The sequence below is a fragment of the Amphiura filiformis genome, chromosome 2, assembly GCF_039555335.1.
Source record: "Amphiura filiformis chromosome 2, Afil_fr2py, whole genome shotgun sequence".
Lineage (NCBI taxonomy): Eukaryota > Metazoa > Echinodermata > Ophiuroidea > Amphilepidida > Amphiuridae > Amphiura > Amphiura filiformis.
The window spans coordinates 91,314,605-91,386,693 of record NC_092629.1 but is presented as its reverse complement, the minus strand read 5'-3'; positions in this window follow the sequence as shown (position 1 = coordinate 91,386,693).

Here is a 72,089-nt window from a genome sequence, read left to right as displayed (position 1 = left end):
TTTCAATTATAATAATACATCTTCAGAGTCCAAGGGCCAAATTGCGCATTATTTTAAAAAGTAAAACCATTGTAAAGTGTGTGAATAGATCGACAGCCTCATCCATCAAATTTCCTCATAAAAACTGAAATTTTAGTATCCAACAGAAACCTCATAGTCGTTATAATGTTTTCATAATCCCAGTAAAATTTACAAGGTGAGATATGTTTCCTTTAGAAGGTGTAAACAAAATGCAGTAAAAAGTGGTCACCACCTTTGTATGTATGTAGTATCCTACGGGGCATTGTTACTTAATGTTAGCAACACTTTAAACTGTTGCGATTTGGTAGTTCACAGGTAGGTGAGCTTTGGCAAACATTGCTTTGGTCATAAGCGAGTGCGTAGAATAATGCAAATATCATAGATATAATTTTGTAGGTCCTGTAGTTCTTAAGTTATGTTGTAAAGAGGGCTGAAACAACAACACTTTTGTAAAACGTACATAACTCATTAACAACAATAAATCAAGCAAGTTTTCAAAGTATATGATTTGTAGAATGAACTTTTGCAAAACAGCAAAGTGTTATTTATCAACTGATCACTGATATTTAAATGAATGTAATAAAGCACATTCTTAAACACTTGAGAACGTTCCTGCAATCTTATTGGTGCTTACCCATCTTTACCCGTGTGATATGACAAGATATCACACGGGTCAGCGCGAGATGCACTCCAGGGCTAAAAACAATACCTTTATTCTCTAAATATAATACCATTTACCTTTTGTAGCAAATTGACATTTATTTCTGGCATTTATGTCATTATTTCAGTTGTTCAGTCTTTAAAACTTGGTACTTACTCAATTATATTGCATTTGTCGGTCTTGTTCTCCAATGCTTCATGCATTTCCATGTTTAAGGTCTTTTATTAGAATCAATTGTGTATCTTTTTTTTTTTTTTTTTATTTTTATATACTTGCCATATAAAATTTAGTTTTTATGTCTTTTAATCCTAAAAATCGTGTACATTTATATCTTTGTTTCATTGATGTACCATTGCTGTGATCGCTTTATGTATCGCGCTATATATAAAAATAAATTATTATTATTATTACTATTCCTTAACAGAAATGACTAAATAATATGTACTTTCAATAAATGGATGTATGGGAATAGGCTTTATTGTGGTTATCAATCTTCTTATATCCGTTTAATAACAAGAATTATAAACTTTTAACTATAATTAATACGATGCCGAAAACAACCTTCAAATGTTGTTCCCTAAATATATGCAGTTTGCCAAACCACGTACACTGATTGCACCATGGTTTGTCATTTCTTTGAACATGGTCAATTATACTAGAGAAAATGCGTGACATCAGTTATTTACGCAATATTTTGACCAAATCTCTCCTAAAAGTAAAAGCAGGTATAGCCACATTCAAAGAATTTTTTCCGGAAAATAAATATAAATATAAAGAAAATTCACAGTGCCTCTTAAAGGTAAAGGTCTAATTTATGTTGCTAGTGTTTGAATATTTTACTACATTCGAGCACCATGACCTTTTTTTAATTCACTTCATTTCGAAAACTTAGTATCAACATATGAATTTAGATACTCGTTGTTAACTCATTGTTGATAATGTAACATGGGAATGATTTGTTGTATGACCTCATGAATTTGGAGATGGTCAGTGCTTCACAACTATCAAAAAACAAATTGGTTAACATGCTTCTAATGTTGAACTTTATTTTCGAAAAAATATCCTTTCTCGTCACCAATACCACCAGATTAGATTAGGTATTTTTCCACAAGCATCACTTTTGTGATTTTGGTACCTATTTTACCTTTGTTTGCCAAATCCAATTCAACTAGGCAATGTAAATTGTACTCACCATTTACATCCCAAGGTATGATATTATATCCATCATATGTCATTTGAATATATATCCAATAAAGGTGACCTATAACCCAAAGCGTCATCATCCCTATATCTTCGTGTCAAAAATGGCCGTGATAGTACGGCGAATCCTCTCGTTTTTCAAAAGATACGCATGGCGATTTTGTTCGAGATAGGCCGAGCGACTCAGGCTAAGCATAGTACGACTATTATATGAGATTCCACCAAGATCTATTCTACACATTATTACGATTTGCGCATGCTCTAGCATCCTATATGGTGTTGCTATTACAAGGAAATTCGATTTGTTTTCAGGTAAAATCCAGGTTTTGTTTTTAATACACTAACTTGAAATTAAATACACTAATTAGCGACCATTGCTGTTGGCTCTGGATACATTTTTACTGCATTTTTGGCGTAACGATTTTTAAATCGTAAGTTAAAATTGTGATATATTTAATTTTGAGAATTACAATTATATAAAGGAACACATTTAACCCATTCACCTAAGATCCAGGTGTTTGTATAGAATATTCGATCACACGTGTATATCACAATGCATATGTAAACTTTCTTTATCTATGTCAATAATAGAATATTGATTTCACCAACGGAGTATGGAGCTGTATGAAACAAATATTTATAATATAGGGTGTTGATACTGTGTAACCTGTCCTATAGTCCGTAGAGGTCTCTTTCCCAAGAAAGAAATAACATGCATAATAGAAACTACAGAGTATTAAATTTGACGTGGAAGATATTGTTTTAGCTTGCATTAATACTCACAGTTTGTAAAGCTGGTATAACAAAAGATAATTTATCAAACTCTATAGAAATGCGTAGAAAAGTTGCTTTTTGCCTGGTAAAAGTACGTAATTTTTCGCCATTCTCTGCTATCAGCAATTTATATTAGAATTGCGACTAGATTCTGCGCACGCGCACGGCTATGCTCCCGATACTTGTATTCAAATAGACAGTCTATAGTACATCAGCTGTGGTCCGTTTCGTTGCTGCAAATAATATTGATATCGATATTGATATTTTTACAGATCATGTGATCTTTCGATATGATTCGAATTGTCACGTGATCGTCAAACCTGTATTAGAAGGTGTCAGTTCTCAGGAACTGACACAAAAATATAGGCCAAAAACGATGTATTAAATTTGTTTAAAAGCACTTTGTAGGTAGATATATTTTATAATATGAGTCCATGAGGTGATGAACATATTTATGTACATGTACTGCATAATTCAAGAAAGGCAAATTCACAAGCACGAATTGAAACTCACAGCTATAGCCGTTGTAAGATAACATTTTCACGCTATTGTGCGTTTAAAGTTCATTTCATTATTCCATAACAGTAATAAACTAGACCTAGTTATAGGTCTGAACCTAGCCGTAGCCGTTAAGCTGATATGACCCGAATTATTACTCGAGTTCATTTTTTACAACCCGTGATAAAAATAATACCACAAATATTTTCGCTAACTCGACTGATTGTCCATACATAGCTTACCTCGACCTTTTAACACGACCTGCTGACGTGAATTTACCACAACCATTTTGTACCCAGGGATAATTTCCGGAAGTAGCGCGCAGGTTCTAAAAGTAAATATGCAGTCCGATTGTAAACCAATTTCATTCGAGTAAAATTCGCAACAGAAAATGGAAAACGTGATGCAAAACATTCTAAAAGAATTTGATTTAACTGTTGACAAAATATTTTACCAAAATGTTTGCCAAAAACGTATTCATGATCTTTATATAACCCGACATTTAAATGCTATTAAAAGTTTTGTATAACATGTATTTGCAGGGTCATTAGGCCTACACTCTTCAGCGAAGAAAAAACGCACGCCTTGATTCATGTAAAGTAGTTTAGAGCAAGAACTGACTGAACGCCGATGGTTAATTTGTAGTGAGGTCAAATCTGCAGATGTTTACCTCGACTGTTACCTCTAGTGCGATCCACACAGGCATCAACCTCGACTGCTCCGGTCGGGTTAAGGATTTACCTCTGACTTGTTTCAGAGGTAAATCAGTCGGGTTAAGGTCGGGATAAGCTGCCCCGACTACTGTCCAGACGGGCACAAACTCGACATTTATCACGAGCTTACCCCGACTGGGCACTTTACTCGAGGTAAATACCCCTTTACTCGAGTTAAATACCCTACGTCTGAACACGGCTATTTTAACAAGTTTAGAATGTCATATTTATAAAGGATTATCCCTCTCCAATTTGAGCTCGATTGCACCAATTTAAAAATGTGACCTTTAACCTCTAAACTTTGACCTTTGGGGTCATAAATATTTTTAACATGTTTAGAATGTGGTAAGAATCGTTCCTGTTGAATTTGAGCTCGATTGGGCCAATTTAAAACATTTTTTAGCAAATTTGACGTTTTGACCTCCTTAATGACCTTTGACCCCAATATAAAAAAATCCTCATATACACCGAGAAAATGCATTGTTACAGTTTAAATAAAAAAAATCTACTATGCTTAGTTATGGAGATAAAAATTCTTAAAGTTATTTAGCTTAAAACCGGAAATGACGTCTAAATGACCTTTGACCCAAAAAATAAAAATACCGTACATACCTCGAGTAACACTAATGCATATATGAAGTTTATGTCACTCTGGTCTGGTTACGTTTTGAGATATAAAAAATGAACATATTTGATGATTTTTGGTTTTGACCGGAAGCGACCCCTTAATGACCTTTGACCCCGAAACAGTAGATACCCCAAACACCCCGGTTAATAGCATTGCATGTGTGCTAATGACAAAACTCTGCTATGTAATTTGTAAAAACAGTGATTTTTGAATATTTTAGCATTCTGACCGGAAATGACCCTTAATGACCTTTTGACCCAAAAATCGGAGAATAACTTTTGTGTACCTGTAATAGCCGATGCATATGTGTAAGTGACATCATCGTACTATATAATTTGTGGCAGAAGAAGCATTTTGAAGATATTTGGTTTTATACCGGAAATGACCCCTTAATGACCTTTGACCCCAAATTTGTGAACATCCTATAGACACTGGATATAGCCGATGCACATGTGCAAGTGACGTCATTGTAGGATGTAACATGTAGGAGAAGAAGCATTTTGAAATGTGTTGCCAGAAGAAGAAAGAAGAACTAGACTTAGCTGTGGTCTAACCCACGAACACAGCCGTGTTGTGACCCCTAATGACCTTTGACCCCAAAATATATAAAAACGCCCATAGACATTGGCTAATGTCAATGAATGGGTGCACGTGGCACCACTTTGCTATGTTACTTGTGACAGAAGGGGCATTTTGAAGGTTTTTCGTCTCAGACCGGAAGTGACCCCTTAATGACATTTGACCCCAAATAAAAAAATACCACATATGAATTGAGTAACCACAATTCATGTGTGAACATACCGTTACTATCCTATGTTTTTCTTAGCAAATAAAATTTTTTGAAGGTTTTTCGTTTTATACCGGAAGTGACCCCTTAATGACCTTTGCCCCCAAATCTGTGAGGACCCCATAGACACTGGGTAATAACAATGCATGTGTGCAAGTGGTGTCACTGTCCTACGTAATTTGTGGGAGAAGAAGCATTTTAAAGGTATTTCGTTTTATACCGGAAGTGGCCCCTCAATGACCTTTGACCCTAAATAAAAAAATACCACATATACACAGGGTAACTACAGTTTATGTGTGAACATACCGTTACTGTCCTATGTTTTTCTTAGCAAATAAAAAAATTTGAAGGTTTTTCGTTTTATACCGGAAGTGATCCCTTAATGACCTTTGACCCCAAATCTGTGAGGACCCCATAGACACTGGATAATAACAATGCCTGTGTGCAAGTGGTGTCACTGTCCTACGTAATCTGTGAGAGAAGAAGCATTTTGAGTTGAAATCACGTTTTGACCTCTATGACCCCTGCGTGACCTTTGACCCCACGAGTTTCATATGACATGTAGGAGCATGGTCAATGATGGTTGTGACCAAGTTAGGTCAAAATCGGTGTAAGCATGTAAGTGCTAGAGCAAATGTAGTGGTCGGCAGAAAGAAGAAGAAGAAGAAGAAGAAGAAAGAACTAGACTTAGCTGTGGTCTAAGACCACGAACACAGCCGTGTTGTAACCCCCAATGACCTTTGACCCCAAAATATATGAAAACCCCATAGACATTGGCTAATGTCAATGCATGGGTGCATGTGGCATCACTTTGCTATGTTATTTGTGGCAGAAGGGGCATTTTGAAGGTTTTTCGTCTCAGGACCCCTTAATGACCTTTGACCCGAAATAAAAAAAAACACATATGAATTGGGTAACCACAATTCATGTGTGAACATACCGTTACTGTCCTGTTTTTCTTAGCAAATAAGAAATTTTGAAGGTTTTTCGTTTTATACCGGAAGTGACCCCTTAATGACCTTTGACCCCAAATCTGTGAGGATCCCATCGACACTGGGTAATAACAATGCATGTGTGCAAGTGGTGTCACTGTCCTACGTAATTTGTGGGAGAAGAAGCATTTTAAAGGTATTTCGTTTTATACCGGAAGTGGCCCCTTAATGACCTTTGACCCTAAATAAAAAATACCACATATACACAGGGTAACTACAATTTATGTGTGAACATACCGTTACTGTCCTATGTTTTTCTTAGCAAATAAAAAATTTTGATGGTTTTTCGTTTTATACCGGAAGTGACCCCTTAATGACCTTTGACCCCAAATCTGTGAGGACCCCATAGACACTGGATAATAACAATGCATGTGTGCTAGTGGTGTCACTGTCCTACGTAATCTGTGAGAGAAGAAGCATTTTGAGTTGAAATCACGTTTTTGACCCCTATGACCCCTGCGTGACCTTTGACCCCACGAGTTTCATATGACATATAGGGGCATGGTCAATGATGGTTGTGACCAAGTTAGGTCAAAATCGGTGTAAGCATGTAAGTGCTAGAGCAAATGTAGTGGTCGGCAGAAGAAAGAAGAAATAAGAAAGAAAGAACTAGACTTAGCTGTGGTCTAAGACCACGAACACAGCCGTGTTTGACGCCTTAATGACCTTTGACCTCAAAATATATAAAACGCCCATAGACATTAGCTAATGTCAATGTATGGGTGCAAGTGGCACCACTTTGCTATGTTATTTGTGGCAGAAAGGGGACATTTTGAAGGTTTTTCGTCTCAGACCGGAAGTGACCCCTTAATGACCTTTGACCCCAAATGAAAAAATACCACATGTACAATAGGTAAACACAATTCACGTGTGAATATACCATCACCCTCCAATGTTTTTCTTAGCAAATACAAAATTTTGAAGGTTTTTCGTTTTATACCGGAAGTGACCCCTTAATGATCTTTGATTCCAAATTTGTGAGGACCCCATAGACACTGGGTAATAACAATGCATGTGTGCAAGTGGCGTCACTGTCATACGTAATTTGTGGGAGAAGAAGCATTTTCGTTTTATACCGGAAGTGACCCTTTAATGACCTTTGACCCCAAATCTGTGAGGACCCCATAGACACTGGATAATAACAATGCATGTGTGCAAGTGGTGTCACTCTCCTACGTAATCTGTGAGAGAAGAAGCATTTTGAGTTGAAATCACGTTTTTGACCCCTATGACCCCTGCGTGACCTTTGACCCCACGAGTTTCATATGACATGTAGGGGCATGGTCAATGATTGTTGTGACCAAGTTAGGTCAAAATCGGTGTAAGCATGTAAGTGCTAGAGCAAATGTAGTGGTCGGCAGAAAGAAAGAAAGAAGAAAGAACCTGTAAGAAAAAAGACACAGCCGTGACTAACGTCACGGCTGTGTAACTAGACTAAGCTGTGGTCTAAGACCACAAACACAGCCGTGTTGTACCCCTTAATGACCTTTGACCCTAAAATATATGAAAACCCCATAGACATTGGGTAATGTCAATGCATGTGTGGACGTGGCTTCACTTTACAATGTTAGTTGTGGCAGAAGGGGCGTTTTGAAGGTTTTTCGTCTCAGACCGGAAGTGACCCCTTAATGACATTTGACCCCAAATAAAAAAATACCACATATGAATTGGGTAACCACAATTCATGTGTGAACTATGTTTATCTTAGCAAATAAATTTTTTTGAAGGTTTTTCGTTTGATACCGGAAGTGACCCCTTAATGATCTTTGACCCCAAATCTGTGAGGACCCCATAGACACTGCGTAATAACAATGCATGTGTGCAAGTGGTGTTACTATCCTACGTAATTTGTGGGAGAAGAAGCATTTTAAAGGTATTTTGTATTATACCGGAAGTGGGCCCTTAATGACCTTTAAAAAATACCACATATACACAGGGTAACTACAATTTATGTGTGAACATACCGTTACTGTCCTATGTTTTTCTTAGCAAATAAAAAAAAATTGAAGGTTTTTCGTTTTATACCGGAAGTGACCCCTTAATGACCTTTGACCCCAAATCTGTGAGGACCCCATAGACACTGGATAATGGCAATGCATGTGTGCAAGTGGTGTCACTGTCCTTCGTAATTTGTGAGAGAAGAAGCATTTTGAGTTGAAATCACGTTTTTGACCCCTATGACCCCTGCGTGACCTTTGACCCCATGAGTTTCATGTGACATGTAGGGGCATGGTCAATGATGGTTGTGACTAAGTTAGGTCAAAATAGGTGTAAGTATGTAAGTGCTAGAGCAAATGTAGTGGTCGGCAGAAAGAAGAAGAACTAGACTTAGCTGTGGTCTAAGACCACGAACACAGCCGTGTTTTGACGCCTTAATGACCTTTGACCTCAAAATATATAAAACGCCCATAGACATTGGCTAATGTCAATGTATGGGTGCAAGTAGCACCACTTTGCTATGTTATTTGTGGCAGAAAGGGGCATTTTGAAGGTTTTTCGTCTCAGACCGGAAATGACCCCTTAATGACCTTTGACCCCAAATGAAAAAATACCACATGTACAATAGGTAAACACAATTCACGTGTGAATATACCATCACCCTCCAATGTTTTTCTTAGCAAATACAAAATTTTGAAGGTTTTTCGTTTTATACCGGAAGTGACCCCTTAATGACCTTTGATTCCAAATTTGTGAGGACCCCATAGACACTGGGTAATTACAATGCATGTGTGCAAGTGGCGTCACTGTCATACGTAATTTGTGGAAGAAGAAGCATTTTAAAGGAATTTCGTTTTATACCGGAAGTAGCCCTTAATGACCTTTGACCCTAAATGAAAAAAATACCACAAATGCACAGAGTAACTACAATTTATTTGTGAACATACCGTTACTGTCCTATGTTTTTCTTAGCAAATAAAATTTTTTTGAAGGTTTTTCGTTTTATACCGGAAGTGACCCCTTAATGACCTTTGACCCCAAATCTGTGAGGACCCCATAGACACTGGCTAATAACAATGCATGTGTGCAAGTGGTGTCACTCTCCTACGTAATCTGTGAGAGAAGAAGCATTTTGAGTTGAAATCACGTTTTTGACCCCTATGACCCCTGTTTGACCTTTGACCCCACGAGTTTCATGTGACATGTAGGGGCATGGTCAATGATGGTTGTGACCAAGTTAGGTCAAAATCGGTGCAAGCATGTAAGTGCTAGAGCAAATGTAGTGGTCGGCAGAAAGAAGAAGAAAGAAAGAAGAAAGAACCTGTAAGAAAAAAGACACAGCCGTGACTAACGTCACGGCTGTGTAAGAAGAAAGAAGAAGAAGAAAGAACCTGTAAGAAAAAAGACACAGCCGTGACTAACGTCACGGCTGTGTAAGAAGAAAGAACCTGTAAGAAAAAAGACACAGCCGTGACTAACGTCACGGCTGTGTAAAGAAAAAGAACCTGTAAGAAAAAGACACAGCCGTGACTAACGTCACGGCTGGGTAAAGAAAGAAGAAAGAACCTGTAAGAAAAAAGACACAGCCGTGACTAACGTCACGGCTGTGTAAAGAACCTGTAAGAAAAAAGACACAGCCGTGACTAACGTCACGGCTGTGTAAGAACGAGATCTGATTGCGTTCGCCTGCGACCGCGAGGATGCACAGCCAGCAGTGACAAATGAGTTATGACCCCGAGTCTGTGAGAACCGGAAGTGATCCCTTAATTACCTTTGACCCCGCAAAAATATTACATAGTGCTTAGGATGTCATAAGGAATATTCCTGGTGAATTTCAGCTTAATCGGAACTTATACATGGATTTTGATTTTTTTTAAATTTATGATTGACCTTTTGACCCCTTAATGACCTTTGACCTCAATGAAAAAAAACCACATGTACACCGACAAAATGCATTGTTCTAAATTTAATTAAAAAATTCTACTTTGTTTAGTTGTTGAGATAAAAATTCTTAAAGTTATTTAGCTAAAAACAGGAAGTGACCCGTTTATGACCTTTGACCCCAAAATAAAAATACCATGCATACATCAGGTAACACTGATTAATGTATGATGATTATGTTACTCTGGTCTGTTTACATTTTGAGATAAAAATTTTTTAAACTTTTTTGATAATTTTGGTTTTTGACCGGAAGTAACCCTTTAATGACCTTTGACCCCAAAACTATAGCCATCCTAAAGATCATGGCTAGTAGCGATAAATGTGTGCTAATGGCGACTCTCTGCTATATAATTTGTAAAGACAGTGATTTTTTGAATATTTTTTACAAATTTTTCATACTTTTACCGGAAGTGACCCCTTAATGACCTTTGATCCCAATTCTGTGAAGGACTTTTAGACACTGGTGATAGGCGATGCATGTGTGCAAGTGACGTTATGGTGCTATGTAAAATGTGGAAGAAGAAGCATTTTTAGTGAAAATCACGTTTTTGGCCACTGACCGGAAGTGGATGACATTTGACCGAAAGTTAATCATGTGACATCTGTGGCACCACCAAACGGTTCTACTGACCAAGTATGGTCAACATGCCTGAAAGCATGTGGCTACGATGGCTGATTTAATGATGTTGACAGAAAGAAGAAGAAAGAACTAGACTTAGCTGTGGTCTAACCCACGAACACAGCCGTGTTGCGACCCCTAATGACCTTTGACCCCAAAATATATGAAAACGCCCATAGACATTGGCTAATGTCAATGCATGGGTGCACGTGGCACCACTTTGCTATGTTACTTGTGACAGAAGGGGCATTTTGAAGGTTTTCGTCTCAGACCGGAAGCGACCCCTTAATGACCTTTGACCCTAAATTAAAAAACACCACATATGAATTGGGTAACCACAATTCATGTGTGATCATTCCGTTACTGTGTCCTATGTTTTTCTTAGCAAATAAAAAAAAATTGAAGGTTTTTCGTTTTATACCGGAAGTGACCCCTTAATGACCTTTGACCCCAAATCTATGAGGACCCCATAGACACTGGGTAATAACAATTTATGTGTGCAAGTGGTGTCACTGTCATACGTAATTTGTGGGAGAAGAAGCATTTTAAAGGTATTTCGTTTTATACCGGAAGTGGCCCCTTAATGACCTTTGACCCTAAATTAAAAAAATACCACATATACACATGGTAACTACAATAATATGTGTGAACATACCGTTACTCTCCTATGTTTTTCTTAGCAAATAAAAAATTTTGAGGGTTTTTCGTTTTATACCGGAAGTGACCCCTTAATGACCTTTGACCCCAAATCTGTGAAGACCCCATAGACACTGGGTAATAGCAATGCATGTGTGCAAGTGGGGTCACCGTCATACGTAATCTGTAGGAGAAGAAGCATTTTGAGTTGAAATCACGTTTTGACCCCTTATGACCCCAGCGTGACCTTTGACCCCACGAGTTTCATGTGACATGTAGGGGCATGGTCAATGATGGTTGTGACCAAGTTAGGTCCAAATCGGTGTAAGCATGTGAGTACTAGAGCAAATGTAATGGTCGGCAGAAAGAAAGAAAGAACCTGTAAGAAAAAAGACACAGCCGTGACTAACGTCACGGCTGTGTAAAGAAAGAACGCGGAAAAAAGAATGCACAGCGCCGATAGCGGCTGTGCAAAGATCCGATAGCATCACAAGACCTAGCCGTGACGAAAGTCACGGCTAGGTAAAAATGTATTTTAATGTATCTATCCTCAAATATTGCCACGCTGTATGATTCATTTCATTCCATTTCAAGTTTATTATTAATAAAGCTTTATGACCGAATTGCTTCACCCCATTAAAGCTTGTACCACGTGTGTTATATTTCGTTTAAATACAAATGCAACTTTTTATTTTTAAGCAAGCGATCGCTCTGATTTAAGACCGTTCGCCTCTACTCGATTTTAAATCAGATATTTGTCGGATTTCATCAGTTTTCAATATCGGATTTATATTGTATAATATTACTATTTATCCCTGAGAATTAAATAAAGGGTATCTGCAGTACGTGGAGAGGACACTTAGGGCAAATGACCATACGGGTATGCACCACCTGTAAGATCCCTGAATTTTACCAAAACAGAGCTTGAAAGATCCATGACTTTGATGGCTTAAGCTTAAAAGTGCCAGTTTGCTAATTCCTCCTTTGACTTCAGCTCCCAAAGACCCACTATATCATGTTCCATATGGAGCATACCCACCAACAATAAATGATTATGTGCCCCTCCCTATCAATAGCTGCCGTAGAAGAAAACAAACTGACAATATTGTTCATATGCACACCTATTACAGAGTTCCCAAAAATCAAACAAGCAACTATTTCTCTTGTGTAATTGAACAGCGCCGTGCATATAGACATGGGCATAACCGAAGAACGTTATCCTTTATTATTTTTTTCAGACGAATACAGTAAAGAAACAGAAACATTTTGAAACCATCAGAGAGTCATCATGTTTTACCACACTGTCTTACAGATCTAGTTTAGGACGGTTCAGGGAAAAGCAAATACTGCAAAAGGTAAGGAACAACAAGGTAAGGACCTGAGAGCACATCAGACACATCAAATTGCATTCTGAATACGACTATTTTAGCCCAAACAATGTTTCCTTGGTTTTTTGATGGACGAGAAAGAAGCGCGCAAAATTGTGCATTTTACGGTAATTTTGGCTCAAATCACTATAACGTTGTTTTGTTTTCGGGCTAACAGTATTATATATGGGGGATTATCGATTTATTCCTGCGCCGGGAGGCGCGAGTATTAGTGTTTGCTTCGGAGCAGAACGTGAAGAATTGAAGAAAAGCCTGTTTTACTTAAATTATATTTACCCTTATTTGAATATTTATGACACTTTCATCAAAACAAATATTCAAACGATGATAATGTGTAATATAATAAACGTGACATTTTAGTATTTTAAGAGATTTTGTATATTTTAGACGTTCTATGACTTTTGTTTGCTGTAGAGGCTGAATTGCACATGCGTACTCTGACCATTGAGGCCAGTGACCCGTCAGTGATAGTCATGGGCAAATTGATATCGACATTTTTCTTACTGTTGATTGGTTATACTCATTTTGGACTCTTCGATTAATTTAGGTATGGGGTGTGTTTGAGGTTAATACGGTGTACCATTAGGGACATGCATACTTAAACATTAACCAATGATCCTAGAGAGCCGTGTGTAGTCGTGCGATATGTCAAACTTTTCCTCTGATCATCAGGAACAAACGGACAGTTGTCGCATTTCTGTAGGATCATTGGTTAAAGAGATATAGACACTTTTTGTACTTTTGTGAACTTTGCTCTCTTTTTAACCAATCATCATAGTGAGTCGTGTGATATGTCAAACGTTTCCTCTGGTTTTAAGGAACAAAAAAAGTCAGCGGGCGCATATCTGTAGGATCATTGGTTAATGAGATGTAGTCACTTTTTTTGTACTTTTTTGCACTTTACAACCTCTATCTTACCCTAGAGAATCGTGCAATACGAGGGTTGGTCAATAATATCCCGCAACCATTATTTATCTCCGCTCATGCATGACTTAGATGACTGTTACTTACGATCAATAAAGTGTGTACCTTTGTCTTTCAAAACGCACAACAATTAGTATCAGAGTACCTTTAATTACGTAATCTCATTTGCATAAAGTCATTGCTATATGTACACTGACAATTGTCAACATTGGCGAGAAATTTGAATTGGCTTTGAGGAACGTGTAATAAAAAGAAGCAGAAGTAAGGACCAAAGCAGTTTACAAGCCTTATTTTTGGTATGAGGTAATCTGAGTATATTCAATTGATAATTGTGAAAGAAGAAATGTATCCGTCAACAGTTGAGGAAAGGGACCGTCTTTGAACTTCACCAAAAATAGGCCTATAACAGCAAGCAAAAATGGTGTGAAAATCGCGAAAAAGAGCCCACACGGCAGAAGAAAGAATCCAAATTATCTCCAAAATAAAACAAAACCAAATATGGTTATTGGTATGGTATTAGGGATAATAGTCAGGACAATAGAATTTGTTGCAACAAAAAATAGAAATATGCGCATGCGTTGATGGTATGCATGATTTAAAGTACCAAAATGTATGAAAAAGTAAAATTCATCAAAAACGCGCTAAAAATATGACTAATACAAGGTTTGCGGAACAGTAGCTGTGTGAGTGAATTGCTATACCAAGTCTTATGCTAAAATTAGACACACCTTTCGAAATTCAAATTTCTTATTCAATCCAGAGCCTCTCTATGGTGTGCTACTTTAATTACAAAAACAAGACCTTTTGAAATTAAGGGTTCATTAAGAAAGAAATGTTTATGGTTTCACCACTGGGACCTCCCTTTTTTATAATCAGTAGATACCCAATCAAACCAGGTACCATTGGTTAAATTTTGTCATCGATTAATCTTTCTATCTCTCATTATGTAAAGAACAATGGGTGATAAAGCCTACTCAAAATTGGAGATATTCAACACGATTTCTTTTCTTTAATAAAAATGGTATATGTCTAAAAAGAGTCCAGCATCATGCCTATGTTATCGGTCTATAAAGCAGCAAAAACCGTGTCAGATTCTATACTTTTATTCTCGAGATATTTGAAATTATGTAACAATACCTCAATTTGGCTCGAGATTTTCTTGACTACTTTTCACCATAAATCAGGCAGTGCCCATACGCTATTGTGTTTATGCTAATGTCATTACGTAATTAAGCATTCAGCATCGCTAATACATATTCGTTTTGAAAGACAAAAGTACAAACTTGAATTTAGCGTAAGTAACAGCCATCCAAGTCATGCATGAGCGGAGATACACCATAGTTGCGGGAACTTATTGACCAGCCCTCGTATGTCGAACTTTTCCTCTGGTCATAAAGAACAAAAAAGTCAGCGGCCGCGTATTTGTACGATCATTGGTTAATGAGATATAGTCACTTATTGTACTTTGTGCACTTAACCCTCAATCTTTTTAGCCAAATATACCACAGAGTCGTGCGATATGTCAAACTTTTCCTCTGGTCATAAGGAACAAAAAAGTCAGTGGTCGCATATCTGTAGGATCATTGGTTAATGAGATATAGTCACTTTTTTCTACTTTGTGCATTTAACCCTCTATCTTTTTAACCAAATATACCACAGAGTCGTGCGATATGTCAAACTTTTCCTCTGGTCATAAGGAACAAAAAAGTCAGTGGTCGCATATCTGTAGGATCATTGGTTAATGAGATATAGTCACTTTTTTCTACTTTGTGCATTTAACCCTCTATCTTTTTAACCAAATATACCACAGAGTCGTGCGATATGTCAAACTTGGTCGCATATCTGTAGGATCATTGGTTAATGAGATATAGTCACTTTTTCTACTTTGTGCATTTAACCCTCTATCTTGTTAACCAAATAAACCACAGAGTCGTGCGATATGTCAAACTTTTCCTCTGGTCATAAGGAACAAAAAAGTCAATGGTCGCATATCTGTAGGATCATTGGTTAATGAGATATAGTCACTTTTTCTACTTTGTGCATTTAACCCTCTATCTTGTTAACCAAATATACCACAGAGTCGTGCTATATGTCAAACTTTTCCTCTGGTCATAAGGAACGAAAAAGTCAGTGGTCGCGCATCTGTACGATCATTGGTTAATGAGATATAGTTACTTTTTGTACTTTGTGCACTTAACCCTCTATCTTTTTAACCAAATATCCCAGAGTCGTGCGATATGTGAAACAATGGTACGTGAAGACGGCCCGATTGGCGCGAGGTTCATATTGGTGTGTATGCACCAACTATGTATCTTGTGTTTACTTTTATTAATAGTACGCGGTACAAACTTGCTAAGCGTGAAAATGGCAAAGGTGACCTACAATCAGGAAAAATATGTTGGCGCACTTTGACTGTCTTTTAGTAAATCTCTGCCACTGCCCCGCCAATTCAATGTAGGACAAAGCCAAGTTGTCACCAGGTCCGTGAGATCCTCCAACATCGACAGATGGGGAGTGGGGAAGGGTGAGATACAGGGGGAATCTCTACTTGAAATTCATGACAGACCTGTATCACCTTTATACTTATGACAAGAATTTGAATTGTTTTGAGCAACTGTGCTAACTATTTGTTTTTCGCTGATTGTAACTCGTTTTCTATGCGGTTCAAGTAATTTGGCATTTTTTCGGTGAATGAAGCGAATGAAAATGTTTCCGGTAAAATGCTGACATTGTTTTATTTGTTTGTGCTTTTATTTGGTAAAAATACCGATATTTTGTAATGGACACAATGAGTATCATTACCGAGTTTTTTGCGTGCATATGTTGTGTGATGAAGCAAAATCAGTCTGAAATTGACCACATTGAATTTGCAGTTTCTTATAGGATAGTAAAAAACATTGACAAAGCTGCATTTTACAGAAAATTCCATTAAAATTAAACAACCAGTTCAATAAATATGAGCAATTAAAGAGTTTCCAAAACAAGAGAAAACAAAAAGGAAATATATTTTTTGTTTGGTTATATCTTAAAATCAATATTTCCGACTTCCGATTGAATTTGCTTGATCACATCACATCACATTTTACGAATACATTTTATCTACCTTCTGTGCACATTACTTTAAATTACGAAATTTTTCATCCAAAGGAAATATACTTCTAATCATGCTTAGAAAACATGCGTAGAAAAACAAATTCAAAAAGTGCTCCTTAGGGGTCAGCAGGGGTCAAATTTTATACAATAGGGCTCAGATTTTGTCAAAGACCATTCCAAAATAATCCTCTGGTCATAATGATTCAGTACAGGTTTAGTACCTATCTGCGACTTCCGTTCTTGAAATATAAACAAAATTGGGGTGGTCAGTTTGTTTGGCCACACAGGAGTCAAAAACTAGAAATGCTCAGATTTCAATGAAAATGATCTCAACTTGTTCGGCATGTAATTTGTAAAATGAACTCAAATCAGGAATAGTTTGCTCTGTCTAGAATGCTTTTTATCGCCAAAATCCAGCATAAAGGTCAACCTTTTGACCATGACCTATTTTAAGGCGTATCCTTTTTTTTAATTTGCTGTTAGAGCTTATCTTTTTCTCTTGTAAGTTAGGGTACCACTTTTTCTCATCGTTTCTCACGAAGTAGTAAGACTATAGGGTAAAATTGTACAATTGTGTTTAGGAGTGGACTTGTCTCCTTAATATCATGTTTATCCTTTCCCTTGCTACTTTCTTCTTGCTTTGTTTATCAAAGCTATCTAAGCCAGCATGCATTTCGGGGCTCGTTCATTACACAATATCTCAGTACACGTGCATTATTTTGTACAATTTCAATCGCAACAAGTGATACGCATGTATTAACCTATAAATAGTGTATAACTCTCAGTGTTTAACATACCAATCCCTCTCCCATAACAGATGATGATTTTAGGAGATATGACTTGTACAAGATGGTAATTTTTATAGTACAAGTTTTGAAACTTAAATGATCATGATGAGAGATAGTTATTATGAGAACTTTTTGATTCAAAAAAGTCTTACTCGGGAGCACAAAACCAATTGTCATTGTCATGCCGAGTTGTTATATAAAAAATACTTTACCGAGGTGCAAAAAATTTGTTACGATCCCAACTACCTTCTGATATCTTATTATGTTGCGTCCCTTACCGAATTGCTATTCTCGTACCCCTGACACCGACACACACAAACACATAAAACCAAGAAGAATATAAACGGAAAAAATAAACATGCACAGTCATCATACAGGGTTCAATATTGCTTATATTTTGAAATTTGAATGCAAATGAAAATCTTTCTATACGTCGTTTATTTCTTCTATGTCTTCCGCCATTTCTTCGCTCAAGAATCTTAAAATTGGGTGGGGGGGTTCAACCAATTTTACATTGATAAGAATTTGCGGTGTCTACCCCCTAAATACTCCCCCTAGCGGCGGCCCTACAGGAGACCAAAAGCAAATTTTGTAATAGAAAATACACTGTGATCGGTTGAACAAGTGAACATTGTCGGAAAACATTTGAAACTTGAAACAATATGCAATTTTAACGATTTGATTAGCGATTTATTCTAAGCGAGGAGAAATGCACAAGAGAGGAGCTGTAGTTATACCCAATACATATGTTATTAGAAGTACTGCTGTTTTACAGTATCACTCTGTATTAACGATTTTAGAAATCCCATGTTTCTCGTAAATCTATAATAGTAAGTTTGACTTGCGTTGACTCCGGAAAATATTGATCATAAATGAATGCTCAAATGAGCAAATGTTAAAAGTACATACAGCAATGACGAAGATGATTAGCGATTTAATCTAAGCGAGGAGAAATGCACAAGAGAGAAGCTGTAGTTATACCCAATACATATGTTATTAGAAGTACTGCTGTTTTACAGTATCACTCTGTATTAACGATTTTAGAAATCCCATGTTTCTCGTAAATCTATAATAGTAAGTTTGACTTGCGTTGACTCCGGAAAATATTGATCATAAATGAATGCTCAAATGAGCAAATGTTAAAAGTACATACAGCAATGACGAAGACGAAATTAATTAAAAGTTAATTATATTATACTATTGCAAGTTCGTCGAGGTTTTTTTTTAATTCCCAAGCAATTTATAAATGAAAGGGGGTGAAGATATGAATCACGAAGTGCCTCTGTATAGTACTTCATTCAGTAAACATACATTTGTTGTTGCAGAGATCCTCCAAGTATACCAATTGTCTCATTTACTAGCAGCTACTTACGACACTAGTATAATAGGGGAGAGAGGATCAGTGGCGAACAAATCAGATAGTGTTTGGCAAAGTAAAAATACACAGATTTTCTACACGTAATTCGTCGCCGGTAACGAATGATGTGGGCCGTAGTGATCAGCGACAACCTGTAAAGTGTGCTGAGGCTTGTGGATCAACGTCTAGGCGTTGTACCTGTGCGTAGCGTACTATAAATCACTGCGCTTTTTTTTGATATCAGAAGGACATTCTTCGTATTCAGAATGCGATTCAATGTCTGATATGCTCCAGAGGATGATTTAAGCACTTCCCACCACGCCACTGTGTTGACTTGCGGTTAGCACAGCTGTGTGAGTGAACATGACACCACTGCTCGCACATTGCATTGACGGGCATGGTTAAATTTGAATTTGGAATGATATATTTACAATAAAAACGCATTCAAAATGCTAGTCGATTTCACATTTTATGTTACCTACAGAAGGTGTGAATTATCCTTTATGCATACATCACTTTTGTTCTGAAATCGACCAAGTAATAATGACACACGCACAATTCTTAAACAACATCTTTTGCACAGAATTCAATGGGATTTGAAAAGTAAAGTGGCAGTTGAAACTCTAGTGATAACACATTTGCAGTGCATGATGGGGCTTCCTTAAATCATCCTCTGGATGTGCTCTAATGTCCCACAATAAATACTGTCCAAACGTTCATACCCCATCCCTTAAAGCCACAGAATAAATCAACAGGTGTGCTTACTCTAACCCTAACGCTAAACGTGGTTTTGGCCATAGGAAAGGAGTGGAGGAACAAAAAAGGAGAGAAGATGAACAAAACTTTTACTTGGCGCCCCCGGGATTTGAATCTCAGACTGCTCGGGTGCCACTCACAAGATCACCGGCTTCTTGCTACGGGAGTTTGGCTGGCCCGGTCAGCGATTCTCTGTGTATTATTATTATATGACTTATGCTGATTGCGTCATGCCTGACACGTGCAATGCATACACGGACAGTGGTTTTCTTTTTTAGATTTGGTAAGATTTTACAAAGTTAGGGTTTTAACATGCTTAAAAGCATGTCTCAATGAAGGAAAATATAGGACTACTAACCCTCACTCTAAACGTGGTTTTTGAAAGGAAGGTGTTCCTTGATAACAGTAAAAACATGTAATAATGATACTGAAATGATTTTACTTTGTAGGTATAGATACACGGTATGTATTTTTGAGTCCATAAGGTGATGAACGTATTTATGTACTACATAAATTTTCAAGAAAAAAAACAATTTGATGAAAATCATGTTATTCCGTAAACTTAACATTCTAACAAACACAAAACGTTTTTGAAAATAAAATCCCTTTGAAAATAAAAAACATCTTAACACTTACAGCTATAAAATGTACATGGTAAAACTTAGATGACCCTGCTACATTAGTTTTACAGAATTGTTTCGTAAAGGCCGTAGCACTCACTCCTCAGAAACTTAGTGCAGAAGATTTAAACATTTTATTATCTCCGCCCTATTATGATTTAAAAGTTCATTTCCATATTTCATCGTAATAAGAAAACGCATCTTTAATGAAACATTGGTTATAATAACATTCTCACTATATATGATTTTTCTATAGTTTATTTCCTTTCCTTTCATTTCATTTCATTTCATTTCCTTTCATTTCATTTCATTTCATTTCATTTCATTTCATTTCATTTCATTTTTTCATTTCATTTCATTTTTATTAATAAAGATTCATGACCGAATTGCGAATTATTCTACAAAAAGACAACATCATCCTCTATTTTTCTCATCAAACTGAGATTTGTGGTATCCAAAGAAAGCTAATATCACCAATTTTGGCAAAATCGGAGCAAGTTGAAATTTTTACCACTGTACAAACAAAATGTGTCATTATTACCCTTACCAAACAGGAAGGCTAAGATACCCTTCGATTAGTAGTACGACCGTTAGTGTAAGTTTTTCTTGAATAGTAAGGACCACTAACTACCCTTCCTCTTACTATTCATAGCTTTTAACTACCATTCAGACCAAGTGGCTTAGTATTCTCAACAAGAAGGAAAATTACCCTTCAACTAGTATTCCTTAATGGTCGACCCCAGGGTCAAGGACTGGTGCATGATGGGACTATATTTCCAACTGCCAGTTTGAATTGGTGTGAATGCAGAGATGATGTGACTCTTGTTTTTAGATGTTTTTAGCTGTATTACAGGCGTTGTTGTACAATATTGGAATGTTGCTTGACAATTAACAATATTTTATTTGATCCATATAGTAATGGTGTGCAAGTGAACATGCATAATGTAGTATATAGGTAAGCTTAAAATATATTTGATGTAAATTTGGTATGTAAGTTTTCATGCTAGCAGTTTCTTGAAATAGGGAATGGTCTAGTGCAAGGAGGAGATTATATTAGGAGGGCATATATTAATAATTATTACATACTGTATATCTCGTATATGCAGCTAATTTTTTCCCAGTAATAAATTGGGCTACTTGCTGAAGATTTTCATGGAGGAATGTGCTATACATGCATGTATATATCATACAGGCCTCCGGCTGGGAACATTTTTTGAATTGTTTGGAATGATATATATTGTCAAAAGATTAGAAATTAGAAAGTACAGGGTGCATCAGCGCTGCCAGTCATGCTTGCACGATGCAGAAGGGTGGCATTTGGGGGATGTACCCCTTCAGTCATACAATCCCTCATGGCATGTACAGATCCTTGTTTTAGAAACATCTGGTGTGTGTCCTCATTTGGCATTAAGGAAACCCTGATCAATACACACACACCCCCCACACACACCCCATTGTTATTCCAAACGTGGACACAGTTTAGGACTATGCAAATGCATTTGTGTGTGTAAATTGGGGACACTTGTCTGAAACCTACAATCAGGTATATCCTACACCCCAGACAACTGGGGACATCTTAATTAACACCATTTTTATCACTTTTAGCCAAAGGGAGAAGTATTTCTACAACTGGGAACATCCCGGTGCTCAAATGTCCCCGTTTGATGCATTTTAGACCAGGAAAATGTCCCCATTCATCTGTGTTTACTGTTTACAAGCTGTTTGTTTTGCATCAAAACATAAACTGTGACTGAGGACATTCTGGGGAGATTCTTCGGACACCGGGGTCATCAATTACTGCCCCCATGGTGCCCCCTATTGTAATGCCAGAAGAGGTATGTATCAGTAGCACCAGTGATGTCCACAGCTTTTGGAAGTCCTCAGTTGATGGAAAAAGAAGTCCTTGACCGTCAGTAATCCTCGAGCGCCCCCTAATGCACACCCCCCCCACATCACACACACACACTCCAACCCCTATTCAGCTTTACATGTATCCTATGCTACATGTAGTATATAGCATTCTGCTATACTGGATGGTCCTGTTAATGGTCGACCACTACTGGTCGATAGAGTATTTGGTTTACTTGTCGACCACTAGTATAGCATTTGGCTTACTGGTCCACTAGTGGTCGACTGCTAATACTACTGGTCACTACTAGTATTCGGCTTACTGGTCGACCATTAGTATAGCATTCGGCTTACTGGTCCACTAGTGGTCGACCATTAGTTAGTGTGGCTCATTTGCATAATTCGCCTCATACGAAGGGTAGTCGAATGTTAGTCGAATAGGAAGGCTAATTTTTCACTATTACTATATGACCGCTTTAATAACTATAGCGGTCACATGGCATTCGACCGCTAGATGACCGCTATTGACGACCGCTTTGTGAAGGCTAGTTGAATGCTAATGATTTAGGTAAGGGTACCCCCAAAATGAGGTTTTTGTAGAATACCTTTGTAACGATATGTCGTAGATAGCACAAATTATACATTTTAGAAATCCTTAATATGATCATACGAATGATGTATCAGTCGACAAGATTGGAACATTTTCAAATTTGTATCCCTGTTTGACCTTTCGTCGTGTCACTAGAGGTCAAATCAAAAATGCCTTTACACCATATACTCCGTGGAAACTCCCATGTTGTTATCACAAAGTGTATAATTGTACCAAATTTGGTAGCTTAGCAGTTGCACTATAATCTATAAACGATTTGTTATTTTATTATACCCACCCACACACACCCCTGCACCAAGGTAAGACCCAAAATGTGTTTGATTGGATTAACCCGACCAACCCTAGGTACACTGCCGACCCTGAATAATTTTCTTATCGCTTTACACGCTTTCGAAAGTCTGGTGATCTCTGATTAAAAGCAAAAACATACAAGTTATCCCAGAATGATTACCCACCTAGGTATTGGAATTCAGTCGTATTGTTCTTCCGCTGGCAACAGAGACTCATCTATCAGGGCACAGTTCTTGAACCCCAATATATTTGTATATTCATTGAATAACCTTTGACAAATTTGGGTACAAAAAAACTCATACTCGGTAACAAATTAAAAATGCTATGTCACTTGCACATATAATCATGGAAGTATACTATATAGTGAGCATGGTCAGAACAGAGATCAAAAGTAGAATCAGACATGCAGCTGGAAGTTGATTCCCAATTGGGTAATAAAACCACCCCTTGCTGCAACCCAGTCACAAATCTAATTTCACTGACCTCCAAGCAGGTGATGTCAGCCACTTACTCCGATTTCACCATTCAGAAGTTCACTGTTGTTGTGGATATTATAATGTGCAGATGATGAGCATTGATCATGTTGATTGCCTAGCTGGGGGTTTTAGAGCTAGGTACTGTTTTGCTATCCGATCTTCTTTCTTCTTCTTCTTTCTGACAATAACTTCAAATTGCTTCTCCTCCTACATGTTACACCCTACAATATTGTCACTTGCACCACAGACCCTAGAAAGTTCTATGGTCTGTGCTTGCACATATGTATCGGCTATATAGGGTCTAAACAGAATTGAGGTCAAAGGTCATTAAGAGGGCATTTCCGGTATTTAACCAAATACCTTCAAAATGCTTCTTCTGTCACATATTATATATAGTACAATGATGTCATTTGCATATATGCATCGGCTATACCACACGCCTATAACTTGCATACAGAATTGGGGTCAAAGGTCATTAAGGGGTAAAATCTTACAATTGTATTATCTGGATATCTGTAAGGGGTATGGGGCTCAAACTCGGTGACGACAAATCTCATGACCAGGGGAACGTTTTGCAGGGGTCAGGTCAAAGGTCATACAGAGGTGAAATTTTAGAAATGCATTTCCTGTACATCTGTAAGGAGTACGGGGCTCAAACTCGGTGACAAGAAACTTGATGACCACGGAAACATTTTTGAACATTTTGCAGGGGTCAGGTCAAAGGTCATCTGGGGTTAAATTTTAAAATTACATTTTCTGGACATCCGTAAGGAGAAAGGGACTCAAACTCGGTGACAACAAACGTCATGACCAGGGGAACATTTTTGGAACATTTTGCAGGGGTCAGATACCTCCACAACACCAACACGCCCCACCTAGGTTTGTGGTCTATGACCATCATTTGCCACTAGTTTATACTGTGTTTGAACAAAATATCAAAAATACATAGTCAACAGTGTATTTGATCTTAATAAGTGCAATACAATGCCACACATGTCTCCTACTTATTCTGTGACTTTCATGGAAATAGCTATTGATTCATTTTGGTGTGACATTGCTATTGCTGAAAATGGACGAAAACTACACGTGTGTAATTTACAGTGCAAAGGCATCATATGACATGGACCCTTTATCACCCTCGTCCAGCCGCACTGTGCAATATATAAAATCCTGCATTCTTTTACAGGAAGTACGCCAAATTTGGCAGAGATGTAAAGCTTACAACGCTGAATAATTCTGACATGGGATTAAGTGAAACATTTCAATGTGACTTCAGATATTTAGGTTGTAAAACGTACTTTTTATGTGTTTTTAACCACAATTTTTACCAATAAATGTCATTATTACAGAGGATATGACTTCCTCAAGGATCCTCCGCAATAAATTTAACTTTTAAAATACGCAGCCGTGGGTTTGCTCATATACTGTGGACATAAATGCAAGCTGTGACACTAAGGACGAACCTTCTCTATACTTTTATGAAAAATCCATCTCTGTCGGCATTTCAAATGATGAAACTCACACACCACAATAATTGTCTTCAAAACTGCCGCCAAAGAAAGAAAGAATGTCTCCTACTTATTCTGTGACTTTCATGGAAATAGCTATTGATTCATTTTGGTGTGACATTGCTATTGCTGAAAATGGACGAAAACTACATGTGTGTAATTTACAGTGCAAAGGCATCATATGACATGGACCCTTTATCACCCTCGTCCAGCCGCACTGTGCAATATATAAAATCCTGCATTCTTTTACAGGAAGTACGCCAAATTTGGCAGAGATGTAAAGCTTACAACGCTGAATAATTCTGACATGGGATTAAGTGAAACATTTCAATGTGACTTCAGATATTTAGGTTGTAAAACGTACCTTTTATGTGTTTTTAACCACAATTTTTACCCATAAATGTCATTATTACAGAGGATATGACTTCCTCAAGGATCCTCCGCAATAAATTTAACTTTTAAAATACGCAGCCGTGGGTTTGCTCATATACTGTGGACATAAATGCAAGCTGTGACACTAAGGACGAACCTTCTCTATACTTTTATGAAAAATCCATCTCTGTCGGCATTTCAAATGATGAAACTCACACACCACAATAATTGTCTTCAAAACTGCCGCCAAAGAAAGAAAGTATCTTTCCCGGTATAGATAATTCTGTGACACCCTGTAAAAAATACACATATTTTAACTGCCATGTCAATATCTGTGTGCACCGTTGTATTAAGTATATATATTCCAAAGCTGGTGTCATTTGGGCAAGTTTGGGATAAAAAAATCCCTACCTACATACCCTAATACGACTAATCAACATTTTAAAGCCTAAACGTGATATAAAAGAAAAAAATAAATATGTAACTGTCATCATACTTAGTTAAATGGTTTTTTTGAAATATTATTGGAAAATGAAAATCTTTCAATACGTCGTTTATTTCTTCTGCGTCTGCCTACTTTTCCTTTGTCTTCTTCCCGTATTAGATTGGCCTTTTCGCTGGTCATTTACAATATGAAAGTCTCTCGAAATCTTTTATCACTTAGCTATCAACGTCATAATTGCCCTTTGACCTCTAATCTTACCTACAGACAATTAAAATGGCCTGTCAATTATTTTAAGTTTGGAGGTGCTGAAATGTGGTAATTTTTGCTATTAAAATCACATTCTTTAACTATAGAACATGCACCGACGAGATGAATAGGAAAGTAAATAGATAAATCCAAGATATACAATCCAAGATGGTTGAAATCATCCAAAGGTAAAGTGCTCAACCGTAATGGGAGCTAAATAATTAATTAATTTGGACTTGTGTTGATACAGTTACATATTACTTGACAGATCTGTTTCGTAAGGCCATAGGGCCTCACTCATCAGAAGCACATAACCATATGAGGTAATCACAAAAATATACACTCTATACCTATCATGATGTCACATGATATAACTTGACATTAAAAGGATTACATAATGTTACATAATAATAACAATAGCCATAATATTTTGAATGGCCACACTTGACATTGCAGACAACTTAATATGTTGGACCATAAAATGCTTGACTGGCCACTTGACAAATAGGAAAGTATTTTTTTTATAATTACATTTACACTATTATTTGAAGTTTGATATTATAAAGAAAATACATTTTAATCATTTGAACAAGAACAGACTTGGAACTTGAAACAATTATGTAAATTTAACAATTTGATTAAGGATTTAATTTAATCGAGAAATGCATCAGATGAGAGTAGAATCCGGTATTAGTTACGCTCACTGCAGGTGTTACTTGAAGCAATGTTGTATCTAATAAAACTTTGTGTTAACGATTTCAGAAATTTCACTTCTCTTGTAAATCTATACAGTAAGTTTGACTTTGACTTATTAAAATCAACTCCGGAAAACGCTGAACATAAATGAATACTCAAATGCGCATATGTTAAAAGTATATTGAAATGAAGAAGAAGAAATCAACTGACGGATGAAATGAATTATCAATAATGGTAAAAAGTGCAATATAAAATCAGAATAAAACCGAACTCAGGTGTCATCAAACATCGCAAACAAGTTCCTAGTGTTATTTTTTTTTTCCATCTGAGGTCGACCCACACCCAGCAAACATTAAATGTCGGGTTATATAAAGGTCAAGAAAACGTTTTAAAATGTTTTTGTCACACTATAAAAATGTTTTTTAAATGTTTTCAAAATGTTAATGTAAAATTGTCAACGCAAACACAAAACGTTTTTGACATCATTCACAAAATGTTGCCAGAAAGCGTTTAAATGCCGGGTTATGTAAAGGGTATAATTATATTCTAACATAAAATTATGTTAGAATATTTACGGTTAGTTATCACAAAACGTTTTTGAATGTTATGAAAGCGTTTTTATAACCCTTTACATAACGCGGCATTTAAACGCTTTCTGGCAACCTTTTCTAACCTTTTGTGAATGATGTCAAAAACGTTTTGTGTTTGCTGGGTAGGCGTAGATCCCGGAGTGAATGAGGGGTAAATCTCCTCAATATTTTGATTTTGAGTCTGTAAGGAGAAAGGAAAACATAATTGGTTGAGAGCCCTCGGGTTAGAATATACTGATGTTCTTTCCGTGCGGAATAGTATGACTAAGGTGTGAGAGTGCGTGAGTAGATCATTTCAGGTTCAGTTCTAATTCAGCAACACATTTTATGCTGTGGCGCAGTTATAAATTTTCAAATATCGTTGTAAAATAGTGTGGTTAAGTTGCTTCTTCGTCAGCATAAGTAAAATTGTTAAAATTTATGCCATTTCAGTCTTGGGCGGTATTTTGGTTGATGAATTTTGTGTATAGCGGGAAGGAAGGAATCAACGCCAGGTTGGCATGGGGTAGATAGACAGGGGCCAAGTACTATGCCCTCAGATTTTTCTTATTCAACAAAATATAAGTAAAAAGGAAATATTGTGATCAAGTTTTTTTGAGGTTGCGCAGCCGACTAGTTATCGCGTTGAATTCTAGGGTAGGCTGTCCTAATGTATTTAGAGGGAGTGTTAACATTTTATAGTTTATAGTTGTAGTTGTAGTTTATAGTTGTAGTTATAGTTGTAGTTGTAGTTATAGTTGTAATTATAGTTGAGTTTATAGTTGTAGTTGTAATTATAGTTGAGTTTGTAGTTGTAGTTGTAATTATAGTTGAGTTTATAGTTGTAGTTGGAATTATAGTTGAGTTTATAGTTGTAGTTGGAATTATAGTTGAGTTTATAGTTGGCTAGATAACTAAAGACATTCTCTGTACATTGTTGTATTGTATGCCATAGCTTCCCATAATGCATTGTTGAAACTATATGCTATACCTATACTCTGTAGCGGAATGTCTTCCCATAATGCATTGTTGTAGATTGTATTGAAATACTTTCCCATAATGCATTGTTGGAATTCTTGCCCATAATGCATTTTTAAAACCATGTTATTGTCATGTTAAATAGGCCTAGGACTACATGCATCAGCTGTACCTTATATTCCCATACAAAGTATTGATGAAATGCCATAGCTTCCCATAATGCATTGTTAATACTATGCTATACCTGTAGTCAAATGCCTTCCATAAATGCATTCCATGTACCGTACCCTGTATTGGAATGTTTTCCCATAATGCATTGTTGAAACTATATGCTATACCTATACTCATAATGCATTGCTGTAGATTGTATTTGAATGCTTTCCCATAATGCATTGTTGGAACTCTTGCCCATAATGCATTGTTGGAACTCTTGCCCATAATGCATTTTTAAAACCATGTTATTGTCATGTAAAATACATGTACACTATGTATTCTTCCCAGAATGCATCAGCTGTACCTTATATTCCCATACAAAATATTGATGAAATTATGCCATAGCTTCCCATAATGCATTGTTGATACTATGCTATACCTGCAGTCAAATGCCATAGCTTCCCATAATGCCATAGCTTCCCATAAAATTATGAAATTATTTCATTCCCTTGAAATTATGCCATAGCTTCCCATAATGCATTGTTGATACTATGCTATACCTGCAGTCAAATGCCATAGCTTCCCATAATGCCATAGCTTCCCATAAAATTATGAAATTATTTCATTCCCATGAAATTATGCCATAGCTTCCCATAATGCATTGTTGATACTATGCTATACCTGAAGTCAAATGCCTTCCATATTGCATTCCGTAACCTGTACTGGAATGCTTTCCCATAATGCATCGTTGAAACTATGATATAGTTTCCCAAAATGCATTGTTGACACTATATGCTATACTCATACACTGTAGCGGAATGTCTTCCCAATAAATGTATTGCTGTAGATTGTATTGGAATGTCTTCCCAATAAATGTATTGCTGTAGATTGTATTGGAATGCTTTCCCATAATGCATTGTTGGAACTATTGCCCATAATGCATTTTTTAAACCATGTTATTGTCATGTTAAATAGGCCTACATGTACACTATGTATTCTTCCCAGAATGCATCACCTGTACCTTATATTCCCATACAAAGGATTGATGAAATTATGCCATGTAGCTTCCCATAATGCATTGTTGATACTATGCTATACCGGTAGTCAAATGCCTTCCATAAATGCATTGCGTACTCTGTACTGGAATGCCTTCCCATAATGCCTTTTTGTCAAGGTAAACAAAGATACTAAACTGGGGTCTGGGAGTTCTATACCCGGACCCGGGGTTCTATAACTTCATGCTTGGAGTTGAGACACACAGTGGGGGGTCAATGTGTTGATGGTTAAGCAGGAAATGAAAGCCTCTGGGTGGTCAAATCATGGCCAAAACAGCAACCCATTATGCAATTTATAGATAGCTCATGTCACTTCATGACTTAATTAATTTTTATAGCATGATCCTTCATCAATTCAAAGACACAGAAGAGCAGAGGCATACCAGCATCAGCAGTAATGGGGAGTGGGAGAGGCTGGTTCCGGGGGGGGGCACTCAACACAAATGACCATACGGGTATGCTCCCCGCAGAGACCCCCCTTTTTGGATTTCGCAGCTCCGAAATAGAACTCCGAAAGACCCTTGATTTTGATCATTTCAGCTCTGAAAGGTTTTTTTCAGGCGATTTTCAACCAGAAACCCAAGGTAGACCCTTGATTTGGACTGTTCGCAGCTCCAAAAGTCCCTGTTTTACTTGGTCGCAGCTCCAAAAGACCCCCTTTTATCAGTCAGCTCCCAAAGACCCACCGCCTCAAAATTTTGGGGGAGCATACCCACCAAAATATTTTGATGCCCCCCCCCGGGCTGGTCGATATTGCCTCGGCTCAAAATACTGGGACAAAATTGACCAAAAGTATCCTCTTTTGGCCTGGTTAGACCACAATTTTTAAACATTCTAATTTTGACCCAAAATTTTTCAGTGAATATCAACAATATTTTAGCAGAGGGACAACAGGAAGATTTGGAAATTTTTCACCTCTTGGCCCCTTCTTAATTCTCCCACTCCTGTAGAAGAGTTTATACCCTGTCTTTTGAAGGTGGCTCCATCACCCAAACACTCCTCATATACCCCTAATTATGAGCTGTAGGGATTTGGCACTTTAAAAGAGGGGCAGTACAGAAATGTGTGTGCAAAATGTCATGCTTGCTATGCTCGCAAAACTATTTATGGACCGTTCACAAACACTTGTAAGGGGGGGGGGGCTGATGCAAAAAATGGGCACCATTATGTGCATGTATCATTGGCCCCTGGGCACCACAACCCCTGAACTACACCACTGAACACTAATTAAACTAATAGAGTGCAATTTGCACTAATTATGTTATGCTAAATGGTACTAAATGGCACAATTGTTTTTAAGTACACCCACCCCACTATCATGACTATTTTTACAGTATAGAGCTGTATTGGCATGGTAGATGATCAGATCTATACCAAGTCACAGCACAGATCCTGGAATTTATTTCCAGGGTCTGTTCACAACTACTATAAATCATGCTAATAGTCTCCCACAGTGAAAACATTTAATATGGCCATAAAACTAATTCCCTTTGTTGTGCCCTCAAGTAATTTACCCAGGTCTTCCAGAAAAAAAGATTATCTGATGTTGGAGTATAGTCTTAAGAAGATTTGAATCTATAGACCTAGGTTTTGAATTTACTAGGTTTAATACCTGATCATCATGAAAGATTTCTTACTTCTGTGATCATATGTAGCATAAGTGAAATATTCAACCCTAACTCTATACCTACAACTACTATAAAGTAACTATAAACTCAACTATAACTCTAGACGCAACTATAACTCTCTAATTATAACTCTCAATCCAGCTACAATTCTAACTGCAACTATAAATGCAACTATAATCCAACTACAATTATAAATGATTATAAAAATGTGATTACAACTATACCTACAACTATAACTACAATGTCAATGATAAAAATACATTTACTCATTTAGAGGAGGCATCATAACCTAGTGATGTATACGATATCATAAGCTTTCAAAGCATGGCAATGTGTGTCAAGGAATCTAGGACAGTTTTTTGGATCATTTTTCTAAAATGATCAATTTAATGTACATAATTATACATATATTACATTAATCAATTCTATTTAGTCTTTCCAATCTTGGCGTTGGTTTCTGCTGATGCCCACCATGTAATCTAAATATGAATATGATATGAAAATGAGAAAGGGGTCAGCCATTTAATTTCTTTTGATATATGTAAGTCCGCGGCTTTTTATATTGTCATCGTTAGATGCAGTCTTTATATTCTATCCATTGTTAGATGTAGTCGTTATATTTTCTCTATCGTTAGATAGTGCATTCCCTGTGTGTTAAGGGCACTTTTGGTTTATAGACGCAACTGGCTTTCGAAGTAGTTGTTTGGAAGGCTCGGTCGGGTAATTACTCCGAGCAAAAAAGTTGACCATAAATCAATTAATATTAGTTTGCTGATTCCAATGAATTTTCTCAAAGCATTGCATGAATAAATTATGCGTTCTTTCTGAATGACTGACAAGATGTCCAAAATTGGTGTGAAGCATTTCTTTATTTCAGTGTCTAGGGATAATTAATTTTATTCGGTTGACTGGTTGCAAGGAAATGAACGAGTACACAATGCGTACATCAATGCAGTTCATTCCAAGTTTGATCAACAGGCGCTTTTTTCATACTCGCTCACCGCTTCCTAAAGTTTGTGTATCTCATTAAATTTAGTCCACATTATCTATTTTATAATCCGACGGTGTTATGTCATTCATGCTTTCACTGAAAATTATAACAGTTTGTCCGAGAAAACTTTTAAACTCTGCAATTGGAAGCTTTCCAACTTCAATTCTTTATGTTGTGCAAAATACCGTATGTTATATATCTTAACATTTGAGCCAAGAATAACAATGATCAAGTGCTTACAGCTTTACGCATGATTTTTGATACCATGCAACATTAATGTTGAAGTTTTAAAAGATTTTAACCTTGGAAAATTTCTTGGAAATATTCCAAAAACATTATGTGTGTGAGAAAGTTTTAAAGCCAGCTGGAATTCTTTATGCAACATTTCATTATGCAACATTTATATCAACATTAACAAAAAAATATATTTACAAGTACCGAGCATCATCTCACATGCAAGCTTTCATTTTCAATATTGTGCAGGTTTTCAAATTTGAACAAAAACTAATTAAATATTTTGCAAGAAACATAATGTTTAAAAAGAACGAAAAGGATTTCACAGAACAAAATATGAAGCCCATTGACAGTTAACCACTTTGAATGATCTTTCTTTCAAACTTGGAATGAAGCGAATTGATGTATGCATTATGTAAACGCTCATTTCTTCGCGATCAGTCAACCGATTCCAGTAAAATTGGCATATAAGATGCAGAATAAGATGGGCTATACGCAAAAATAGAATTTTGGATTCTGATGTCTATTTCTCGACTTACGTCTACATTCTTTCGCCCGGTATTTTTTTCTGGGACACCCTGTATATAGGGTGAATTATGGATGGCGGAAACCTTCTAAATACGCCTAAGATAATACGCCTAACCTTAGACGCCTAAGATGCAACCTTAGACGTCTACGAATTTCGCGGTAGACTTAAATCAACGAATCACAGGACCAGAAATCCCAAACAACCAATCTTAGGCGCATTAAATTATTGACCAATGAAATCTTAGACGCCTAAGATTTTACACGCCTATGATTTTTCTTACACGTCCAAGATTGACCATTTACCGTGACTAGTGATGGATGGTATCGCAAATTCGATCAAAACGTACGACGGACGCTGTTTAGGCCGGTGTCACTTGTCACTGGTGCCTAATTTTGTTGACCCGGTTGTTAGCCAGACACAGGTGTAGCTGATGTTGCAGGCTGTGTTGGCGGTCGTGTTATTTTGCCAACACGTTCTACATGTACCTGATACAAAACGGGGCGGCGATTTTCCAAAATTCTGACGGATTATAATGACACACTCCCTGATAATAGTGAATAAAATATAACTTGGAATAACTGGTGCATTGAGGAGGGAAAAACAAATAATTTGCTACAAAAGTACACTTCTGAATAAGTTTTGATGGGAAATCATCAGGATGGAAATTACAAATAAATACAATGATGGAATTAAACATAAACACAACAATAAACATATTTGGACAATAGTTTCATATAAAACAATAACAGATCAACATTATGTTGTGATCTTCAAATCCAAAATGAAAACAACATTTGTCACTTCAAACACATTTATGATGAAGTATACCTTTTAAGTAAATAAACTTTTAAGGAAACATACACTACAAGATTCCTGGCAACGGAGTACCTCTGCTGCAATGCTACTACCGAGTACCCTAGCCCTTTGTGGCCGACGTTGGTACTACACCAATGTACCAGCATCGGCCACCATACAGTAGATACCCCCGTAGCAAAGTACTTACATCGATACTCCACCATGCGTCACCTAAGAGTCAACTGCGGTGTACCGAGTAGGTCGACTTATAGGCACACCATAGTCTGGGGTACTTCGATGGCCCTTCAGCGGAAGTACCTGCACAGTAACCGCGTCCATGGTGTACCCATGTGTCAGCAGTGTAGTGGCAGTGAAGGTACTCACCCGCGAGGTACTCCGACGCCAAAATCCTTTGATCGTCACGTTCATTGACTTCAAGGCGCGCGCAACTACGCGACCGACTACGCGTTCAACAAGGCTTGCACACGAACGCGTTGAAGTGGAATTATTAATTTGTTATGATGGATTCAATTGCTTGTTGCACAATGCAGTTTTTCCGTACACCGGGCGACAATGTTATAATTCCGTTGTTTTTCTTTTGTTTTTCGTTTTGTTCTGTTATTTAGACCGATGTTATGTGAATATCTTTCTGTTTTAAATTGAAGATTGTTATTTATTTTCTTGTGCTTTTTGTATGGTTTTATGTTTGCTTGATTGTTTACTTGGTTGCTTGGCTGGTTGCTCAGCTTGGTTATTTTCATTTGTAATTTTTATCTCATTTTATTAATTATTTAGTAATTTTATTATTTGTCAGAAATGTTTACAAAATATTGCATCATGTATTTTATTGACATGTTCATATGTTTTTATTTATTATCTCATTATTTGCTTTAGTCATTTACTGATTTATTTATAAATTACCGATTTATTTATTCAGTTGTTTACTTATTTATTTACTTATAGGGGCCTACTTATAAATTCACTTTATTACCTTCACTTCTTTATTTACTTACTCATTTAAAATATTTATTTATTTATTTATTTATTTATTTATTTATTTATTTATTTTTTTATTTTTTTAGTAGCTTATTTATCTACTGGGTTATTTTCTTATTTCCTTGTTTATTTTGACCTACTTTACTCATTTAGTTATTATTTACTTATTTATATAATTTACCTATCTCCTTATTTATTTACTTCTTTGAGTAATTATTTAATAACTTATTTATTTATTTACCCATTTCCTTATTATTTTATTTATTTATTTATTTATTTATTATTTTATTTATTTATTTATTTATTTATTTATTTATTTATTTATTCAGTTGCTTACATATGTATTTGTTTATTCATTTATTTATTCACTCATTTACTAAACTTATCCGCTTAAAAATGCCCAAAGAACAAACAAGTAACATAAATCAAGAACATATTAATCAATATAAATCAATATGGCAACAGAAACAAATAAGACATGGCAACCCGCTTGTCTCATTTTCTTGCCAGAGTACCCACAGGGCAGCGACACTACCTCGTTTGCATATCCAAATGACCCGTCTCCTCCGCAGCCAATTTGGTTCCGCTCCATCGAAATCAAGCTGGTCACGGAGGAGACTACCCTCCTTTGTGTTTGTTCATTTGTGTATGGAGAGCCCTTTTTGGAGTCCGGAAAGACTTAGGCTACGCTCTCAGCTATAGAGTCCGACGCTGCATTGCACTAGAAATACCTTTTCTGTGAAATCGCTATAGAGCCAACCGGGAACACGTATTCGTTTTGAAAATATAGCATTAAAATTAGTATCACCCTTGTGGCCCCGGTGCAGTGGAAAACCTTAATTCTTTCATTAAAAGGAAATGAAAATTAAAAAAAAACACGGATCTACCTGTGCACAAATAAAATTGTCACAGCAATTTGTCTCAAATATGAATGAATTTTAAGAAACATACGGGGTATGATGAACATTGACATGACGCCATGATAGTAGGATCTATTAGTCGTTTTATATACAATGTAAACTCAACCAATAAAGTATCGAAACGATTATAGATGGTCAGATTTATCGGGAACTGAAATATATAGCCAAAACTTATTTAATTTATATAAAGCGCAGCTTTCTCCGGCGCATTTTGGTACCACTTTTGTTGCTCCACGATATCATTTGGTTGAGTTATGGGCGCTTAAGTGGCTTCAAGTCGGATTTTGAAAGCTGCACTTAGCTTCTATTCAAGCCAAATGCCTTGTTCGTTTGTACATACATACATACATACACACAAAATCAAGACAAAGGACACCGATGTGCTCTGTTTACTTAGCCACGAACTTTACTTTATTTTACTCCTTCGACTTCCAACTTAAGAGGAAAGCTAACAAGGCAATCAAGCCTGACACCACCCTAGAAGGCCTTCGGCGCATCCTGCTCAGGAAATGGCGAGACATTGACCAAGGAAAGACATGAAAGATAAGACATCTTGTTCAAAGCATGCGACAACGAATCCAGGCAGTGATAGACAGTGATGGTGGGCACACCAAGTATTGAGATGTCAGCAGAAAGAGTTCATGAGACAAGTCAGAGATAAGTAAAGGGTCGCAAGTATTGAAGTTGGAAGTAAAATAAAGTAAAGTTCATGGTTAAGTAAACAGAGCACATCGGTGTCCTTTGTCTTGATTTTGTGTGTAGGGGTGTGTGGACACGACGAATGCGTTTGGCTTGAATAGGAGCTAAGTGCAACTTTCAAAATCCGACTTGAAGCCACTCAAGCGCTCATAACTCGACCAAATGATATCGTGGAGCAACAAAAGAGATATCAAAATGCGCAGGAGAAATCTGCGCTTTATATACATTATATAAATTTTTGCTATATATTTCAGTTCCCGATAAATCTGACCATCTATAATCGTTTCGATACTTTATTGGTTGAGTTTATATACCGTATTGTTATAATACCAATATTTGTCATTATATGCAATGAGTAATATTTAGCAACGTAAATGTGCAGTTCATATGCACAAACGAATACTGATCTTTATGATATTCAGGTTTTTGTACATCACATATAACATGTCACATAGGAGGTCATACGTGTTGACCTTCATCTATTGTATTTGTTCATCTGTGTATGGAGAGGATTAGCGCCATTAAACGCCATTAAAACTCCATCAGTATTAGGGCGTAGTTCAGTGAACTCACCGGATTGCTATTCCAAGTACTTTGATAATACAGATAATATGTATCATTGGGTCGAGGCGATTGCATTGAAAACCCTAATAAATTATTCATAACAGTTACGTAATCAATCGATAGTGCGGACACTTTTCATTTGCAAACCACCAAAATTCCTGATCTTTTAGCGTTGTAAAAGAAACCACGTGAATAGAGCGCCCCCTCAAGAATATCTACTCTCTGGTACCCACGTCGGTACTCAGCTGCGGAGTACCTGACAGGCGAGTACCAGTGTCGGTACTCGGAGTACCTTCACAGTACCTACTCCACGAGGTATTCGCGAGTTGTAGCCGGCTTGCTGGGTCACAAGGGTCTGGTGGCCGGCGTAGGTACTCGAGAGTAGCAGCGCTGCTACTCTCATGAGAATCATGTAGTGTATAAAATAACATATAACTTAAGATCAGGTGGTGACCTAAATAAAAAGTTTCTAAATTTAGAAATGTAGTCACTTTGTAGCTCATTTTGAGTTCCACAATAATCATAGTCTTTAAATATGACATATCCAAACAACAAAACTAATAAACTTAAAAAAAAATCAAAACAAAACAATGCATAGGGGCCTAATCAAATCCTGTCGATTGCTATTAATTAAATAAATTGGTTGGTTTTCAATGATCCTCAAGCAAAAACAATCATAAAATAAGGCTCATTGTGGTGAGACCTAAACAGAACAGATTTCAGACAAACAAAACAATATTTGCAAAATCAATACAGTCCATTAAAACAAAATCAAACAAGGATACATGAACCGAAATCTCCAAAACAAAGTCCCTAGCATCGGGCAAGATCAAAACATCAAAAACACATGATTATAAATCATAACCATTAACAAACTAAAATTTGTTTTTGCAACAATTCAATCGCAATCATGGAAAATTAAGTAACTTCAATTCAGAGACATGGTATACACGTTAATATTCCGATGCGAGACTATTTTGTCTTACACTACAAAATATCTTAAAACTACCATAATTATTTACAATGTTTATAATAAAGGGTGGGGTTCTTATACCGGTTAGATATAAACTGAACTGAACTGAACTGAACTGAACTGATTATCCCCCTGTACTTTTATATGATCGACACCACGTATGGTTATCTGTAATACGAGCTGCCAGTAGTCTTCCAAGGTGCTTTTGCTAGCTATCACATTAGTGATACCGTCCATCACTACAATTTCATTGGTCATTAATTGAATACGCGTAAGATGATTGGCTGTTTGGAATTTATGGTCCTGTGATTCGTTGATTTAATTCTGCCGTGAAATTCTTAGACGTCTAAGATTGCATCTTCGTCTAAAATTGCATCTTAAACGTCTAAGGTCATGAAGGTTAGGCGTATTATCTTAGGCGTATTTAGAAGGTTTCCGCCATCCATAGTGAATCCTATAGGCCGCCTCCTTCTTAATGGGGACTTAAGCAGATATTGCCCGAGAACCGACTGTAAACTCGGGTAGTACAGTGGTTAGAGTCTGGACCGGTAATCCAGCGACGGGAGTTCAATCCCCGCTGAGTCCTGATTTTTTCTCTCTCAAAATGTTCATATGTCATTTTGCTCCAAACACGTCACCTAAAATCATAATTTCTCGGGCTTGTATCGTTTATTTCCGCTCCTCGCATATATTAATTTGTGTCTCGCATTGTCTTATGCCCTGCTAGAGTGAAGCATATTGGCCGCCTCCTTCTTCATTATTTAATAATATAATAGGCCGCTGAGACACAATGAGAGAGTTATCATGGGGACTTAAGTTGAGATTGCCCGAGTACCGACTGTGAACTCAGACAGTACAATGGTTAGACTCCGGAGCGGTAATCCAGCGACCGGGATTCATTCCCCATTGAGTCCTGATTTTTTCTCTCTCAAAATGTTCATATGTCAGTTTGCTCGAGCCCCAAACACGTCATTTAAATAATTTATCTTAGACTTTTTATATTTATTTAACACGTGCAAACTTAAACCGTGTTCTTCGATGCTACCATGTACAATACCCAGTGCATAAAACGACCAGCCGTTGACTTGATCGAAACTGGCTGAAGTCGTTATGACCTACAGCATCTAGTCCAATATTTAAATGCAGTAATGGAGGGAGCGGATAATTTTGAATCCTTTTTGCCTCCATTAGTAATCTCAATGTACCTCTTGCATTGAACCTCTGTGTCACGCTGCTCACTAATTTTATGAACCGCTCTGTATTTTTTCTTCAGATCTCATCTGTGGCTCTTGAAGGTATAGATTGTCTAGCAAACAACTTCATCTGTTGATGTGAACTCACTATGGTCTACAGCATCATCATCTGTCAGTAAAATATTCTTTAAATCAAGCACTCTTGTAAACAAATAGAACTATAATTCCTAGTATCAAGGCGGGTAAACTTTGTTCTGTTGTGTTGAATGCAGGTCACTGAACTCTTCATTGGAAAGCAGATCATTCGGCTAAAAGTGCCAGATACAAATCTTCTTTTACACTGCTATAAGGAAAGACTCGCAAACAAACTTTGTAAGCAGATGCACTGTGAATAACACTTCGCCGTTCAAATAACTATACAGATAAAGATTCTTGTTAATTGCCATTATTGTTCACATTGCCAAAGACACGTTATTTGTTTTAAACTTTGATTATTATAAGTTGACATTTATCACTGTGGGCCAAAGATGAGCGCACATACATAAATCAATCATGCACGTTGTTGACATTTTGAAGTAAATAAGCTTATATGACTATTATAAACACATACTTAATGTTTATCTATTATGCTTTAAATTGATATACATTTAAGATATCAATCGGTTCACGTGTATTTGTTGTCTATATTATCATGATTATGTTTATGATTGTAATAATATACAAACCGTACATTCTTCAGCACTAAAAGAACAGCCCAATATGGACCGCAGTCACAGTTTCCTTAAAGCTGCCAGTATCGTTTTAGTATTTTCACTTCTCTCCCGTAACCTGATATTGTATGCCAGCGCAGAGCTAGAAGTTGTTCCTCTTTGGAATTCTACTACAAGTACTCAAAACAGCTCAGACTACTGCAATGTCACAATTGACGGCAATGGCTCGATTACTCTAACCGGGAATGCGGCTGGTGATGCTTGTGGTATCCAATTAATATCGTCTCTAGGATCAGGAACGAGGATACAAATATCCCAACCAATGTCTCCTGACACATTCTTGTACATAGAAAAACAAGGCGATCTTCAGAATTGTCAAAGTAGATATGTGGTTATAGCAGCAGACAAGCCTTGCGTCATTGCGCTTTCCCATACAGTACTCCAGCTATTTCTGCAGGGTGATAACAGTATCCTCATTGACGATGTAGCAATAAACCAGTCTCTGTCCATATGCCAAGATGATGCTGATGATAATCAAACGCAAACAGTTTCTGATTTAAGTGATGTAAATCATTGTCCAACGACTCAATATAACCATACTATTTCCAGCTATTTCGATTATTGCGATTGGATCTGCTGGGGAAGAGAAGGTCATCGCTTTTTGTCATTTGAGCAGTTTCCATCTGATTGCGACGCCATACTTGGAAAAGCATATGTTGATTTCAGGTGCCATGATGACGCTATCCGGTCAAGCCACCTATCTCTGATAGTCTATCCTAATGATGTTATTACGTTGTATCTCGAGCTTCATAGGACTATAACAGAGATAACTGAGGATGCTTTTATCAATTTGAAACGTTTAGAAGCACTTCATATGGGTTGGAACAGGATATCTAGAATACATCCCAATGCGTTTACAGGTTTGAAATACCTCGAAATGCTGAGCCTAAATAATAATCAGATAAGTATGCTTGATGCCCACGTCTTTGATGATTTAGCTAGTCTACTTTATTTATGGCTTTATAACAATAACATTGTAATCGTGGAAAATAGCTTGTTCAGTAGTTTGGCAAACCTTGAATACATAACCCTTTCGAAAAACAGGATAACTTCGCTAGATGGGAATCTATTGAATCAAACCATCGAGCTAACACGACTAAAGCTGGGTTACAATCAGCTTACTTCATTAGATGCGATTTTTTTGGAAAAAAACAGTAAGCTGAAGCATCTGTACCTGGATGGCAACCAGCTCACTTCATTAGATCCTAATATGTTTAGCAGTATAGAGAACCTGCAAACGTTGTCTCTTACGAGTAATCAGATTTCTTCATCTTCATTGGATGCAATTTTATCGAATTACACCAGTAAGCTGACCCATCTATTCCTGGATGGGAACATGTTCCTGCATCTGCCAAAGCATTTAATTCATGCACTACATTATTTACAGGAATTCCATGTGCGAGCTAATATGTTAGCAGATTTAAGTTATGACTTATTTTGGAAAATGGGAAATATAACACTTCTTGATTTGGGCTGGAACTATTTAGACAAATTAAATCATACAATATTTCAGGGATTGAAGAATCTACAATATTTGTCTTTGAACAATAATCAGATTCATGCCCTAGCCTTTAACATGTTTAAAGATAATATAAACCTCATTTTACTGGAATTGTCTGCAAATAAGTTAACACGCATTCCTAATATCAAACACTTGCAACATCTTGCCACTCTTAGTATAACAGAAAATAGATTGTCCATGTTAGATAAACGTACATTTAACGGCGTCCCAAAGCAGGCCGAAATAGTCGTAAGCCAAACAGAAATTTGTGATTGTTATGTACCAAGTAATATTTCTTGTACGGCTCTCGATGTGCGATCCCCATATCTGACCTGCGATAGATTATTGTCAGATAGAGTATTGATGGCCATAATGTGGCTTATTGGTTTGAATGCTTTGGGTGGTAACTTGTTTGTGTTGAGCCGTATGAAAACCAAAAAGGAAAAGATCAAAGTTCAAAGCCTGTTGCTAAACAATTTGGCAATGTCTGATTTACTCATGGGCATCTATATGCTTATTATTGCATCAGCTGATATATACTTTGGTGAACGTTTTCCAATGCAATCAGAAGGCTGGAGATATGGCTATACCTGTCGAATTGCTGGGGCAATGTCGATACTATCAAGCGAAGCTTCTGTGTTCTTTGTTACGTTGATAAGTATTGATAGATTCATGAACATTCGGTTTCCATATTCTCCTCACAAGCTGAGAATGAAATCATCCGCTGTTATAATTGTATTAATATGGCTGGTATCTCTTACATTAGCGATAATCCCCTCTGTTTTAATTGCTCATAATGGAGTAAATTATAAATTTTATGATATCTCTCACGTGTGTATTGGCCTTCCTCTTGCTAAAATTGAATTGTTCATTAAGAAATGGACTTATGTACTTGAATTTGATTCAAATCATTTCACGCTCGTTGTCACTTCTCAATCGCTCGGTCGTGTTTCCGGTTTGTACTATGCATCTGCAGTTTTCTTAGGTCTTAACGGAATCTGCTACGTTATCATACTACTGTGCTATGTGGAAATTGTAAGAGCAGTTTACAAGTCATCGAAACGCGTCGGAATTAACAAAGATGTCAAAGAACAAATCCGTATGAACGCCAAAGTTGCAGCTATAGTTCTCACAGACTTCTTTTGTTGGTCACCAGTTATTGTGCTCGGAATTTTGGTGCAGGCTGATGTAGTGATCTTACCGCCTTCTGTATTCGCTTGGATTGTGACGTTTATTATACCCATAAATTCAGCAATTAATCCATATCTGTACACTATCGTGGATCTTATTGGTAATCGACGTAAACAAGGACATCGACAGACTACGCTAAAAAAGCAAGCATCTAATTCACAAAGTACTCAATTACATCCCCAGTAATCATCCAAATCATAGCAAGCAGGACACCAATGTGAATATGGACAGCTCTATTACGACAAAAAAACAACAACATGACTGTGTACATGTTTATCAATAGAATAGCAGAGCTATCCATAACTGTTGACAACAGCAAGGCACCTGGAAATGGTAGAGTGCACACCGAGTTTCTTAAGAACATAAGTCCTGAAACTGCACCTGGATACTCGCATTGCTCTACACCTGCTTCAGCACCAGACCTACACCTACTAGATGGTAGATGGAAAACTGCTACAGTGATTGCTATCTTGAAGCCTAAACAACCTGCAGAAGATCTCATATCTCAGACCGATATCCCTGCCTTTGCACATCTACAAGCTCCTAGGTAGGCTAATTCTTGGTTAATGATCACACCCTCCTACCCAATCTGACTTCAGGAAATAAACTACTTACTAAGTTGCTAGAGTCTTCAATCACATCGAGCATGATTTCCAGTACAAGAAGTTTGGAGCATTCACCGTCAGGCATCGTGGCTTGTACCTCAAGATTGTCAGGTGCAAGTGTTGCTGGTTCAATACCTTTCATTCATACTTGAAACATCCAAAGCAGCAGAAAGAGGAAAGAGCAGTGTGCCACCTTCGTAGTTACATCCATAACTTTTGGAATCAATTTCCGACATGCCTAATGTAGAATGTCAGCAGTACTCGTACGTCACCAACTAAGCCCTCGGAGTGGCCCATCACTCTTTTGAATCTTTTGAGTTATTCCTTCAGAAGGATCTCAGCATGCCGCCCAGCTATTTCGACCGATAGCATTTCAAGCTCAGAATGCTAAAGACCGCCTGCTCAGTTGTCCGTCTTGCGAGCAGATGTACCAACCGCGAATTCACATCTCTCACTCACTCACTCACTCACTGCACTTTAACCCACTGCCGAAGTATAATGGGGTCACGCTTGACCACCGCCTCCTATCCGTGTCTCACTATGTCAGGTGAAGAACATTGATGCCCAGACCCAATCCTGAGTGAACCTTCTTCAGAAACCTGCCATCCCCTGAAACTACCCCAGAAGACGTACCCATTACCTCCATTCCTATTGGATAGTAGAGTGATGGAGTAAAGAATTGGAAACCTCATCCACCAAGCTTAAGGCATTCATCAAGGAAAGCCATGGTTAATATAAATAGGACCAGGACTGGAATCGGACGCACCAATCACCTTTTACACAAGATTGGCGCATGGTCATCGCCCAACTATTATTATTATTATTTATTATCTTTACCCACGGTATGCCCGAATCAGCTTAAAGCTGTTCAAACCGGGGCCCTGCAATATACAAAGTTACAACAATATTAAAAGACACTCATGAATTTAGTAATTATACATGAAACACATAAAGATATACAAATAATCATGGCACGTTAATTCATATAATGATAGGTATATACAACTTCTTTCAAAAAACCCATCAAATCATGTGAATATCCAATCTTCTTCAGATTACTACTTTTGTACATTATCTTACAACTGAACATTAACAGCATTTCTAATATTATTCCACAACTTAACGCCGCTATAGCTAAACGAAAATTTAAAAGACTCGATGTCAGTACCATGAACAAGAGGTGGAAGCGCTAGCAAACCAGCTGCAGCTTGCCCGTAACACGATCGTGATTGTCACGTACATAATTGAACATATTATTTAAATACTGTGGAGCAAGACCATTGTGAAAGCGGTGAAATTCAAACGACGGCGCACGTCTGTCCAATCAACAAGTCACCACATAGTGACCCTGGACTTTAAGAGCTTGATGAAGACACCATCAGGTTACTGTTTAAGGACCTACCTGTCTAGCTAGCTACAATGGACTTCGTGGACCTTACACGCAAGAAGAAAAAGGCGTGAATGTTTCGAATCCAAAGCTGACCCGCCCTGATTGGCATGAATAGTTAAATAAAAAGCGTGGTTTGAAATATGATTGTTTTATCTATTATATCTCTTCACGTGATAATATCCATCTGAAATATTCTACTTTATTCACTTCATCTGTAGGAATATACGATTATCAGTGTTGCAGCTACAACCATGAAATTAACTTTGTATTATATTTTTTGAGTTCCAAAAAATCAAAGTTACTTGATATCAGAAGGACATTTCTCCTATTCAGAATACAATAAGTGAAGTGGCGTAGCTAGGGGCTAATTAAGGATACATAATTGCTCCCTCACCCCCCCCCCCCCAATACGTGAAACAATTGCGCGCGAAAATTTGGGCTTTCATTGCTTGGAGGTGACGCAGAATTGATGCTGAACAGGGTACGTGCTACCACCTGCTTCCACCCGTCGCTACGCCACATTTTGGTGTGTCTGAAATGCTCTCAGGTCCCATTAAAATACTGTGCAAAGGTGGGTTATTCTCTTCACTTTCGATGACATAATGTCCGTGTGCATGCAGTTAACCCAAAACCTCTGTATGATGGCAATGATAATGTTTGCAATTGAATTGATCACTTTACATTATTCATCTTAAAGAAAAGTATAGTTGCAAATAGCTGAACTATACTCACGAAAAAAATATCATTGTATCATTATTCAATATAATTATTCTAAAATATCATTATATCATAATTCTATATATGAATAAATGTCGTATTTGTATGTATTGTTTTCTGATATACTCTAAATTATTAGCTTTCATCTTAAAGAAAAGTAGAGTTGCGAATAACTGAACTATACTCACGATAAAAATATCGTTGTATCATTATTCAATATAATTATTCTAAAATATCATTATATCATAATTCTATATAATGTCGTGCATGTATGCATTGTCTTCTGATATACTTCTAATATATCGCGTATATAATATTGTAATATTATCATTCACAAAAAGAACAGTTGTATTGGGCTATTCCATAAAAAATCCACACAACCCCTGTGGAAGATTTTAGAAATATTTTCCACAGAAGGAGTATGTTTTTTCAAATGTAGTTGGTCAGAGGTAATCATATTGAAACACATACTCCCTCTGTATTATGGCTTCACCTATATCTTCCCCAGCTGTCCGAAACTTTAGCTAAATCTTCCACAGGGGTAGTGTGTATTTTAAAAGGAATAGCCCATTGTTATAGTATCATGGGTATTTCGTAGAACCCCAGCAAACACAAAACGTTTTGAACATCATTCGCAAAAGGTTCGAAAAGGTTACCAGAGAACGTTTAAATGTCGGGTTATATAAAGGGCATATGACGGGTATAAAATGGTTTCATAACATTCAAAACCATTTGTTGATAACCTACTGCAAGTATTCTAACATATTGGAAAATGTTTGAAAAAAATATTACAATAACATATTTGAAAAATTTATTTTTGTAGTGTGTTTTAACGCTTTCTTAACTTTTATATAACCCGACATTTAATGTTATTTATAGCTTTGTATCTAAACCAAAACCCTCAATATAACCCGTTTAAATGTTTTAATAACGTTTTTGTGTTTGATGGGATGTGTCGTGTAAACATTAATTTGTTTCGGAGATACTATAAAATCATTATTTCAGGCATAGGGCCTGCACTTTGGCTCGTTTTTTGCAGGTTTACATGGTCCAATAATCACAAGATGACTGACATGTGGTAACAAAGGAAGCAGTCACTGCAATTTGATTATGTCCCATATGATTGGCCATTCAAGACACCCCTGTGAATATACTATAGCGGCCTTTTCAAAATATAATACCTGTTTGCTTGACTGCATTGACAATACCCGGGAACAATACACACAGTATATGCATTGGACAAACTTTTTACAATAAGCATGATAAGTGATGATGTGACCTCCAGATTTATACATCGTTCGTCTCGCACATTGACGACATTTGATTGAATGGACTGCGCCGTGATTACGGTGAAGGACACCGGTTCAAATCCTTTGTTTGGAGCCAATCGATAAAAGCATGCAGGGCCTCTATACCCTATACCCATGTACAGTTTATCCCTTACATAACCTATGTCTTGAATACGCTGGCAAAGTTATGTAATAATCGGATTAATACTATATAGCAGTAGGTAAAAACAAGTTTTGAATAATCCGCGCTACAAAGTGCCATTCAGTGATCCCAGCGAAAGTGAAAAAAAAAATCAAATTGTTACGTGTATACATTTTTAATGAAAAACAAATGGCAAAAAAAAACAAAACAGGAAAACGACAGTATTGACGAAGTTGAAGCCCCATTCAAATACATGTAGCTAATTTATATACTGTCAGTACCGGTATATAAATTACAGACTCACGTAAATGCATTATTTTTTTGTCTTAGACACACGGCTTTCGGCTGAACCACTACACTAGCAAGCTATGTTAGCACATCTATGACAATGACGAAACGTACAAAATCAGCCATAGGCCTTTTATGACCTTTGACATTCTTTTGTGGCGAGTGACATGGTCTTTCAATTCACGCCGAGTGTCCTTGACAGGTTCGACTATGCTTCAGTGGTCATGAAAGAATTCCAAAGATAACCTCTGCCCCAATAATCCCAGGCAATTATCTGAAACTGCTCCTCGGATCATAAGAACTCAGTCCTCAAATGATAGTCATAATAATGTCCAAAATATAAAAATTACTGACTATCATTGAAGACTGAGTTCCGCAGTCTAGTATCCAAAATCTGAATTTTGATGATTTTTACGATCGTCGGGATGAAAAAAAAAAATCAAAAAATCACTGAATGGGCCTTTAGTTCCCTACTCTCCTTACCCTGGCAATATAAATCAAAGAAAATAAAGAAAAATAAATAAAACAAGAAAAGAAAAAAAAAGACAAAGAAAACGCATTCTGAATACGAAGAATGTCTTTCTGATATCAAATAAATTTCATTGTTTGGAATTCACGATATAATACAAATTTTATGACAAATTATTAAAATTTGATATTTTTATTTTTCACATTTTTGATATATAACAGTCCTCGAAGTAAATATCATAAATCTAATGATATATTCTTAAACAGTCCCTGGCATACCATACATGTATAGGCCTATGTATAGTACATTAGTCTGCTTTTATCTGTTTTGTGCTGCAGTTTAAGCACATTTAAACATAATTACCATAAAATGTAAGCTTTTACTGTCAGATATGTCCCTTTTAATTTTGAGCAGAACAAGTGAGGTAAAGCAAAGAAAATTGGAATTTACTACTACTAGCGCCAATGAATGTTATACGATTGTAAAGCGGTACGATCCTCTGGGTGTGTGTGTGTGGGGGGTGCGTATGTGTGTTGGGAGCAAAATTGGCATAAGCATATATTTACCTTTATATGTTTCTTTATTTTAACATATTTGCAAACATGAAACAAGCATATTGTGAAAGTATCAAAGGGTTTCTTATGAAATGGCACTTAACTAGTCACTGGCATAACTTATTTTTTCAAACCAAGGCATTGAAATCATGCATTTAGAGGACATTTGCCAAAAATCATCCAAGATAGCCGATATGGCACAAAATCAAAATTGCACTAAGTAGGTGAACTTTTTTTTCACAACCAAGAATTTCAATGTTATTGGGTTTAATATGACCAATTAGTAGGTGTATGTAAACAAAATCTTAAGTTTTGAAGGTCATTGACTCATTCACAACAATAGAGATTATCCTCATCATGCTCATGTGTATTCCTGTAGTATTCCTCATTCAAACCAAAATAGCACTCATTACATTATGAGTATCTTTGTTCAAACCAATTCAATGCTTGACCTCGGAGTTACCTGCATGACTATCGCGGGCTATTTTGAAACAGTTATGGTTGCACATTCAGGTACTTCTTTTGAAAGTCCTAAACAAGGTATAGCCAGCAGCAAGTTGTAGATGTTATAGGCCTAAATATAAGAAAACGTTTAGGGTTAAGATCAGGTGAACAATACATCGAATGAGCACGAAACTTCACATTTATGTTCAGAAAGGTGTCTTCTTAACATGATTTGAAAGGAATATAAAAATTCCAAAGGGAAGCTGGTGATTTAATTTGTAACTCGAGATCTACTTGTTCAATTTTTTAACCTTTTTACAGAGGGTATGATAGAGGTATTACTGGCAACTCTGCCAAATTACAGCTCAGTAGGCCACGTTTTTCACCTGATCTTACTGATTTGAATATTTTGTGCCATTCTTGAGCAGTGCTAAACTCAGCCACTGGCAATTAAGCGCACTGTGGCGATGGACCAATTTTGACTCGCACTTACAGAAAAACAAAATAAGTTATGTTACTGTAATTTGCAAGATAGTTACAAAATATAATTGGCAGTAACTTCCCCAAATTTTACAGAAAAATATTGAAAAATAAAAGAATGAGATCAATTTAGAAATGTATGTGCAAGCAGTGCACAGTTGAGCTCCCTGCATGTCTATGGGAGTGTTCTAATCAAGTTGATGGTTCATTGGTCATCCCTAATAATAGTCTTTCACTCCATTGTCAAAGTACTGTGCTCCCTGTAGCATTATGGATTGAGCTGTGTTCAGTTTTATACGGCGGATTTATTGCCATAATTATTACCTCTTACTTAACAAAAGAAAAACAAATTTATTCCACTTAAAATTCTACCAGGGTTCGAACCCACAACCTTTTATTTAACAGTCCAGATCGAATACCACTACGCTGTGAGTGCTTCTGCCAGAAATGCGTTTGTTCATCATACTTATTGATTACGGAATAAATCGCAAACACACGATATATATATATTACTTGTCTATTAGTAATAAATACGTATATAATCTCCAATCAATAATGAACCTTGCCTCCGACTATGCGGTTCCTATGCAAATGTTGACTACTGTCTATTCAATTAGCTTAGATTCTTGAATTTTTAAGATATTTGAAAAATAAAGAATTGTGGTCAAAGTCATCAAAGAAAAGTGTTAACACAGCCTTAGACCTAACGTGATTTATACTTTTGAAATTCTAAAGTTCAATTTAAAACCCCATTTCTTTTCAATTTTGGTCTTTTCCCGCGATATTTTCATAAAAAGCCGTAGAACGTCGGGTACCATAAATTTTTTAGAATCAATCCATTTAGAGCAATGGGGACGAATGTTACAATGCGCAGAGATACATTTATTCAACCATTCGCATCAGGAAGTATTGTCCAGCAAAATATTTGCCAGTATGCCTAATATAATTTGTGTTGAAACCCTACTGTTGAAACATTACGTAATTATTTATGAACTAAGGTTTTCTAATATAGGCCCAGCTTATAAAAACATTCCATGCGTATTTATTTATTTATTTATTTATTTATTTATTTATTTATTTATTTATTTATTTATTTATTTATTTATTTATTTATTTATTTATTTATATATTTATTTATTTATTTATAAAATAATTAAATAAGTTTAATTAACACATTGAGCACTCTTGTAGCCTATAAGGCCTATGATAACTTTTTTTCATTGGATATATTTATTTATTTATTTATTTATTTATTTATTTATTTATTTATTTATTTATTTATTTATTTATTTATTTATTTATTTATTGTGCGAATGGGTCTGAGAATGGGTCTGAGAAGGTGTAGGCCTATAGGCCTATTATAAAACTACACATTTATTTTCAATTTGTTATTTCGTTTTGTTTGTTGAATACAAACTGAAAAAACTGTGAAACAAAAGAACTTTCGTACAAGAAAATATTATTTAAAACAATCAGGCTACAGAAAACAATTCTTGTAAAGTCACTGTATCTGAAAATGTCAAGCGAATGCTGATATTCTTGGGAAGGAATGGTGGTATTAAACAAAACTCAATACATTGTAAACCAGTTGAAATAAGAACGAAATCCATAACTTTAATGTCATTGTTTAGTGGAAAAAATGCTCAGAATAATGTTATGCATAAAACGTAATCGCGCCATATAATTTCGTGTAACAAAAACCGGTGGACCATCATCACCTATAGAACCTATCCAATAACCGGAACGGTATAACAATTGAAATGGCAGGACAGATTGGTGGACAGATTGTTTTGCTAAATTGGATAGGGTCTATGCCCTAAGTTGAGAATGGACCGTCCCACTCGATTTGTAAAAAGGTCGCAAACCCTTTTGGTGGACCCAAGTAACTGCCAAAAATGAGGCAAAATTGAAAAGAAATGGGGTTTTAAATTGAACTTTGGAATTTGAAAAGTATAAATCACGTTAGGTCTAAGGCTGTGCTAACACTTTTCTTTGATGACTTTGGCCACAATTTTTTAGTTTTTCAAATATCTTAAAAATTCAAGAATCTAAGCTAATTGAACAGACAGTAGTAAATTAATATAGGCGACCAGGTCCTAGAGTGTGATGGTTTTGTAGCAGATGACAGTGCTCATTCAAGCCTGTCAAGGTCAGTTAGTAGCCACTTGCTGAATGGAAGGCCATTATCAGCTATCAAAGAGATGCCTTGTGCAGCTGCCAATCACAGTAGAGGTTTGATAACATTTTGTTAAAAACCCAAATGTGATATAAGGACAAAGCTGTGCATGTTGGTACTTAATTGTTTGGATTCTTATGTTGAAATTCCCTTGTATTAGTATTTTTATGTGTAGTGTATATTGTTCATAAATTATATAGCTTTTAAATTTTGGGCATTTTTGCTCTGTTGCACTGTACCATTATGGAATTTGAGCAAATCAATTACCGACACAAGCAGGTATACAGTGTATTATTTTATTTTTATTTCGTATCTCAGGAGCACAGCTCACTTGGTAAGGCGTCAGAATTTGGTACACGAGCGCTTCGACCTTTAAATCGGAAGGTGGTGAGTTCGAGCCTCATCACGGTCACATTAATTTTATAAACCAAATATTGTTCGAACTTTTCATATTTGTTTTTCTTTTATTGTTTCTTTTTCTTTGTCTTTTCTTTTTCTTGTTTTATTTAATTTTTTCTTTATTTTTCTTTGATTCATATTGCCAGGGTAAGGAGTGGAGGGAACTAACGGCCCATTCAGTGATTTTTTCATCTGGACGATCGTAAAAATCATCAAAATTCAGATTTTGTACAATGAAATAGTCAGTAATAATCTTTTGATCATGACTATCATCATCCGAAGAGCAGTTTCAGACAATTGCTTGGGATTGTTGGGGCAGAGATTATCTTTTGAATTCTTTCATGACCGCTGAAGCAGAGTCAAACCTGTCAAGGACACTCGGCGTGAATTGAACTGATTTAATTTATATACTGACAGTATATATAAATTAGCTACATGTAGGCCTATTTGAATGGGGCTTCAACTTCGTCGATACTGCCGTTTTCTTGGGTTTTTTGCCATTTTTTTCATTAAAAAAATTTATAAAAGTAACAATTTGATTTTGTTTTCACTTTCGCTGGGATCACTGAATGGGGCTTTGCAACGCGATATATTCAAAACTTGTATTCACCTACTGTTATAGCATTAATCCGATTATTACACAACTTCGCCAGCGTATTCAAGACATCCAATGCAAATAATCACCTAGATTATGACGTTCATACCTTAAATATGGCGGAGTACTCAAATTCATTCAACAAAAGCATGATTACAAGCTATTGCAATCTACCGCGACAGCTCGTCTCACACACATAACAAATGCACTATAGGATCAAATAGGTTGACGACAACGTTTGATTGAATGCACTGCATTGCGCCATGATTACGGTGAAGGACACCGGTTCAAATCCTTTGTATGGAGCTAATCAATAATTTCACGCACATCCTCTATTATTGCCCAATTATTGCCCGGGATGATTGCACACTGTAAAAGAGCTATTGTTATAATGTTTGATGAAATCGTGTTTAACTATTTGCTTAAGAAAGGCACAATACAGATAAAGCAGACAGATTTACTACATGTGGTACATGTATATACATATAGGGAATGTGTTCGAGTATTACCTAATTATAATAGGGGCGTATCCAAAAATGAATTCACACCCCTTTCAAATGTCGAGCCAAAGTGCAGGCCCTATCAGTACGACGGCAACTTCGTGACCTCTTTTGTTCGATAGAAAATTTTTACGGGTTGGTGAACACGGGTTACGTAACTAAATGTTGAAAATTTGGCCGGCAAACATGTTTTAGCGAAATAGCTCCAGAAATGGGAGACACGGGTCGTTTTTGCTTAAATTGTGTACCATGATCACGGATAAGATACCAAACATTTGTGCAAAGAACAAAAACGAGTAAAAGTTGAATAATATTGAAAATAAAGAAGCTTGAACATGTCCGAAGTGGCCGGGAAAATGAGAAAATTGCATGTCACGATCACCAAAATGGTTATATCTACAACTATGAGCAAACGCCGGTCTTATGCTTTTCTGTAATGATAGATATTAACTAACTTGAGCTTGTATTAAATTTTCAGCGAAAATGATTGGTGGAACAATCGAGTCGTAGGTTGGAAAGTTACTCTCAAAACGGCCCGTGTCTCAATCGTGCGTGTCCCGTTAGTGACAAGTGTCACTAGCAAAATAGCAGCCGGCCTTGTCATTATATCGAATAATAATCGTCAGAATCGTCCAGTTGACTCCAGTGATATTTCTTTATTCAAGTAAATACTGCATTGACTTACAAAATATTGAAGTCAATATAAAAGTAATATCACCTCATTTGACTGAACTTAAAAGCAGTTTTAAAAATATTATTGTTGATCGAGTCCCTGAATGAGAAATAAGATTGCAAAAGATACGAGTATGTTACAGCAGGTTGTGATGGTCTAGTGGTTGACGCCGTGGTTTGAAGTGCGAGAGGTTGAAGGTTCGAATCCTACAGCATTTCGATTTTTTTCTCTCTTGTTCTGTTAGGCCTATGGTGTAGGCCCGTCAGTGTTATGATCAATTTAAAAATATTTCTATGCAACACGTTTGCAATGTTTTTCTTTATGCGTAAGAAATAAGATATCTAAATAAGATAGTGTGAGCCATAATTTACGAATTTCAAACCTGATATTTTGGCACAATATTATTTGTAATTTTTACACCGTTCTTACACCATACCCAGACATACACATAATTGGAATCAGCGTTTCGTTGTCTAGAGTAAGTTTAATTATCTTCAATAGAACACCACAAGCGGTCAAGATAAAAAAAATGCTTTCTTTCATTTTACCTCATTATTTCTGCTCCAAAATGATCAGAAACCCTTCCTGAAAGTTGTATATCATCAATATTTTCAACAAAAAAAAAAAAAAAAAACCGCTATGGTAGGGTTCGAACTTCCAACCTCACGCACTTCAGGCACGGACTTAGCCACTGGACCATCACAACCTGCTAACTTATGCTCGTACCTTTTGCAATGTTATTTCTAATTCAGTGTCTCGTTCAACAATAATTTTTTATAAACTGTTTGTAAGTTCAGTCAAATGGCTTGAAATTACGTTTTATATTGACTTCGATATTTTGTATGAGAGGGCAGTATTTTGTATGAATAAATAAATATCACTGTAGTCAACTGGACGATCCTGACAATTATTAATCGATTATATGGACAAGGCCGGCTGTTAATTTTCCTGCTGACACTGGTCACTTATGGTCACGCACGATTGCGAGGGGAAGCCGTTTTGAAAGCAACTTTCCAACCTACGACTCGATTGTTCCACCAATCATTTTCGCTGAAAATTTAATACAAGCTCAAGTTAGCTAATATCTATCATTACAGAAAAGCATACGACCGGCGTTGGCGCATAGTTGCAGATATAACCATTTTGGTGATCGTGACATGCATTTTTTCTCATTTTTTAGGCTACTTCGCGCACAATAAACATTCATTTTCTCCACAATAATTGGACTTTTACACGTTACTGTTTGCCTTATACTCATGTTTCATATCTTATCTATGGGCTCAATATGGAAATGAAGGAGAAACCACTCGTGTATTCCATTTTTTGATGTTTTCTGAAAAACTGTATTTGCCACCTGATTTACAACATTACGTTACGTAACAGCAAAGGTCACGCAGGTAAAAATTACCGGAAGTGAGTTAAGTTGCTGTCGTACTGCTATGTAACATCTGTTTTCCTCACCACGACAAAATAAAAGTTATCTGCAATATTATGACTGCTCAGTGCCCGAAGTGGGTAAGTGCAACAGCTGCCATGCGTAGATGAGTATACAATATACTGGGTGTAAATTGCCAAATGGTCACAGGGCAGCTATTGCACGTACCCACTTCTGGCACTGAGCGGTCGTATTGCTCTTTTGGATTACTTTTAGCGTTTAGTTATTGTTCAAAATTATCAGTGAAGTTTTAAGTGTGTAAAGTACCATAGGTCCTGTCATTTAACTTGTTTTCTCATGGTTTTCTGAGGTAAATGATGCAGTTAACTTCTTTTGACATGCTGATATCTTGCTCTCTGTTATGTAACACGTTGCTTATAATTCAGAAAACGTACAAGAATCACTTTCGCCAAAAATATCAGTTAACACGTTTTGTCGTGGTTGGACTTTGTGCTACAATCATTCAAGTTACCTCAAGCAGTATAGACCCTCGGCTCATACGCGACCCCAAGGATTTCGGAGACAACTATTTTTGGAAGTCTGCAAACATTTCGACCCTAGGTTAAACGCTGAGTGCGCTTTTATATATAATGGAATTTAAATATTATTTTAAAGATATTGTTACATTATTTAATTTTATTTCATCTGCAAATATTGTGTATTGTTAGCTCAAGCTTGTGTAAATAAAAAGCAATGAAAGTTTTCAAAATGGCTGCCGAAACACATCTTAATGGCGTATAAAGTAATGGCACATTGGTACTAGTAATTTCAGTCATACTGTTTGATTGAAAGGCAATGCTTCACAAAATACAACTAGAATATATTTATTTCTTATACATATACGCCATTAAAAAGTAATTTTGGAACCATTTGAAAAAGAAAATGGCATTTATTATTGATTTATCAGGTTAAGGTTATTATTTATTTTAAACTGTTGTGATTTGGTAGTTCACAGCATCTTACGAATGGCAAAAACTGCATTGCTCAATTCATAGCGAGTGTGTAGAAGAATTAAAATATCACAGATATACTTTTATAGGTGCTGCGGTTCTTTAGTTACGTTGTAAAGAAGTCTGAAACAACAACACTTTTGTAAAACGTACATAACTCATTAACAACAATAAATTAAGCAAGTTTTTCAATAATATATTGATCTAGATAATGAATCGATTTTTAGGTTGCTTCGACCAACAATACCTCGTCTACCCTTAATGATCACAATGAACTTAAAAACGTGTACGACCCATGGTTTAGAAAGCACACGATTTAACGTTAACTAGTACAACATTGTTATGTAATCTTAATCCGATTCATCTTTTCTTTTGTATACGTGCTACCGATCATGAAAGCACATGAAAAGGAATTTTATTTATCCCAGTCAAAAAATCATCTTTTTGCCCTAAACAGCTTTTAAATACATTGTAGCAATTTTTGCCAAATTCACCTCAATTTCGACCAGTTCAGGCCAGAAGAACATGCTTTACATATTCGTTGCCTACGGCCATCGGACATGAGGCTCAAGAGAAAAAATTATAAGGTTTGCACTCTTAAGTAGGTATGGTGAATCAACTAAGTAATTTGCTTCATAAAACTATTTATGGTGATAATAGCTTATTTATTGAAAATATTTGTTTCTTAAGTACAGTATAACATTAAAAAATACTCTATTCATTGTTTATAGCGAAATGTAACTTTTTGATTTCTTGGGCATTGTAAAACCAATAGTTAAATAAAATCATAATCAAATATTACAAAAATTGAAAAGAGTTTTCATTCATGGTAAGGGTATTACTAAAGAAACAGTTAAATTCTTGTGGTAGACCAATGTCGTTATAAATGACGTAATCTTTTACTGCGTGGCCCGGGGCGTGGCCTTTGAACCAATCACTGTATTCAGATCAATGCTGTGTCACACACCAGGGTTTGGGAAAAAAATGCTAAAAGTAGGACTTGCGACTAAGGGAAGCACCATTATATACTGGGGGGTAGGAAGTTGGGGTCGGGGAAGAATTTTTTCGCCGCCGAAGTTTTTTTTTAATATCATGCATTTATACACAGTTAGGTGGGGAAGGTTTTTTTTTTAGTGTTGATGGGGAAAGTTTTTTTTTTGCTCATGTAGTGGGGGAAGTTTTTTTTTTTTAAACTTCCTACTCCCCTGAGTATCAAATGGTGCGTCCCTAAGTCCGACAAATTTCCTGGTCGTGGGTAGCGTGGCCTAAAATGAAAGGATATGAAGGAAATCCAACTGCTTAATTTCTACTCTTAACCTTGAGACGAAATAAATTCATCATAAAAGTAGGTTGTAAAGTTCAGTAAATTTAATAATTATTTGCGAATTGCAAAATATAAATATCAATAATAAGTTCAATTTCTTTGGTACATGAATTGAACCGTGGACCCAATATTTGATATTTGTCCCGGATATTTGTATTTCTCACAAATAAAGATCCAACATGAATCGAGACAAGAAAGAATATCCGATCAATCAAACGGTTTAACCCTTGCTTCAAAATTGGTCAATATCAAAAGTCAGCGATCTGTAAAACCCAAAATACCCCAGGGCTGATCGATAAATTGTATCGATCAACACCGTTTCAAAATTTGATGAAAATTGAAAAATTAAAATTTTTGATCAATTAATTTTCAATAATCAATCAAATCAAGTGATTTTGAAATATCCTCCCAATAAATCAATCAACCGATCGATAAATCGTATCGACCATCCCCTTTCAAGATTTTGATGAAAGTTGAACAATGAAAATTTTTATCAATTAATTTTCAATAATCAACCTGATCGATAAATCGTATCGACCAATACCTTTCAAGATTTTGATGAGAGTTGAACAATGAAAATTTTTGAAAATATCTTTCCAATAAATCAATCAACATGAACGATACAACGTGTCGACCACACTGTATCAAGATTTTTATAAAAGTTGAACAATCCCTCATTTCAAATATTTAGTTTTGGTTTCTCTTTTGTTTAGAAACCAAAAATCAAGGGATTAAAAAGTAGAGCTGATCTTGTTTGCAATCATAACACTATTATGCTGGAAGGACACAGTATAGGGTATATAACCAGAAGTATACAATAGCCTATTGTGCTAACATAATTATTATCATGATTGATATCGGAAATCTATCCCGCGGACGACAGTTGATGCTCTCTGTCGAAGGTAGGTGGCATATTAAACTCACGAGTTCTAGGCCTAGAAATCATATACATGCGCGTACATTGAAGGATGGGGTGGGGTGGGGGATTTGTTTGTTTGTATGAAACATAAACGATGCATGGAGATGATTTGATTATGAATTAGTTTATCATCCCCGGGAAGTACAACCCATACCTCTTTAGGGGACTCCCCTCCCTATATAACCACCTCTTCCCTAAATTACCCCTTTCCCCTCCTCCTCCCCTACATTCGATATCTTCATCTCGAGCTCTCCTCCCCTTCTCTTTCACTTCCAATGCTCTCTCTCATCTGTTTCTCTCTCTCCCGGCCCATATCCCCCTTGCCCTCCAACCCCGCCCCCCACACACACCCCACACAATCTCTTTTCCCCTCTATCTTCTACTTTTTGCAGTAAAAATTTGCTTCAGTAAAAGTCATTAGGTTATTAGAGGTCATATAATGGCCTTCCATCGATTCTGGTACATGGGACTAAGGACATGAATCGATTTTGTTTATAGCACCTATACAATTACAATACTGACCCCTTTTGTAATGTCGAATGCAAATATTTCGATGGTCTATATTTTTTCACAGGTGAATTAGCCTAGACTTATTCGGTTTTGTAAACCACGTCTTTCAATGTAGATTACCATGCTCGATTTCTCTCCTCGTGAATATTGCACTGCGAAATTTAAACATTTCTTTTGTATACTTAGAGTAGGTAACTTCAAATCAAATAATTTTACGATCCACACCACTTATAAGAAACTGAAACCAAAACCGAAACTGACTGACACAAATGTTCGGTTTTAAACAAAAGGTAGAATGAGTTCGATATCTTATGATTCAAGTGGTTAGGCAGGACAATAGGAAACCACGTGACCAAAACCAAAAACCAAAACTAAAACTATATATTTGAAATGAGGCAATGGACCAATGTCCGCTTTGGTAATTTATTTTGGGCAGATGATATTCCCTCATTTCAAATATATAGTTTTGGTTTCTCTATTGTTCAGAAACCAAAAATCAAGGGATTAAAACGTGGAGATGAACTGGTATGCAATCATAACACTATTGTGCTGGGAGGACACAAGAGGGTATATATAATCAAAAGTATAATGGCCTATAACCATACGTATATAATAGCCTATTGTGCTAACATTTTCATTATCGATATTTAACAACGCGGTGGCACACTTCCATGACACCATAAAATAAGTTATGCATAGACATCGTTGCGATGGATATATACGATTCCTAGGCCTACATGTAGAAATCATGTGCATATATTGAGGGGTGGGGGGGGGGGGGGTTTTGTTTATTTGTCTGAAATATAAACGATGCATGATGATGTAGATGATTTGATTATGAATTAGATTATTCCCCGGAAAGCACAACCCATACCTCTTACCTATGTTCCTCCGCCACCTATATATAACCTCCTCCTCCCCCTCCCCACACTCGATATCGACTCTTCCCTATTATTCCACTCCACTCTTGAGCTCCCTCTCCCCTCCTTCCTTCCCACTTCCAATGCTCTCCCCCTCTGTTTCTCTTTCTCCCTTACCCTTACCCCCCCCCCCACACACACACACAAACTCTTTCCCTGGCTATCTCTTTCTCTCTCTCTCCCTTCTCCAATAAATAAATTGAATAAAAGTCAGTTTAAACCAGCTTTCTATGATATTGATCTTCCGTCATGCGACATGCACATAAATAGAGATTTGTATAATAGTGTTTATACCACTGAAGTCATAATCTGTCAAGTGTCTATTGTCATGTCTGTGGAAATATTTCGATGGTCTATATATTTTCACAGTGAAATCAGCTTAGGCTAATTTCGTAGTCTCTTGTCAATGCTTTCAAACTAAATCAATGCTTTCAATGTAGACTGCTTTGTTCGACTTCTCTGCTCGTGAATATTGCACTGCGAAATTTAAACATTTCTTTTGTATACTTAGATCAGGTAACTCGAAAATCCTGTAATTTTATTTGTCACACCACTTATAAGAAACTGAAACCAAAACCGAAACTACCTGCCACAAATGTTTAGTTTTAAACAAAAGGTAGAAACAATGAGTTCGATATCTTGTGATTCAAGTGGTTAGGCAGGACAATAGGAAACCACGTGACCAAAACCAAAACCAAAACTAAAACTATATATTTGAAATGAGGCATTGTATTGATTGCAAATAACGAATATGAATTACAAAAGATGTTGGACTTAGCAGCTGACTTTGCTGATAATTGGAGATTAAGTTTTAATCATACTAAATCTAATGTTTTAATAGTAGGTAAACGTATAAACAAGTATCGCCCCTGGCATTTAGGAAATAATTATATTAACGAAGTCGAAACTTATAAATATTTAGGGATCACGTTTAACAGAAACCTAACTGATCACCATCATATTGAGGAAGTAATCAAAAAGGGAAACAAATTTATTGGATATATCAAATCTATCATTGATGGTCAAGATGATTTTAATCGTGTCTATTACGGCGACATTTTATGGAAAAATCTGGGTTTATCAACTATTAATTATGCTTCTTCTGTATGGATGCCTTTAAGTGTAAAAAGATCGCAAAAAACTGGGAAGTTTACAAAACCGCATGGCCAGTTCTATTTTGAGAGCACCGAGAAACACACCGATTGAATGTCTGTTAGGTGATCTTCAAGACAAATTACGTGTCAATTATTTTGAAAGGCTTCGCGTTATGTCACTGAACCGATGGCCTAAACTTTTGTTCAACGATCAAGAATATGATTTATAAATGTAATTCAATTAAAAATAAAAACAAGCATCTCCGGTGGTTTTCTTATATAGGGTGGTGTGTTTAAACATGGCCTGGCTCCCATCATGTTTAGTATACTCTAGCATTTTATGTGAAGGCAGCAGACTAGAGGCAAATAATATGTGCATAAACAGGATGATAGCCTCCACAGTGCAAGTTGAATCATGAACATTGGTGAAGTTTTCCAAATTTTACAGCGATTTTAGTGAATTGTGATACCGGAAGTAACTATTGCTTGTTTGAGGGATTTAAAGTGATAGGATATTATGTAAACAATGGCCTGCAAAAGGTAAACAATTGTCTGAAACTGAGCAAAATTGGGTAATTGTGTTACGTATGAAAGGCTACAGTATTACTGAAGTGGCTAAAAGCTAGAAATCGTTCAACATTGTGGGTAAAGAACATTTGGGCGAAGTGACATTGGAAAACTTTGAAGAATAAAAACGCCAGAAAAAAATCAAGATTTTTAACATGGCAGCCTCCACAGTGCAAGTTGAATCGTGAAAATTGGTCAAGTTTTCAGATTTTACAGCAATTTTAGTTAATTGTGATAAGTTTATAAGCAGGTAAATCCAATCTAAATGAAATTATTGTATTTTGATGGTTATTATTGTTTATTATTGTTTACAATTTACGATATAAAATATGACAGGCCATGTTTCAACGCACCACCCTATATGTATAACGTGTTTACTGAATACGGTATGCATTATGTGTTTAATGATGTATCAGTAATTGATAATGCACGGATTATTCGATTTAACAATATTGTAATGGATGTTAATAATTATAAATGGAGAAACGGTGTCAGATCTAAATCTACACTGTTAAGCTATGCGTTGTTAAAAGACACACCACACCTTGAAGAATATCTCCTTTCTAATGTAGATTTTTACGCGGCATCTCTTAAATTCAAGGCACGATCGAATACTTTGCCTCTAAATGGTCGCACTTATTTATGGAACAAAGATGGTAACATTATTTGTCCACTCTGTAAGAATGGGACTGAGGATCTAAAGCACTTCTTGTTTGTTTGTAAATCACTTCAAAGTATTAGAGCCGCCGAATATCAAAGTCTTGAAAATAATTTGAAAATTAATCGTTTAGATGCTTTATGGTACTTGTTTATATCTAGTGATTTAAATGTTAAGACATGCTTGTTTTCTTGTTTTACTTTGTAATTGTGTAAACGCACCGTCGGGTAGACGTGTGCCACTGATATAAAAGCGTTTGTTCTAATAATAAAATACATAAATATGAACAATGAAAATTTTTGATCAATTGATTTTCAATAATCAATCCAATCAAGTGATTGGAAAATACCTTTCCAATAAATCAATCAACCTGATCCATAAATCGTATATACCAATCTCTTTTAAGATTTTGAATGGACGTTGAACAATGACAATTTTTGATCATTTAATTTTCAATAATCAATCCAATCAAGTGATTGGAAAGTTCCTTCCCGGTAAATCAATCAACCCGATCGATAAATTGTATCAATCAACACTTTTTCAAATGTTTGATCAACAATTTTCTTTTTAAACAAAATTTAAGCTTACAAAACCATTCTGTTTGTCTTCCCAGATTTGTGACTCTGCCACACACCCACATGTGCTAGAATCTCAGCAACCTAGCTTAATTTGTTTCTCGAGAAAACACCGACAGTCATGAAGACTTCATGACATTGATGATTATTCAAATTGAATTGCGCAACTAAATTTTCCAATAACAGTGCTACTACACACCAAATTTACCACAAAATATTTGTATGTGCATCCGCAGATGGTGCAAATAAAAAAAGTGCAAATCTTAAACTTACCGGAAATAAGGCATCAATTAATAATTCAGAATATCCAAATATACACAAATTAATTTTCGGAATCCCGAATAAAGAAGCAACAGCATTCAAAACGCCGTGGACTTTATAAAATTTAAGGAATATACAAAAAGTGCAATTCTTAAGCTTAACGAAAATATGACACCAATAATTTCAAATTATCAAAATATGTGATTGTACAGCACGAATGAGCCGTAAATGTCCTCAATTGTATTCTGAGTTACAGTAAAAATGGGCATGAAGGTCATATTCATAGGTATTTTAATTTGGTGCTACGTGTATCTCATTAAATGAGGTACATGTAGCACCAAATTGAGGTACCTATGAATACGCCCTTCATGCCCATTTTACACTGTAACTCAGAATACAATTGAGGACATTTACGGCTCATTCGTGCTGTACGGTCACATATGCGCAAATCAATTTTCGGTATCACCGAAAGAAGCCACAGCATTCACAACGCCGTGGACTTTTTTAAAATTTGAGGCAAGGTGTCTGAATATTTCGCAAAACAACAACAATTTTCCCAAATTTTCTATTTGTGTCCCGCAATAGAAATATAAATCCTCACGCATCCCAGATGAATTTTCCCAGATAAACATGGATAAATGAAGGGCCAGTCAGTCAGTGGAACAAATTTTTAGATTTACGACACTCACCAAGTCATCATGCTATAGGCCTAGAGAAGACAAATGACGCGATTTTGATCTCAAAATTTCACATGTGCTTATTTTTTTTAACACATTTCTTTTTGTTTTCTCGACGTTGGTCGAGCTAGTATTTTGACAAAATTTGTGCGGGGAATTCAGTCTCTAGGTAAAGAGTTATTCTCGCACCGAATTTTAAATAAAAAATCTGTCAAACAAATTGAAACATTTTTAAGCTTAACAACTTCGCGTCCGAATTCCACGGACGGCCCATCAGAACTAACTCGATCTGGTTTAGACTGGTCGTCTCAGCGATTTCGCCGCTCTTACATTCACTTCACTCCCTCCCTATTAGTGAAACGGAAAGTTTCACTGACTATATTATTTCCACAGAGGAAATGACATTCGTCAAAACACTTGCTCTCAAATATTTATATTTATAAAAAAATCAACGCGAACAGCCCAATTGATCGGCACAGAATTTCGGCGACCAATCAGGATTTGCTTTGAACAAAGATTGATCAGCACAAAGGATTTCGGCAACCAATCAGGAGAATCAGAAAAGAGATTCCTCTAATTAACATAAAACTTTTAAAACCGGGAAAACAACTTCTTGACACCTATATGCTTCAAAGTGTCACGAATAAAACCAGTAACGATAAAACACAAGCAGTAATGAATCGGGAAGTCCGCAAATCGTAATCGTAATCGTAGTATGAACACATTTTAAATTGCTGCTTGGGTGATGTAACGATGAGATTAGGTTTGGAAACATTTGTCTACGAATACGCACACACCACAAACCTCTTATGAACACAATACAGACAGCAAAATAATTAAGGTACCAGTAATGTTCGCCCCTGCATATCCCCAACAAAGAAAAACGTGTCACAATTAAAAATAGCAGCCATTACTTGCGCCTTTAGCTCTGATTTAAGACCTCATTTGTTGAAATCAGTTGAGAATCAAAGAAATCGTGAACACGAACCCTTTAAGATTCGCACTAATCTATAATTTTTAACTTTGGTCTTGGGTTATTATTATAATTATCATAACCAAAGTTTAAATTTCAACAGTGTTTTGCCTTACAAATTAAATACACCAGGCACAAAAAGAAACTCGTCAGTTATATTCATCCTTGCTGTTCAATAACTTGATAATTTTGGATTATTCTGAAATATACATTTTGTTAATTGGACTTTGCTTTCTCATTTGAAACCCTGTTCGTGAAAAACAAACAAGAATTGACCAAGATATGCGCCTCCAAAGCCTCAAACCCCAAAATCAAAAGTTGCATTTTCAACGATTTTCAATGGGAACGCATCGTTGTATTGCACACAAGCACCACGGGCCAATCAATAAAGCACACAGTGTAACAGGCACAATTGAATCGTTAAAATTGCAACTTTTCATTTTGGGGTTTGAGAGATCTTGTTCAATTCCTGCTCAATGTTCACGAACAGGGTGTCAAATGAGAAAGAAAAGTCCAATTAACAAAATGTATATTTCAGAATAATCCAAAATTATCAAGTTATTGAACAGCAAGGATGAATATAACTGACGAGTTTCTTTTTGTGCCTGGTGTATGTGACTGGACACTACGAATGAGCCGTAAAGTCGGCAAATCGTATTCTGAATTACAGTGTGAAATGTGCGTGAAGGTCGTATTCATAGGTACCTCAATTTGGTGCCACAAGTATCTCATCAAACACTGTTTAAACCAATCAATAATCCTATTGCTGAAGAGGATAATATTAAGCTTCTACCTATTTCAATAGAATCCTTAAATAGTTCTTGTTTTTGTTTGCTTTGGCTAAATCCTGTTCGAGTGGTGGATAACAAAGTATTGTATTTTGTCTAGGTATGTATAACCAACAATTAACAAGGAGAGGACATTCTTGAACCTCATTGACTTGGAGATGATTTGGAATGACCGCCAATTATGACTGTTTGTTATTTATTACCAGAAATGCGGAAAAGGAGACACATAGAACAGAAAAAAGGTACAATTTTGTTGAAGGAACAGAGTTTTACCCAGTCTCACAAAAAGACCCCTTTTTTGGTAAGATTTTCCCCAGTCTCACGGAAAGACTCCCTTTTTGGTGTCTAGGCTAGTTTTCAACTGCTGTCCGCACATCCCCGTCACGTCTAAATTCATTTTCTCTTCTTTCTAGTACTTTTGTTGCCTTGTTCCTCTACGTTTCTTCTTCTTCTTCTCATTATGTAATGTTTCTACTATATTACTGTTTATGTTCGTATACGTATTTCTTTCCTTACCAATTCAAACAGTTAAATTTGTCCTTCCCAAAGGAACAAAATTTAAATTGCACCGCGTAGTAAAAACAAACTGAGTAGTAAAACAAGCGGGTTTTTTTTTTGGGGGGTGGTCCTCATGGCGTTGCGTTCTTTATTGGGACATACTGTATGCCCGGCTGTATGGTCGTCATATTCTCATACTACTATTAAATTAGCTTCCGTAAAGATGTGTATGGCAAGACATTAGTCAAGCTGGTGTGTACGTTTTTTTATGAATGTCAAATAATTAATTTTAAATAATAATTACAAAACCCTACCATCGCTACCGTCACCTAAAGAGACACAAGACACATTTTGTTATTTCCATTGTAAAATTTATTTTGTTTTCATCATTATAAGTTCATTGCATGTAAGTAATAAAACATTTATTTGTTTGTACGATATACATACTATCTTTAATTTACATTTTAATAAATGAATCAATATATAGCTCAATACCAATGCCCTTGAATCATCGTTTATTTATTGTATTATTATTACTTATGAACAGCATATTTGCTTGTCCACATTGAGATATATAATATTATTTTATTATAAAATAATTCACATAAATGCCAAGTAAAGCTTAAAACCTATGGGTTCTATTACATTAATTTAAAATTTAATTAAAAACTGACTTGCAAACATGTCGCCCTTTATTTTGTGACGTGACTTAATTATATTTACTTACAATTGGAAACAAATGGAAATATGAAAAGTGCATATTCTATATTTGTGCAAAATCGAGGATTATATATTTATCTTATACATGATAGAAATATAATATAAACACCTGCCAATAGATAAGGGAAGGGGTATGAACGTTTGGACAGTATTTATTGTGGGACATTAGAGCACATCAGACATATCGAATTGCATTCTGAATACGAAGAATGTCCTTCTGATATCAAATAATTTTGATTTTTGAAATTCGCAATATAATACACATTTTATGGCAAATCATTAAAATTGATATTTTTGATATTTAACAGTACTTGAAGTAAACTTTATAAATCTGATGATTTATACTTAAAGTGTATGTAGGTGGGATGAAAAGCCGACGATCAATTGAAAATTTTGACCTTTTGTATTGATGATATGGATTTTTCCCCCAAAACACCAAAAAAATAGGTCTTTTGGGGAAAAAAATCCACATCTTCAATATAAAAGGTCAAAATTTTAATTGATCGTCGGCTTTTCCTCCCAGCTACATACACTTTAAGAATATATCATTAGATTTATACAATTTATTTCGAGGACTGTTATATCAAAAATTTGAAAAATATCAAATTTTAATAATTTGTCATAAAATTTGTATTATAACGTGAATTTCAAAAATGAAAATTATTTGATATCAGAAAGACATGCTTCGTATTCAGAATGCAATTCGATACGTCTGAGGTGCTCTCATGTCCCACAAAAAATACTGTCGAAACGTCATAAACGCTAATTCTAGATCCCTTAATGAATGCTCATTATTGCAAAACGGTTGATATGCCACATCTTGGATATGCATTCGAAGCTGAATTTATTTCTGCGTATTATGAGTATGACACCTCATTTGTTGCAATGGTCCCAATATTCAAGTCGCAGCGTAAATTGAAATGAAAGTAACCCAAAGTTGCAGCAAAATCCTATTTATCTTGTATTCAATATCCATTGAAGGAAATGTTTTCGGCTCTCATTGGATTGTATTATTGTTCTTGTTTCGTGAATTTGGAGGAGACATGTGATAATCAATAAACAAAACAAAAAATGAAATTATTCAAATCCCACATTAAACATTTTCATTTTCATTATCTGAATCAATAATCAATATATTATTGAAAAATAACACTTTTGGTGTTTTGTAAAAGTTCATTATATAAATCATATACTTTGAAAACTTGCTTAATTTATTGTTGTTAATGATTATGCACGTTTTACAAAAGTGTTATTGTTTCAGCCCTCTTTACAACATAACTCAAGAACCACAGGACCTACAAAAGTATATATGTGCTATTTGAATTCTTCTACACGCTCGCTATGAATTGAGCAATGCAATTTTTGCAAAAGCTCACTACCATTCGCAAGATGCTGTGAACTCTTTTTTTTTCCTGCTGTTTCGACCAACAATACATCGTATACCCCTGCCCAATTTTGTGCCTATTTTTGCATTTTTCTCAAAAATTATAGCGCATTGGGGACACGTAAGATAAGTATATTATAGGGGCAAGGACTACAACCACTGCACTGGAAATGTTATTTCAGCACAGACAACAGTTGTGGAGTTACAGTCAAAACTGAGGGAAAACCAATATTTGATCCATAAATCAATAACTACTTGCCTTGAGTTGCTGAATTTTCAGTGTAGTAGTTGTAGTCATTGTCCCTATAATATACATATCTTACTTATCACCAATGCGCTATTATTTTTGAGAAAAATGCAAAAATAGGCACAAAATTAGCCAGGGGTGTAGTACCCCCTTAAGACGACAATGACGTCTTCTATCCATGCCAGTCGAATTACATATAAACTCCCAACTGCATAAACAAATGTTATACGATAGCTTACGATGGATTTGTACTTCATTATTTGTATCCAAATTGAATTTATGAGACCAAAGTTTGACCACCAGACGAGGCCTTTATGATAAGTTATAACATTATCAGAGGATTATCAAAGTTGAGAATTGAATGCTTGTAATATCTGATAATTCAGAAGAGATTTACACCAATTACATTATCTATTTCAGATCCAGTGACACTACATTAATTTACCCAGACATTTAGATGTATTGTGTAAATATGCATTAGCTTTTTACTTTGAAAATCAATAATTATAACATGACTCCAGTGCTAGCTTTCATTCCCTCTAGTGAACATAATGCATCGTTCTACCCAAGGCAATATGCTTGAAGCATGCATGAAGTGTCACTGGAATTGGAACAGATAATAGGACTTATTATATTATAGTTCATGAATCACACACCAGGTTAACTAATTGCATAACTCATTGGGGTAAAGCACTTAATAAACAATAAAAGCTACCTGACAATTCCTGCCACTGATTTTTGTAACAATTATTAAATGTATTTCACATCTACACAGTGATCATCTAATACAAGAACACATAACTGTTTTGTAATGTGTACATTTAATTACATCATTTCTATTTTCTAATTTATTATATTTTCTTCCTTCTGAGGACCTTAACATAAAAGTGCTAGTGCATTGAAAGGTTTACCAAGGTTGAATAAGAATAACATAATATACATTTTTTTTGTTTTGTTTTATGTTATCAAGCGAGAATGTATTGTCAATAATAATACCATGTTGAAACTTAAAAATTAAGTTCTGATCTTTACTTTACCCCATTCATACTCATATTATGTTTATATAATTTTGCATTTTTTAGAAACATTCACAGAAATAATGGCATAACTACATTACATTATAGTATTCTTTTATATAAAAATATATTTGATACATTTGTTTTATATAAAAGCTCTTGTTTTTTTATAAATAGTTTAATATGCAATAAATATACAATACCACATGTGTCATTATCGGCTATTATTCATACAGTTGTTATAAACACAGCCAAATTCAAAAGTCGCCACTATTTCCATCCCCATTTAATCAGAGTCTGATGAGTTTATGGCAAAATAATTTATATAATGATTTTCTATACACTTTCTTTCGAAGGTTGATACCAAATTTGATATCAAAAGTTTAATCATCGGGAGCATAGCAACCGTTGTTTGGAAATTCGTACAATTTAAAAATTGACATCGCCTGAATAGGCCGGCAGGTTAATCAACATCTACACAACACACATCTGAGAGGTCTAATTTTATTGTCATTAAAAGTTTACCCATGCATGTCAGAATTCAAATCAAATATCCCGCTCTTTTAATTGTGCGCAGGCAAGTGTACAATGATTCATGTACGGGTTGCTTCGGGCCACATAATAAGCTAATACCATGCATTGGCTTTTGCGTGGTCAATTCGTAATTTGTCATTTTTAAAATTGCACGAATTTCCAATGCTCACGATGATTAAACTTTTGATATCAAATTTGGTATCAATTAAACTTCGAAGGAAAGTGTATAGAAAAATATTATATACATTTTTTTGCCATAAACTCATCAGACTCTGATGGGGATGGAACTATTGGCGACTTTTTTTTAATTTGGCTGTGTTTATATACACTACTTAAATATTTACAATAATTGCACTTAGGTTTCGCACATCTTTATATGTAACAACACATTATATGACAATACAGTCCTATTGTAATACAATTTTCTTTGTTTTTATTTATATCTGTTCAGGTTTTTATGTGCACATTACACCAACATGGGCAATATGTTTACATTATATTGTCCCCTGAACATATGTATTTTGTTGACCTATTACATAGATGCTCATAGGAGTGATATATTCATGATCAACAAAATACTATTGATGGTAGTATTGAACAAGATCATTATGTTCGAATACAGGGCTCAAGATCAATACAGTTCCAAATACTTCTGTTTGAAATATTATACTGAATATAACGAAACTAAAATATGCAATTTTCTCATCTTTAATTTCAGATATTACTGACTGATCAAGATATGACAGAATGTCATATTTGAAAATGAAATTTGGACTTTCGGATCTTTGTTTTGTTATGTTATTAATCTGCATGCATAGAATGCTTAAGAAAATCTCCAATTTCCAATGGGTTGAGAACAATAATTGTTTAAAACTAGTGTTGTCTGGAAATCAATACGATTTTCTGTGCAGACATTCTGAAAATGCTTAATTTGAATATATAACTTTATGATATGTCACTGTGGTTTTTAATCATATGTCCAGTTTCCTAAACCAATTTCAGACAGTAACGCCTGTCTTATAAGAGAATAGCGCGTAATTAAACCGCTTCAATTTTGAAACTTTTTTCATAATTATTTTGCCAATAGGGCATTGTACAGGATTTAATACCCTACTAATATTGAGCACTATATTTCACCCTTTTAAAAAAAGGATACAGATAGTTATGCATACATGCTCTATTTTGAATATAATTATGAGCGTTAAAATATTATACAGTTACTATGTGTAAAATGTCTAAATGATATATTCATCAGTGACATTGTGTGAAAAAATGAAGTAATTAGTTCGGTTTTAATGACATATTTTAATTCGTAGAATTTCTTTTTGTGAACTAGGATTTGCTTCATTAAATGAGATGGGGTATCGAATATTCAGTAAACTGGGCACTTTCCTGTGTATCAGAGAAGTAACTCACATGGTCCCTGTACTGTAATTGGTGCTTTTACTACCAGTAGCGATGTTGATATTATTTATCGCGATATTGACGTTACCAGTCGTCCCCCAAAGCCCGGGCCCAAGGCGCGTAATGGTCATTGTTGTCTTCATTATTAGCGATATTGTTCAGGTGGTGGTGGATGCGATATCGCCATTTCTGACGTCGCCATTGGATTAACACATAATCATGAAATTTTCACAATTCTAAATTTGTTATGTGGTGTCAAAGCAAAATTATCTTACTCTAAAACCGTTGGGATTCGACAAAGTACCCCACAGTAAGTATGTTGTTTTTCAATTTAAAACTGCTAACCGTCTATTTTGAATGGGGCTGTCAGCCTTGTATTTTCGCCAGCCTCGAACGTCACGTGTTGCGTGTACTATGCCGCTTGATATTGTCGTTTACAATCTTATAGTGCGGTATGGTATGTATTCCCGTAGGATTTGTTTGCTAAAATTGATTTTTTTGGTGATTTGGCTTCTATAGGGACCATACTATCAGAAAATGATGGGGTTCAAATTTTCACACCCCTCCCTCACTTTCTGGGGGGCCCATCTCATTTTAGGCCCCCTTAACCTATTTTGGCACATATTTCTGCCATTTCTTAACAAATTTTAATAATGTTTGAAACTTTTTGTATCTTTTAAGGTATACTGAATATATTTACTATACTTTCTAAGGCACGTGAAGGGTCTTTTATTCATTTATATGGTCCCTCCTCATCATTGGACCCCCCTACAGCTATGTATGTCACTAATCATGCTAATGGTCCAATGCACAAAGTCATGTTGTTGGTTTCTTAGTATTCTCAAGTTATATATAGCATTTTTTTGTAAGAGACAGTTCAGGTATTGTTTAATTTCAAACGTTTAGGGGGGGTCCCATATAGTGACATACGTCATGTGCCCATGAAAAGACCCCGGTATTTTTGGACAATCCTACACCCAATTACCCCGTTTTTCAGTAGCCTACACCGAATGACCCCCTTTTTTGAACAATTAGTCCTCAAAATTAACATTTTGGGGCGCTTTTTTAAAGCTCATTTTGAGCAAAATAAATTAGTTTTGTCTATTTTGTACTGTAAAATTGGGTAAAAGGCTATTTTTGATTGTCAATGATGTGAAATTTCGGCGCTTCCATACAAAATTACCCCATTTTTGACATTGTCAACACCGAATTACCCCCTTTTTCCTGAAAATTTCTACACCGATAGACCCCTAGTTTCGTACGCTGGTGGGCACAGGTACGTCACTTTCATATTCGAGTGCCCCCCGGGCATCCAGTCAAGTTAGTTCAATCGATTTGATCTATTCATC